Below are 71,362 nucleotides of genomic sequence, written 5' to 3'. Positions count from 1 at the left end.
ACAAAGTTCCTTTTGCATCTCCGTCTGTGCAATATTTTCTTGTTAGATAAATAATTAGTTCCTTTGCATCTCCTAGTTCTTGTTGGTTCAATTTTTTTTTATATATATTTTTATAGAAATGCTAGCTACACTTTCTTATACTCTCTTGTCAATATTTTCTTATTAATTGAAAAATATAAATGTCACTTTTGCAAATATAAAATAGTCGTTGATTGTCAATTTTAAACACTACCTAAACAATATTTATGAATTAAAAATGAGATGTTATAAAGAAACTTTCTCTTATTTTTGTAAATCCTCCTGCTGTTTTATAACAAAAATAAATGAAAAATAAAAATATAATTATGAGGCCTTTTAGTTTTAGGCCCTATTCAATAAAAAAATAAATTAAAAGCGCATTTAATACGTACCACATAAAAAAAATAAAATTAGAGCATTGAAAAAAATATATTTAAAATGTTAGAATGACCGGAATTCAATGTGCCCTACGTAAATGATTTCCCAAAGCTCCAAAGCTTTGTAGTCGAATGAATCACACACTGAAAGTATATACACTTTTATCACATTGACGTCTTCTTTCATTTAAATAATATAAATTTGTACTTTCTACAAACTTAATAAAGAAACTGCATTAGCAGTGTGATGTTTTCACAAATTTATATATCACATAAAAAAAATATTGCGAGAATTTTTCCCACCAACTGAAGTCAGAGATGACGAAACCCACGTCAAACCTAATTTATTAGGATGGAAAAAAGTTACATGCCAACTGAAGAAATGAGTTTTACTTTTTTTTTTTAATATAAGGTTTTTAATTTTATTTTATTCATTATTTCTTTTATATTATTAAGTCAATTCTTTCAATATTTTTTGCTTGACTTGGATATCTAAGATCTTTAAATTGGTCAATTTTAAATAAGTTAATAAATTTAAGTTTTATACAAGCTAGTCAAAAGGTTTAAGCTATTAAATAAATTTTAAAATGTGCACGTTGATATAATTTTTACCAAGTTATCCCATCAAACAAAAAAAATGTTCAAAATCTGATTTTTTTAAAAAAAACTAAATTCGTTTTTTTTTTTTTACATAATTTATCAAACAAATAAATCAAGCTGTAGGCCCATAATATAGGAAAGAATCAACTATTTATCTTGTGAATCGGGATGATCACATCATATGTTTAGGTTTTGTTTGAAAAGGTCTTAAAAATTAAAAATTAAAGTAAAACTTGTCTCTTTCGGCATTGTTCTCAAAAGAGACAATGTTCTAAAAAAGTAGTTTAGTTATTGAAGTAATAATATAATAATTGATGAACTAAATGGCTTAATTTGGTGAAGCAGTGGCTTGTAGCTGTTACCGTTCTCTGTTGTTGTTTCGTACAAAACAGTGAATATTATACCACTGAGATTTCAAGTCTCCCTCTTTGTAAAAACCAACTTTAATTAAATAAATGAATACATATTATTATTTTGTAAATTTAAGTGGGCCAAAATACCTTATAAAAAGTGTAATAATCCCACCGACATTATACAACCGTCCAATGATATAGGGCATAGATTTTGCCCCTTGCATGCTATGTGCATATGTTAATGTTACCATAATGAGTGTGCCTGTAATCTTCAATTTTCGGTGAAAGTTAGAGAAAAAAAGCAAAAGAAATTATGTACACTTACGAGGATTAAGGGAAAAATAAATAAAAATGGAAGAAAATGTTGTTAGCATGAAGATCTAAAATAATATTTTGCACACATTGTATGATTTCTTTTTTATCATCTACTCGAACTAATATTGAAAAATATATTAACTAAAATACTAGTTATAATAATTTATATACAAACTAATTAGTTAGACTTCTATATGGTCAAGGAGTAATAAAATTAAGAATTAACTAATGTAATTAATAGGTAATTAATAATGGCGATTGGAAATCTAACATCAAATAGACTACACTAGAGAAGAACTAGTTAGGACTTAGGAAAGATCTATTTTCAATATTAAATACAATACACTTATGGGGGTATATATATATATATATATATATATATATATATATATATATATATATATATATATATATATATATATATTGGGTTTGTCTTATTTATGTGTTGAGTAATCTTTTTAATAGGTGAGAATTAAATTTAGTGAATTTTTTTTCTGAAATAATATTTTAAAAAAAAAATTTACCAAAAAAATATCTATTACACATTATTTACCTAAATAAATCTCTTTACTGTTCACACTCAAAATTTGGTTCCCGAGAAACCGAATTCTGAGCAGTTTTTTTTTTTTTTTTTTTTTTTTTTTTTTTTTAGTTTCTGAGGAAGAGAAAAACTGAATTTAGAACGGCTGTACTGCAATCAGAACGACCCGTTCCAGATAAAAAATATACACATGACGAATGTATCAGAACAAGCCGTTCTCCAAGGAATGCATGCAGAACGGTCTGTTCCAGTTGCAAAATTGACGCATTTTTAAGCCCAAAACGAAAAAATAAAATAAAATTTAAACACTACTCAGAATTCGGTTCCCTGAGAATCAGATTTTGAACACAAAAAAATAAAAATAATAATAATAACACTGCTCAGAATTTGGTTCCCCGAGAACCGGATTTTGAGTGTGAACATTAAAGATGTGTATTTGGGTAAATAATGTGTAATAGATGTTTTTTTGGTAATTTTTTTTAAAAATATTATTTGAGAAAAAAATTCTAAACTTCGTATTAAAAGATTTATAAAATCCAAACACTTTCTTCAACTAATTAAATTAAACTCCATTGATTTTTGTGTTAAGTACATTTAAAAGTCAAGCATATACTTACATAAATATAAAATATAATTATATCATTTTAAAAAAAATGTAATCTATAGAAATCACACAAAATGAGTGAAATGAGGAAGGTGCTTTTTGTGGGAACCATTTTTGTCTATGCTGTTGTGGCTTATGGGCCAGAGGGCTGTTCAGGACCCCATACCCTTAACATATCTCAATTATTCTCTCACCAACTTCACCTCTTGTGTATGCTGTGTCTTAATTAATTGAATAAGATTGGAAACATTGATCAAAACAAGAAACCCTAGTCAAAGGGGCAGTGGTCGGACCCACCACTCCTACATGGCACTGTTGACACACCTTCCAACTCAAAATCTTAAACTCTATTTCATAAAATCTTTTGACGTCCACTAGGAAAGTAGGAGATTGAGATTCCCTCTCCATTTTTTGGCGGGTGAATCCCTATTTTTTTGCTGATAAACCCAAAATGTGGCAAAAAATAGAAATTAAAATAATCCCTAACTTTTGTTCCCGCTTTGCTTTTTCCCCCTTGCCTCCATGTCATATTGCAATGCCGGATGCAGACACTGAAAACATCAAAAGGATGAAATAATCTACAGGCTGCTTTATCTTTAGGCCTTTCATAAGCTAACATTAGGGTTTTGTTTTAAGGTTCTCCAATGTCACATGCATGCTAAAAGACACAAGTTAAAAGGGACAAAGGTACCTTTTTTTTTTTTTTTTTCAAGGTCTTATTGTCACACACTACATTAAAGTAAATTTTTTGGGGTCATTTACTGCTCAAAAAATTTAATACCTTTTTTTAAGGGGGGGTTTTAAAAATATTTCTATCCATCAATTAAAGCTTTTAGGACCAAAAAAATTCTGGGTCCCTTCTCCTTTATTGCAGCATGGAGTGTCAACTGGTACTCATTTCTCTTTTCTCCTTAACTTGGCTGTGGCTATAATGCTGCTATACTGTACTTAATTTCTGAAGTTTTAAAGTTTTAATCTTTGTGTTAACCTCTCCTGTCTGCTTCAAAAGATTCATACATGAGGGGAGGGATTTCTGCTGCAGTCCACAGTGTGCTTAAAGGAAGTAGTTTTGGTGAGAAACATTGTGTTTTATGTGTCAGATCTCTCAACATTGACACATTTTGTTTGGTTCATTTCAGTGCATTTTATGTTTTTAGCTTACTCCATGCAGCTAATGGTTGTCTCTGCTGAAGAAGCTGCACTGCATTTGTAAAGTTTTTCTTGGAGCTCCTGTTTTTCCTTATTTTGGTGGTTGTTTAGCAAGTAAAGTTCATGACTTTGTGTAGCATTTTTTTTTCTTTTTTAAATATGTTGTTCTGGGTTTATCATTTCTCATTGAATGCTGTCTATCTTTGCATGCTGCAGGTTAGGACACTTGTGGTTTTGAAGAATCCCTCTTTGGGTTTTGGCTGAAAGTAAGTCCTTCAATGAGTGTGGATTTTGAAGCTTCAGACCCCTTTCTCTTTTAAGAGACTGAACTTGTTTGCTCGCTTCCATTCTAAATTGGTGCTTTCTTTTGGAAGAACTGAAGAAGGGTATCTTAGCATTCTATTTTATCTTTGTTGGTGGGGTGTGAGAGCCCCTTTTCTGTCTCCACTCGAGTGTGCACTACACAGAAGTAAACTTTCTGGTGTTTATAGAAGATTATGAAGCCCTTTGGCCTTTTAGTGCTATCTCTATATTTCTTCGCGGTGGCGGGGCAGCTTCCATCCCAGGACATTCTAGCGTTGCTGGAGTTTAAGAAAGGCATAAAGCATGACCCTACTGGTTATGTTCTCAATTCATGGAATGAGGAATCCATTGACTTTGATGGATGTCCATCTTCATGGAATGGAGTTCTGTGCAATGGTGGTAATGTTGCTGGGGTTGTCCTTGATAACTTGGGGCTCTCTGCTGACACTGACTTGAGTGTTTTTTCAAATCTCACAAAGCTTGTGAAACTCTCCATGGCCAACAATTCCATATCTGGAAAATTGCCTGACAACATTGCTGATTTCAAAAGCCTTGAGTTCCTGGATATTTCGAATAACCTCTTTTCCTCATCCTTGCCATTGGGAATTGGCAAGTTAGGTAGCTTGCAGAATCTTTCATTGGCTGGAAACAACTTCTCCGGCCCAATTCCTGATTCTATTTCACAAATGGCTTCCATCAAGTCCCTCGATTTGAGTCGCAACTCCTTTTCTGGAGCCCTGCCAGCATCATTGACTGAGGTGAATAGCCTTGTGTCTCTTAACTTGTCTCATAATGGCTTCACTGGGAAAATTCCCAAAGGTTTTGAGCTCATCCCTGCTCTTGAAAAACTTGACTTGCATGGGAATATGCTTGAAGGTAATTTGGATGTTGAATTTATGCTTTTATCAAGTGCCAGCTATGTTGATTTAAGTGAGAACATGCTGTCAAGTTCTGATTCCAAGCAGAAGTTTCTTCCGCGACTATCTGAAAGTATTAAGCATCTGAATCTAAGCCATAACCAACTTACTGGGTCATTGGCAAGTGGAGCTACTGAACCTGTTTTTGAAAACTTGAAGGTGTTGGACCTCAGCTACAATCAGTTGGATGGAGAATTGCCTGGATTTGATTTTGTTTATGATCTCGAGGTCCTTAGGCTTAGCAACAACAGATTTTCAGGATTTATTCCTACCGGCCTACTGAAAGGGGACTCTTTGGTTTTAACCGAATTGGATTTGAGTGCCAACAATCTCACGGGTAGATACTTTTCTTTTCCTCAAACTTAAATAACCTGTCTTGTTTACTAATGGAATTGGTTGCTTGTGGTTTTAAATGAGAGTCCTTAATTACCTTCCATTTTTATCCATCTAATATTGAAATTATGTTTCAGGGTCACTTAGTATAATTATATCAACAACACTTCGCTCTCTTAATCTCTCGTCAAATGAGTTCACTGGTGAACTGCCACTGCTGACTGGGACCTGTGCTGTACTTGATCTGTCAAATAACAAGTTAGAAGGAAACTTAACCAGGATATTGAAATGGGGGAATATAGAATTTCTTGATCTGAGCGGGAATCATTTGACAGGGGCCATCCCTGAGGTAACTCCTCAATTTTTACGATTAAATTATTTGAATCTTTCCCATAATTCTCTTACCAGCTCCCTTCCAAAAGTCATAACACAGTATCCAAAGCTTAGAGTGCTTGACATTAGTTTCAACCAATTAGATGGATTACTTCGAGCTGGTCTGCTCACAATGCCCACAATGCAAGAACTGCATCTCGAAAACAATATGATCTCTGGTGGCATCAATTTATCATCTTCTCTTGGCCAATCTGATCTTCAGATTCTTGATCTTTCTCACAACCAGCTCAATGGCTATTTTCCTGATGAGTTTGGGTCATTGACTGGCCTGAAAGTGCTAAATATTGCTGGGAATAATTTTTCTGGTTCTCTTCCAACCACCATTGCTGACATGAGTTCACTGGATTCCATAGATATATCAGAGAATCATTTTACTGGTCCTCTACCAAATAACATGCCAAAGGGGATCCAGAGCTTTAATGCTTCACAAAATGATCTGTCTGGAGTGGTCCCAGAAGTTCTTAGAAAGTTTCCTAGTTCTTCTTTCTTTCCTGGGAATACCAAGTTACATTTTCCAAATGGTCCTCCTGGATCAACCTCTTCACCTGCGGAAAGTTCCAAGAGGAGGCATATGAACACCATTGTTAAAGTAATAATTATAGTATCATGTGTGGTTGCACTCTTCATATTAATCTTGCTTGCTGTCTTCATACACTATATTCGTATATCAAGATCTCCACCAGAATATGATACAGGTAAGGATGTTCACAGGCGTCCTCAACCAATTATCTCAGCTCCTGTTCGGACGACAGATAGGGGTGGTGCTTTGGTTGTTTCAACGGAAGACCTTGTAACATCACACAAAGAGTCACCATCAGAGATAGTCACCCCTGACGAAAAAATGGCAGCTGTAACGGGGTTCTCTCCATCTAAACAAAGCCACTTTTCATGGTCTCCAGAATCTGGTGATTCATTTACTGGTGAAAATCTTGCAAGACTAGATACAAGATCACCAGACCGGTTAATTGGAGAGCTACATTTTCTCGATGATACAATAACATTGACACCGGAGGAGCTCTCAAGGGCACCAGCTGAAGTTTTGGGAAGAAGTAGTCATGGTACTTCTTACAAAGCAACTCTTGATAATGGCTTGTTGTTGAGGGTGAAGTGGTTGAGAGAAGGAGTGGCGAAACAGAGAAAAGAATTTGTAAAGGAGACAAAAAAGTTTGCGAACATCAGGCATCCAAATGTTGTGGGATTGAGAGGATATTATTGGGGTCCTACGCAGCACGAGAAGCTTATACTTTCAGATTACATCTCACCAGGAAGTCTTGCAAGTTTTCTTTACGGTAATATGTTGTCATTCCTTCTACTATGACCATATTGCAATTCTGAAATTTGAACCTTAAATAAAGGGGGGCCACCTCGGGAGTGGTGTTGGGTAGGTGAGAATCAATAAACAAAATATATAGAGGATTAAAAGGATGGGATAATATTGGAGACTAAAAATAGTTAAATATTACATAATTGGCCGGGAACATGATATTTGATTACCAAATGGTTAGCCTATCTGAGTAGTCTTTTGAAATCCTTGGAAGTGCTTGTCATGGTAGCTTCACCAAACATATTTGATATATATATTGAAGGCTTTATAAAAATTTTATTACCAAATTTGTAATTTTCAGTTTGATCCCTTCAAACTGCACCCTGAAAATCTTTAAAATAATCATCAGGTTGTCACTCATCGTACATTATGTCTTCTGTGTGTGTTTGTGTATGCATTAATTCTAATGCCCTATCATATGTTGCTGGTATAACACAACTAATATTGGTTTCTTAACATTCATCTACTATATCTATTGGTGTTGTCTGTCATTCCTAAATATCCCACTTTCGAACTTAATTATAAATTTCAATTGTCAGATCGACCTGGAAGAAAAGGTCCACCTTTAACTTGGTCTCAGAGGCTCAAAATAGCCGTTGATGTAGCACGTGGCCTGAACTATCTCCATTTTGATCGTGCCATTCCTCACGGGAACCTGAAAGCTACGAATGTGTTGTTAGATACAACTGATATGAACGCACGTGTTGCTGATTACTGCCTTCATCGGCTCATGACTCAAGCTGGCACTATTGAGCAGATTCTGGATGCTGGTGTCTTGGGATATCGGGCACCGGAGTTGGCTGCTTCCAAGAAGCCAATGCCCTCTTTCAAGTCAGATGTTTATGCTTTTGGAGTGATACTTTTGGAGCTTCTAACAGGAAGGTGTGCTGGTGATGTGATATCTAGCGAGGAGGGAGGTGTTGATTTGACAGATTGGGTGCGGTTGCGTGTAGCAGAAGGCCGAGGCTCAGAATGTTTTGATGCTGCATTGATGTCAGAAACGGGCAATGCAGTTGTGGAAAAGGGAATGAAGGAGGTCCTGGGGATAGCAATGCGATGCATTCGATCGGTTTCTGAAAGGCCTGGTATCAAGACTATATATGAAGATCTCTCTTCTATATAGTTTGCTCATGCTAACTGTTTGAACTTTGACATATTGTGGGAATTAATGTCTCATTAGTGCCCCATGCTTGTTCAGAGCTTGGCCTCTTTAACATGTTTGTATTAACCATTTTTTTAGCTGTAAAAATGGGGCCATGTCAAAAGCATATACATGGATGTTACTTATGGCCATCTAATTTTGTCTTGAAATGGTATGAGTTATGAACGATCAATTGTTTGCAGGTTGGCCATATAATCGTTGGTTAGCACTTAGCAGTTGTATTTTTGGTTGATTTAATTGATCTTGTAGTTGAAGGCCAAAGATGTTGGACAGAGTCCTCAGCAAACTCAGCTGGTTTTCACTTTAAGGAAGCTGAGTGCCACCAATGTGACAGTAGCATGATACTGTACAGTGCAGCTGTTAGTATTGTGATGTAATCACTGTGGTTGTGGAATTATCTCGAGATATAATTCTTTTTTGTTCAATTCAAAAGATTTTCAAGCATGTTAGATTTGATGTTATATTATAAACATGTTCTTAAATCTGTCAAATAAGCACAGTCGTTTTAGATTATTTGTATAGAAAAAATTGAATTTTATTAAATGTGAATCTGAAAGAAAAGGATTTATCTATTTTTTTTTTCTTCTTAAAATAGGGTTATTTGCAAATGCATGTTCTCAGCTTCTCGCTGTAGTTGACGTCGAGTTACGGGACATCCTAACATCCAAACTCTCGTGTGAACACGATTTATCCTTTTTTTTTTTTTTTTTTTTTTTTAAACTTATTATGCTGTTAAAAAGAACTTAATATAAAAATTTTGTATAATATTACCCTGTTTATACTTTAAAAGAAGTTAAAAACCTTCAACAGGTGTATGAATAAAATCAATGACAATGACAATTATATATATTCAAAAAGGACAAATATAGTCAAAGGCTTATGGTTATTTTTCGACTTGGTTGAGAAGATATATTTATATCTAATAAGAGGGAATAATTGGTGATGGAGTTATTTTTATAACTTATTTGAGAGGATATATTTAAATCAAAAAGAGGAGGTTATGACTTTGTTATTTTTTTTATAAGGTTGTTTCACATATAATTTTATAATGATGAAATATTATCTATTTTGTGTTTAAAGTTTTATGATTTTATTTTTAGTCATCGTTCAAAAGTCTTTTTAATCATTAAAGTATGTGCGTCTTTTATAAATTGTGTGGAACCTTGTTTATATTCCAACAATTAAAAATTATAAGAATCTTTTAAGTTTAAAGTGGTCTTTGAAATCTTCAAATTTTTATTAAATAAATAAATACTTCAAGGTGTAGATTTTAAGTGGTTAAAAAAATCATAAGATACGAATTTAATTAAAAATGCATATGTTAAATGTTTATTATATATAATTAGTAGCATTGAGACACTCTATGCATCTATATTTTATTTAAAAAATTTAAAATAAAATGAAAATTGAGGCAAAGTAATAAAGTTGTTTAAAAATTTGAGTAATTATAGATAATTAACTTATTTGAATGGTTTATACAAGTAGTTAATGTAATAACCTACTATGACCTACACTTCTTGTAATCATCCACTCGCAGTGGAGCTAATACTACTTAGAGTCATACATTCACTAATAATTGCATATGTAATATATAACATGCATATAAGAGTAAAATAACTACACAAATATATACTATATATATATATATATATACACACACACATACACACACACACATAGAGTAATATAGTAAGAGTAAACTATGCACCTTAAGTACCGATCAAACACAACTATATACAACTACCACATAAGGGTAGCACAAAACGTCCAAAGGTGCCGCCACCCACCTAATGGCCTCCACTACTCGCTACTATAAACATATCCTTGTTTTACTCTCATATCAAGTATAATCATCACAGTCCATTTACATGGAAAAAAGTATGGGTAAGTTAGATTTCAAAAAACAATGCAAGTATAGGAAAAGAACATCCATATTGCAATCAACATATTTGAACACTTCAACAACCAAGTAATCAAATATTCATCAACGTGTAAACTAGTAACCAACAATTTATAATTCACATCATACAACAAACAACCTGTTTGAAAGCTTCACACCAAACAGTCAAACTCACACCAAGTGATATTATATAATAGAATATTCATGCATATGAACACACCAATCAACAACACATCTTATACATACACCTTAACTAATGTGTCGTCACACATTTACCTACGGAGATTTTCTAATACGCCTGGGTAATTTAAGTGACTTGACCCTATCGAATCAACCTTGATCACTTTCACATCATATGCACTTACTAAATCCATAGTTAAAATGGGATACTAATCTATCTTCTAATTTCTTAAGTGTCGACAGTTATACTTAAAAAATTCGAATCCACCATCAGAACTAATATAGTTGGGCATAAACATATCACAACCTTGACATGCATTACTAAATCACATATGGGATTAACCCACAACTATCCTTAAACCACACAACCTTTCAAGTAATCAATTAAGGATTGTAACTTTCAATTTCATACTTTATTCCACATTGACTAAGGACTTAAAGGAGACTCAACAAAATCCACTCCAAGAGTTTCACACCTACTTAAGGAGGGTTTTCAACAATTGGCCTCCTAGAGTGCCAAAACAAGATTCTCTATATGGGATCTTCAACTTTCAAACAACACCATCTCTTCTAGTTCTAAGTCAATTAACATACTTTAAGTCATTTATATACATTATCCCAGGTCAATGTATATAGAGATCAAGTCACACCATCATACATAGCATACTAGCCATACATAGCATTTCCATGCTCATCACATTTTAACTATACAAATATAACATATCAATGCTTATTATGATTATCCTACATTATACAATATGTAATAGACTAAAGCATTTCTATTCATGTTCTTCATATGACATTTAGTCATCAAAAAGTAAATCATCATTATACAACAAAGAAGAAACTTAACCCTTCAAATGTCCAAGATTCTCGCTCTAAGAGACACTATTTCGCTTTGAGTGCTAATAAACTCACTAGGAGCCTTAGTCTAGTTGCTTTGATTGACATCATCCTTGCTTTAAGCGAAAAAATTCACTCAAAGTGCTTATAATTCATTTTAAGTGATCAAAGTCAAGGAACACCCCTAAACTTCCACCTCCACTAGCTTTGAGCAAGTGAGTCCTTACTTTAAGCCACTGAAACTTGTCCTAAGTGATAACAATTCACTTTAAGCGAACCAAGTCAGAGACCACCCCTGACCTAGTCACACCTGCTCGCTTCGAGCGATCCCTATGGACACTTTGAGTGAGCAAGCCTAGAAACTTGCATAATTAAAGCTTAAGAACAACAACCCATCAACCATCTTAGTCATTACAAATCTGATCAACCTATACAACAAGACAGGCAGACAACATCACAATTCACACATATATATTCTTAATAGTTCATTGTGCACCATAATCCTAACATGCAACAATAGAGTCATTTTAAATCATCCAATTGATCTCAACCACCCCAAGAACCAAAACCCATCCCTCCATCATGCAATTGGGAATATTTCCAACCACTCTCTCTCTCTCTCACACACACATACACACACATATATAATCAGAATTAGCAACATGTAATTCAATCATCTCATTCACAATCAATCCTAGTTTCGTTTACCTTAGCTCTGAGTTGATCAAGGGAAAAGGAAAAGAAGACCGAAGGAGGCAACTCCAAGCTCCGAATCACCCAAGCTTCACACCAACCCATAGGTTCTAAACTCTAGATAGGAGAAACAAAATTAACCCTCCTCAACACCCAAGACTAAGACACTTTGGGAACTAAGAGAAGAAAAACAAGCCATTAGAACTCTTAAACTCCTAGCACGATGTTACAATTAATTTTTAATATATATATTTTTAAATTATGTAAATATTTAAGGATGAAACTATTTAGAAAATTTGGAGACGAAAAAATGGTTGTAAACCCATGTATCTCCTTTATACATATGTATATATAGATATAAATTTACAATAAATTATATATAAATAAGTATTATTCTTATATGATTAAAATTAAAATTTATATAAATAAATAATTTTAAATATATAAATAATATTTTAGATTTATGATAAATAATTTATATTCCGACTCAAGATTTTTTTAATTATGATAATTTAATTAAAAAATATTAAAAATTAATTTATTAATAATATTGCAAATAAAAATTGAAACACTTAAATAAAAGTACTTAAAAACGTTTTCTCATCAGAAAAAAAATGTTTAAAAATACTTTTTCTTAGGAGTTAGGATAACAATGGTTTGTATATAGTATATACGGTAGATAGTTTTATAAATTCTTTGTCTTTATAGCTAAAAATATTTTATTTTAATTTTAAAACATATTATTTTTGTTTTCTTATAGTTTCTATCTTTACTATAGGAGTTAAAAATAAAATTTATGAAATTATAAGAATTAAAAGAAAACAAAAATAATATTTATAACAACTAAAATAAAAAATTATTATTTATAAAAATAAAAAGATAGAACTTAAACAATTATATGAACTAAAAGAGTAAATAAACAATAAAAAATAAAAACAAAGAAGATTGTTTGTGTATAATTTCTACAGAAAAAAACCTGATAGAGTAATTATAATTAGTGTTATAAGACTCGATTTTGATCAATTATTTCAATTTGTTGTCTTGAAAATTTAGTATCAAACTGTTTCAAGTCACTCAATGGATGCTTTTGTCCGATAGAATTATGTTTGACTGAGCAGGAATTTGGCTAAAAATGAGTGATTCAGTGGGTTTGGCTGGCCCATTAATTTATGTATATAATTGTTTATAGAAAATTAAACAACTTTATTTTTAAAATATTAAATATTTTTTCAATAAATGACGTCGTTCCTTAAAAAAAAAAGGTTAAATTATATTTTTAATCCATCTATTTATTTTTAAGATTTAATTTTTTTTCGTCCTTGGAGTATCTACCGTCGATAGCAGTGACTAATCTCATCGCTACGTTGGAGGCACCTCAAAGAGTGGGATAACTGACATCAAGATTTAACGCGGGTGCATACACAAGACAAAATTCAAACCCCTGACATTGCTTAAGCCTGGATCAACCCCTACTGTTAAACTACATGTTTGAGGTTTTTAAGATTTAATTTAGTTCTATTATTTTTAAAAAGTTCAATTTAGTTCTTTAACTTTTTAAAAATTATTCATTGTTATTCATGAAGACGTTAATAAAATTGAATAAAAGGATAATATTGAACATTTTAAAAATAATAAGATTGAATCAAACATTTTAAGTGATTTAATTTAATTATCTAATTTTTAAATTATGTTTAATGTTACTCTTCCATTAAATTTTATTAATATTATTAATGTTAATTTGTATGAAAAAATAAATTTTAATATTTTTGAAAAATTAGAGGACTTAATTAAAATTATTTAAAAATAATAAAACTAAATTAAATCTTAAAAATAAATAGAGAAAAAATATAATTTAGAAAAAAAATTTAAAAGTTTTAAAAAAATGTTTTCATTCATGTTTTGTTTTGTGAGTCCAAGACCCAAACGGCCAAAAACGCAAAAACCCTCGACGCTCTCGCTGTGACTGCACAAGTCGCGCACTCCGAGCCTCCGACAGCGGCGGCGCGTTCACGTTCATCTCTTCGCCGTACCGCGGCGTTCATCCTCTCCTCACCGCCCAGCGACACGACCTTGCTCTGGTTAGTACGTTAACTGCGTTTTATTTTACTTTTTTTTTGTCTATTGTTGTTGCTCTGATTTGATGAGAGTGTCTCTGATCTTGGAAATTTTAATTTGTCTCTGTTAGCTATGGTTTGATTTTATTTTATTTTTTCAATGCTTTTTTGTATTTTTTATGCTGCTTTGCTACTATCAGTCTATTATCTTACCGTGTTACTCATTTCTTCCTTTCTCTGCATTCTATCTGTTTGATGTTATTCCTTATGCGCCTAACACAAGTGTGTTTTGTTTAATGTTTACAAAAATTAAAAATAAAGCAAGTACTTCTGTAAAAAAAATGTTAAGTTCCTGCAAACTTCGAGATAGTGTACGGTATGGGAGGATTATAGTTCTATTTTTATATTTTGCATGGGTTCTTATTCGATTTGATAAGTTCTGTTGCTTGCTTTTGCCAATATTTCTATGTTGACCTAATACTTTGGTCTATCTTTGGAAATTTCAGATTATACACTGAGCATATCTTCGGGGGATCTGTGCTTTGGAGGATTAGTTTGCAGCAGTTAGATTTGTTGCTTTGTAGAAAATGCCTCTGCAACTTTTTGATGGCAGTGATTCTGAAAATGATGACATTTCAAAGATCAAGATAGACGAGGAGTATGCTCGTAGGTTCGAGCACAACAAAAAGCGGGAGGCCCTCCAGCGATTTGAGGAATTAAAGAAGAAGGGTGTCATTGGTTCACCTTCACCCTCACATTCTGAAGGGGAGGACGAATCTGAGTCTGAGTCATCGGATGATGATGACTATGAGAAGCTTGTTAATTCTAGAAGGAGGGACAAGGAGTTCTTTGATGCCTTAATTAAGGTGAAGAAGCAAGATCCTGTTCTTAAGCAGAAAGATGTTAGGCTTTTTGTATCTGATGATAGCAGTGATGATGAAAGTGGTGAAAAGGATAAAGTTAAATCAAAAGACAAGAGGGGTGAAAAGCCAATGTATTTGAAGGATGTGGTGGCAAAGCATTTGATCGAGGAGGGGGCAGATTTTGGTGATGAAGAGGAGGAAATAAATGAAAAGGAAAAACGTAAGGGTAAAAAGGTAATGCCCTCCAAAGATAAAGATTTTGTTAATAAAGATGGGAAGAAGACTTATGGTGATGAGCAAGAGGATTTGAAAAGAGCTTTTATGGAAGCAGTAGAAAGAGAGGGTTTGGAAGATGGTGAAGAGGAGTTTTTCACTGTGAAGGAGAAGGTTGGTGAGGAGAACGAAGTAGATAGTGATGACAAGGAATTTGAGGAGAAGCTGGATGAGTATTTTGGTGGAGATGTTGAATCAAATGAACATTCCAAGTTTCTAAGAAGCTATTTCATGAACAAAATGTGGATTGACAAGAGTGGCAAGAATTCGAATGTCGGAGAGGATGAATTGGAAGAGATTTCAGAGGATGAGATGGAGCTTGAGAGACAAGAAGAATATGAGTATAGATTTCAGGAAAATCCAGGAGATAGAGTCTTGGGTCATGCTCGGAAGGTGGAAGGATCAGTGAGGAAGAAGACCAATACAAGGAAAGAGCAGAGAAAGAGCAAAGAAGAGAGAATGGCTATAGCACAAAAGGAAAGGGAGGATGAGTTGAAACATTTAAAAAATTTGAAGAAGCAGGAGATACAAGAGAAGGTTAAAAAGATAATGAAGACTGCTGGAATCCATGATCGTGATATTATCCCACTGTCCATGGCAGAAATTGAAGAGGAATTTGACCCGGAGGAGTATGATAGAATGATGAAGAAGGCATTTGACGAGAAATATTATGATGCAGAGGATGCTGACCCTGACTTTTGTAGTGATAATGATGACATTGAGAAGCCAGATTTTGAAAAGGAGGATGAATTACTTGGGCTTCCTAAAGGCTGGGATGAATGTGGATCTAATGGTGGGTTTTTAGCTACAAGGGAAAAAGTATTGAAAGAAAATATTGAGAATACCAGTGATGATGATCTCCCAGAAGAAGATGAAAAAGAAGGAAAAATTTTTGAGGAAGAAGAAGAAGAAGATGACGCAATTCCTGAGGAAGGTAGTCGGAAGAGGAAGCGCAAAACAGCACTTTTGGAAAAAGCAAGACTGGCAATGATGGATGAGTACTATAAATTAGATTATGAGGACACAATTGGGGACCTGAAGACAAGATTCAAGTATGCCAAAACAAAACCAAATAGATTTGGCATGAGTGCCTCAGAGATACTATTGATGGATGACAAGGAATTGAATCAGTATATTTCTTTGAAAAAGCTTGCTCCTTACCAGGAGGAGGAATGGAAATTAAGCAAACAAAAAAGACGCATACTGAAGATGAGGGCTAAGGAGCTCCTTCGTACTTCAGGTTTGAATAAGAAGAAACGTAAGAAGTCAAGTGTTGATTCTGGCAAGATAACTTCATCAACTAATGTTGTTGAGAATGAAAAAGCAAGCACAGAAGAATCAAATATTAATAAGAACAATCTGTCAAGGAAAGCCAAGAGAAGGCGACAAATGGCTAATTTGAAGTTATCACAATCGAGGCTTAAAGCATATGGGAAGATACCCTCAAAATCCAAGCATGGAGGAAAGCACTGAAAGCTGTCAATTATTTATGCAGGTAATTGCTGGGGTTAACTTGAACTAGTTATATAAAATATTCATTGCTATTGTTAAAAAATGTCTGGCTTAATAAAACATTTTTTTTGTCTAATAAAGCAATTTATTTAAATTAATGTGATTATATTCAGTCACAATTAAAATAATATTGAATTAAGTTTATTTATTCATTCATTTTTGAAAAAGAATCGTTCCTACCTCTCCTCCCCAAATTTGTCTGTTTGTAACTCTTTGGGTGTTTTGCAGAAGGAACCAACTAACCGATGTACTTATTACAAGAGGATTGGAGCTTAATATTAACGTGCGGTGGGTATGTTAGCCAACGTGTTTTTGTGGAGAGAAGTTTTGGTTGTCTTTATGTTTTCTCCAAATGTTTAGAGTCTATGGAATTTGTCACTATACAAACTGTCAATTGGACCAAAAGTTGGTGCTTGACTGTGTTTTCAATATTGCATTTACTCATTTAGAATTTGTGCTTTAGTATTTGTTCGTCTTACGGATTCACAGCTTTTTTCTGATTGAAAACAATATGTTGCAACTGTTTCTATAGCTTTACTGAGCTCAATTGCCTTATACTAGGCATAGTATTACAACAGTTTTATGTATACAACCAACATCTTAATTTACTGATCAAGAGGCTCGTCCGTTCCTGAGTAATAATGACGAAAAGCACATGAAAAGTCTTTAGCTTCATAACCACCGCTGCAGAGTTCAGTATATCTGCACAAAACAAAATTAGTTTGGCTTTCTAAAGGAGTTGAAGCTGTTAATAAAGTCCATATAGAAATTTATATTGCCAATGTGGCTCATTATCCAAACCAAAATTCCCAACTTCTGCTAGATAACAGTAAACAAGAAATGTATTATACTATTGGCTACAGTGTAATGTAAGCCAACCCTTCTCAATATTTGAAATTAAGTGAATTGAATTACTTCCGTATTAGTTTGCGGGTAAGATATGAATTGGCATTTCATGTTGCAATAGAGGTGGCATGTCGTTACATAACTTGATAGTGGTAGCCCAAGCTCAACTTGTAAATAAACACAGTGGATATATTTTTCCATTCATTCTTAATAATAGGTTATTGAATTATGAGGCAATACATTTATGAACTTATTTTGGAAAGAAAATACAAGAGTCTCTGGTAACACTGGTGACCAACTATTTACTGAAAAAATTTAATAAAAAAATGCAATGAATTTAACACAAGAGAGTTGTACATGACATCGTTGACATGCCTAGGTTATGCAAGAAGAGTGTGACTTACATCTTTTGCGCTTGAGATGTTAGTGGGTATTTACATCCAGCCAATTTAGCTGATTGTACTGCTAGGTTCAAGTCTTTAGCCTGGAGCGCACACAATTAATTAGGCTTGTTTTTAACAACCTAAACCAGACTAAAGCAAACACTGAAACGCATGTTTAACAAACTTCAAGATTAATACTAATATTGAGCACCGATAAAAAAAATTAATCATAATAGACTTCACATTCAAGGTAGAAATAGCTTTCTATTTTTTTTAGAAAAATCCCTGCACTTGATTTAGCCAGTTTATATAACTTTGTATAAGTGGCTCCAACATAAGGTTTCAAAAAAAAAAAAAAAAAAAAAGAGTAAACAAGGCAGCCAAGAAATGTATAATATATAGACCGTAGGAATGCAGTGAAATAAACGAAAAGTTCTGAAGCAGCATGATAGTCAACATCATTAATGTAGGATATTGCAAAAGCTCTAAAAAGAAATTGAGTACCAAGTAAACAATTTCTGGCAGTTCCCAGGTTGTAACCCAATAAAATATAGAAAGTACAATCCCTTCTGCTTAAATGACAGACATTGTTGCATATTGAGAATTATCCTTTCTTTTCAATCAAGATGCATGAATTTGGTTCAAGAGATTTTGCGATGTCAAATTAAATTTGATATTGAGAAATTCAACGCAACACCTAGCATGATTTCAGCCAATTTGAAATGAATTACAACATAGTGGACAATTTTTTTTTAGACAAAAAAAGGAAAATTTTTACGAACATTCTATTGCTAAAAGAGTCAGCATGTAATTTCATAAAGAGCATGTAGAGCTTAACTAATGGGCCCAAAGTTGTCAAGTAGCTAGCTACCAAGAGAGTAGAGGGATTTTTTAGAAAAGAAAATGTTAATTATTTGAATATCATCTACCAGTAAGTTAGTTATTTCTAAATAAAAAAGAGTTAAATATGTTTTTAGTCCCTCAAATTTAAGATAAATTTGTTTTTGGTCCCTCAAATTTAAAATTGTTGTTTTTAGTCCCTATAATTTTCAAAAATCTTGTTTTAGTCCCGTAGGTCACCAATAACATATTTGAAAGTGACTAATTAAGACAGTTATGCAATATCAACCGGATTTAATGTGATATTTTCATTAATAGGGACACCAATAAGTAGATTTTATACAATAATGTTTGATAAAATTCTTAACAAAATTTGAATATAAGGACTAAATTAAGATTTTTTGAAATTACAGGAACTAAAAATAATTTTAAATTTGAGGGACCAAAAATAGATTTATCCTAAATTTGAGGGATTAAAAACATATTTAAGACAATAAAAAATAATTTTAACAAAAATTTCTTTTGTAACTCTCCCAAATAAATCTCAGTATAAATCAAATAAATCTTAGTATAAATCAAAAGATTTGATTTGGTTCCAAATTAAACATGTACAACTTGAGCCAAAGTTCATTTACTTACCATAAGCTTGGATGCAAACCCTCCGTTATAATCCCTAGACGAGGGCACCCCTTTCATCAGCCCAGGAACTGGGTTGTAAGCATCACTGTAATCAATGCAACTACAACCTATTAATTTGATTGTCTAAATACTAAAACTTTCATCTTCTAAAATATTCCCTAAAGACAGTGAACTATGCTATATATGGAAAATTTTGTTGCTGAAAAAGGAAGCATATTTTTGTTATCAGGAGAAAACTACAAGAGTCTCAAAGAGTACAATAAGACAACATATATGAGGACAGTAATTATTGAGGAAAACACAGACCGAGTTTAGAATATGTCACTTGCAGTGAAGTTATGTCAAGGAAACTAGTTAGAGCATCTGCAATGGAGGTTGCTTATAAGCAACTCCCATTGCAGATGCTCTTATGCGTCTCGCTATGTACTTCATCATTATGGCCTTTTGAACAAGTTACTTTCATTTGTCTTTGGGGAACTATACTCCGATAATCCTATTTCTTACCTACTCCTTTATAGCTACAATATAACATACAAATTCTAAGGCCTTTGAGAATCTTTGCTACCACATTGTTAATGGTGCTGATGAAACCAATATAGTTCTGCAGCTAATTTTCACATTGAGTCGAGAGGTAAAAGAGCCACATACCTACTCCAACAGCGAGCACTGGAACAGTTAAATATATTTGTCAAGGTGCTGGCAGGAACACCTAGAGATTGACCTAGAGCAAGAGCTTCTGATATTCCCAGCATGCTCACAGCCAAAGCCAAATTATTGCAGATTTTTGCTGCCTAATAACAAAACACCAAGACAAAATATATGACTTACAATTAAACATGCAATTGAGAATACCAATAAGCCTACCCTAGTTATAAGTATGTAACTTACAGAACCGCTTCCTGCTCCACCACAATAGATTGCACTTCTACCCATTGAAAAGAGCAAGGGTTTTGCAGCAAGAAATGCTTCCTCAGAGCCACCAACCTGGGGAAGTTCCATATCTTGTTCATTACCCAATTTCGCCAAAAACTTACAGTTAACATACTAAACATCAGTGAACTACTAGTTTGATCATCTCAGCACCAATTTGGTACTGAAACGATACTTCTTTGACACCATAATAGTCCAAATGTTACTGCAAACTTGGACCAGATTGATATTATTCAATGAGCATGATTAACCATGTAAGGTCTAATGTAAAGTCACTAATTTTTCAAAGACCAAATTGGGAGTCTACTCTAAAAATTACCATCCCCAATAGGAACTGAAAAAATTAGTGATACAGTATTTGTCTGGTTTCAAGGATCAAACGCATGACCAATAAAAATATAATTATTACTAAAAGAAAATTGTAGTTTATGCAAATTTTCTGAAGATTAGAATAAAATAGTAACAATACCATAAAAGTAAGTGTCCCAGCTTCAGCTGCAGTCACACTTCCAGATACAGGAGCATCCAACTTGAAAGGTTTTTCCCAATCACCTACACAATGTATAATCATTCAGTACCACAAAATTAAAAGAGTAAATTGTTCAACCTACTAATCGCTTGAAATCAATCGATAGACATGTAGGATTTTATGCCAGCCACTATACCCATTTGTAAAGAAGAATATAATGAGACAGCTTATTCTCTATAAGACTTTATCGAACACCCATGCATTTTCGTTTAAGAGCCGTCTTCAAAATGAATATAAATTTGAATCTATTTACGAAGTAATGGCTAATGACTAAAAGGCCAAATCTACTCGAGCTAAAAGCTAGACAACTGAATACAATCATATGACACAGAATGACAGAAAGTAGTGAGAAAATTTCAGTTTGGAACCAGTTAGGTTGTAGTAGTTCTATACTTATTTTACACATGCCTTAACCACAGACCTATTATTAACTTCAGCATTTAAAAAGTTGAAGGAACATGATGCAAAACAATAAAAGAAATTAGTTCTTAGGTAATTTGATGAGAAATTAGACCCATTCTTATGAGAAAGACAGGTGAAACAAATAGGTATAACATTAGAAACATTTGTCACGTGATTGACAAAAGACATAAAACAGTGAGATAAAAAGTTTTAAGAAATTCAGAAAAGAAATTGAAAGATCTTTTTAAAATATATGACAGTAAGATATATAAATTGCAGAACCCACTGCTTTGTGATTTTAACAATAAATGTGAAACCATGGGTTTGTGTGGGGTAGAAAAATGAACACACATAAAGAGATAGAAGGTGTTAAACATAATAAGTATGAATGTGTTAAGATGCTTTGACACCATCTTAAGAAAGTGGGGTAAAGCCTAATTCAACTTTACAAAATAAGTTTGTAAGGTGACGATTATCCCCTACTTATAAACATTAGTATAGCTATCTCATTAGTCGATATTGGATCTCCGACAAGATAGGTTCCCCTCAAGTTTTATACAAATATCAATTTTTTTTGTGAATTGGATAGTATAGCCATAGTATGCACAAATGAAAAGACATTTTCTTAAAGTTGTCAATGAACATGAGCAACATATTAGTTATGAACGAACATGAGACAAATAATTCTATGGAGCAAAAGACTAAGAATTTCATAGATGAAAATTCAAGTTAAAATATACTTTACTTGGTTGACATTTCACTTTTATGTTACCTTTCTTTTCTTTTAGAATATAATTAGATACTGTAGAAGAAAGGTTTCTTGATGTTTCTGGATCAATAGTGGATGAATCTAACAACAACCATGGCCTTAGGAGTTTTCCACCATGAAGCAAACCATTTGGTCCAGTGTAAACATCAATCACCTACTTAAATTAAATAAGGATGTTATTTTGGTATCAGTAACAAAGTCAAATAATAATATTGGGAGCAATAAGACAATTCACTGAACCTGTAATATGCCAAATGAGATATTCAGGTACACAGTTTAGAAAACTGTTTAGCTAAATAACCATTTACAGTTAATAACTTTATATTTGGGCCCTTAATTAAATATACATGCTACCATTTATATAGAGCTAAATGGCAGACAGGATAAGACTATACAAAATAATTTGATATAAGAATTGATTATTAAATAAGGTCAATCCTGTTAGTTGAAATAATGTGCTACACTAGGTTAAATAGGAAATAATTGATGAAATGAAGGGGGAGGGGGGAGGAAAATTAGGTTAAAAGATCAGAAGCCTAGGCTTTTGTACAAAAGATAGCAATACAGGTAAAATCAAAGATGATAAAATTTATTTTCTTCTTTTTACCAAAGAAAATGACTATCATATCGACTGATCTAGTAGACAACATATTGAAATCATAGTCCGAAGGGTTAAATCTTAAAGAACTTGTTGGATAGAAATCCCAAAATTTATGGGATATTATTATGTTGCAGAATTTCAGGGATTAGGATCTACGATTTATTCTTTATTGTTGTTACTGATTTATAGGGATTACTATTTAATTATAGGAATTGCCTATTATTTGTTTCCTTTTTTATTTCCCTGTTTTACCTATTTATGTACTAGACCAATCATTTGAATAATAAGAAGAAGAATGATTTCTTCCACTTCTGATAATATGGTATCAAGAGCCAATTCTTCTTCATCGTAGATGAAAATTCAATAAAGTTTCATGGCTGATGCGCCACCCACACAACCATCCACACCAGAAAATATTTCGCCTTCCAATAGAAACCTAAACAACCCAGCCCATATGGCTTCATCCTTCCAACCTATTGACCTAAACCCCTCAATTCAAATAACCCAACACAAATTAAATGGGTTAAACTTCCGAGAATGGTACCAGTCGGTCCTTCTTGTCATCAAAGGGAAAGGAAAAATGGGCTATCTTACAGGGACTTATGCAGCTCCACCAATGACTGATCCTTCCTACAGTAACTGGGATGCAGAGAACTCCATTGTCATGGCTTGGTTGATAAACTCAATGGAACTTAAAATTGGCAGAACTTACCTTTTCTGCAAAACTGCCCATGAAATATGGACCACTGTTCAGGAGATGTACTCAGACCTCCAAAACTCAGCCCAATGCTTTGAAATAAGGACAGCTTTGCGTAATACTCAACAAGGTAACAAATCTGTAACTGAGTATTTTAATATGTTGGTAGAGTTATGGCAAGAAATGGACTTGTTCTATACTGTTTCATGGAAATGTTCTGAGGATAAAATGTTGTATGACCAAATGCTGAAAAAAGAAAGGGTATTTGATTTTCTTCAGGGACTTACAAAAGAATTAGATGAAGTTAGGGGACGGATCCTTGGCCTCAAACCACTACCAACTCTCAAGGAAGCCTTTGCCATGGTTAGAAGAGAAGAAAGTAGGAGGAAAGTGATGTTGCAAAACAATCCTACAATTGAGGATCCTCATCTAAACTCAGCTCTTGTGTCTCGGAAAAATGATCTAAAGACTATCCGTCCTAAAGAGGCCAAGACATGGTGTGATCATTGCCAAAAACCTTACCACACCAAGGAGACATGCTAGCTCATTCATGGAAAACCTACAGATTGGAAACCTAGAAGTCAGCGCAAAGCTGCTGCCTCTGTTAATGTTGCTGAATCTTCTGCAGATTTAAAGAAGCAATGTTCTGCTATTTTTTCTGATGAGCAAATGGATATGCTAAAGAACCTACTCTCTCAACTCAAACCTGAAGCTTCTGCACTAGCAAACTCTACAGCAAACATTGCTCACAAAGGTAATGGTCAGTTTTCTTTCTTGTCTAGACAGGAAAATACAGGAGAATGGATCCTAGATTCCAGAGCTACTGACCATATGACAGGGTCATTGGCTGACTTTACGTCATACAAGAAAGCCGATAAAGGTGTTACTATTACAGTAGCTGACGGTAATTCATCAATGGTAGTTGGTAGTGGTGACTTAAACCTGTCAGGACTAAAACTAAAATCTGTCCTTTATGTTCCTGAATTAAAATACAGTCTCATATCTGCCAGTAAATTGACTAAAGATCTAAATTGTGCAATAATTTTTTACCCTTCTCACTGTATTTTTCAAGATTTGTCTTCGGGGATGATGATTGGCAGTGCTAAGGAACATAATGGTCTGTACTTTGTATCTAATTCACCATCAAAGTCGGATTCTCCTCAAACCATCTCCCTATCAACCGTGTCAGATTCAAATGTTTTTCTATGGCACAACCGTCTTGGTCACCCTAATTTCAATTATTTGAAACACTTGTATCCAGATTTATTCATCAATAAAAATATTTCTTCTTTTAGGTGTGAACATTGCATTCTTGCAAAACAATCTCGAACTAATTATCCCTCTCATCCCTATCAACCATCACAACCCTTCCACCTCATTCATAGTGACATATGGGGTCCTTCTCGAATTCCTAACATAAATGGAGCTAGATGGTTTATCACCTTTATAGATGACCATACTCGTGTGTGTTGGGTGTACCTCTTGAAAGAAAAATCTGAAGCCAGCACAACCTTTAAACAGTTTCATAAACTTGTCACCAATATTTTTGGCTCCTTAATTCACATCCTTCGTACTGATAATGGGCGGGAATACTTCTCTAATGATCTTAATGGTTACCTACAGGAACATGGCATATTCCATCAAAGTTCTTGCAATCATACCCCACAACAAAACGGGGTTGCTGAAAGAAAAAATCGGCACATTTTGGAGGTTGCTCGTTCTCTTATGTTCACCACAAATGTTCCCAACCATTTTAGGGGAGAAGCTGTGTTAACGGCTACCTATCTTATCAATCGTCTTCCCTCCAAACCTCTCCAATTTTTAACCCCTCTTAACTATCTAAAAAGTTTTTTTCCTTTAGTCAGAATGTTGGAGTCTATTCAACCAAAAATATTCGGGTGTACAGTCTTTGTTCATAACTCAAGTCCTACAAGAGGAAAACTGGATCCAAAATCTCATAAATGTATATTCCTTGGCTATTCTCCCACACAAAAAGGGTACAAATGTTACTGCCCAAAATCCAAAAGGTTCTACATATCATGTGATATCACTTTTCTTGAAAATCAACCTTTCTTTCACAATAATTCGTTTCAGGGGGAGAATATGATTGAACCTCATCATTGGGATCCTTCCATCTCTCTTCCAATTTCTCTTCCTTTACCTGAACCTATAAAAAAAGAATCTGAAACAGAATCTACACCAATAACCAGTCAAGGGGGAGAATTAGAAAAGAGGACTCAAAATGAGTTCAAATTTTTTCCAAAATTCTACACTAGGAGACATAATGTTCCTTTGCAAGGTCAATCTTCAGACTTGGAGCCAAATCATGTGGAAGCAATAGACTGTAACACTGAAGGTAATTGTGCAGTTGAAAATCTTAATGTTGAAAATGATACTATGGATGAATTTGACTTGCCTATTGCATTACGAAAAGGAGTTAGATCTTGTACAAAGCATTCTATATCAAATTTCCTCACATATTCTAACCTATCTCCGAGATATAGAGCTTTTGTTACAGAATTGGATAGTGTTCAGATCCCAAACACTGTCTTTGATGCTCTTAAAGACGAAAAATGGAGAGCTGCTGTCCTAGAGGAAATGGCTGCACTAGAAGAAAATAAGACCTAGGATATTGTCAAGCTGCCCAAGGAGAAGAAAGTTGTGGGCTGCAGATGGATATTTACCACAAAAATGGGTGCAGATGGGAAGATAGTCAGGTATAAGGCGAGGCTAGTGGCCCAAGGCTATACCCAAACCCATGGTATAGATTATGAAGAAACATTTGCACCAGTTGCAAAACTTAATTCTATTAGAATTCTCATTTCTCTTGCAGCAAATCTGGATTGGAAACTACACCAATTAGATGTGAAGAATGCTTTCTTGAATGGGAAGTTGGAGGAGGAAGTTTATATGAAATTGCCCCCTGGATTTGAAGGAGAAAATAATGATGTTGTGTGCAGGTTAAATAAGTCCCTGTATGGACTGAAACAGTCCCCAAGGGCCTGGTTCACAAGATTCAGCACTACTATGAAACAACTTGGCTATGTTCAAAGCCAAGCAGACCACACCCTTTTTGTAAAAAAATCCAAAGATGAAAGAAGGGCTATTCTTATTGTCTATGTAGATGACATGGTAATCACAGGTGATGACAATCAAGAAATTGACAATCTCAAAAGTTGTTTGCAAGCAGAATTCAAGGTTAAAGATCTTGGGCAGCTTCAATACTTTCTTGGGATGGAAATAGCTAGAAGCAAGAAAAGTATTTTCATCTCACAAAGGAAGTACACTCTTGATTTGCTTCGAGAAACAGGGAAACTGGGGTGTAGACCTACAACAACTCCCCTAGATCGAAATTGGAAGCACAAGATTATTGAAGATGATCCTCTAGTTGAAAAGGAGAGATATCAACGCCTTGTAGGAAAACTAATCTACCTATCTCTCACTAGACCAGATATTGCCTACAGTGTTAGTGTGGTAAGTCAATTTATGCATTCTCCTAGGAAGAGGCATTTGGATGCTGTAAATCAGATTCTTCGTTATCTCAAAAGTACTCCTGGAAAGGGATTACTGTTCAGAAAAAATGAACACAGAAGTGTAGAGTGTTTTGCAGATGCTGATTGGGCAGGTTCAATTGAAGATTCAAAATCTACCACAGGATACTGTACAAAAGTATGGGGAAACCTAGTGACATGGAGAAGTAAAAAACAATCGGTTGTTGCAAGAAGCAGTGCAGAGGCTGAATATAGAGCAATTGCTCAAGGAGTTTGTGAACTGATTTGGATAAAAAGATTATTACATGATTTATTTATTCCCCTTCAAGAGCCTGTGAAACTGTACAGTGATAGCAAGTCAGCCATAAACATAGTACATAACCCAGTGCAACATGACAGGATGAAACATGTAAGAATTGACAGAAACTTCATCAAGTCAGAAATGGAAAATGGTACATTTTCTCTAAATTATGTTCCAACCAAATTACAAGAAGCAGACCTGCTGACAAATGCTTTGTTGAAGTCAGATTTTGAGTCTAATATTAGCAAGCTAGGAATGACTAGCATCTATTCACCAGCTTGAGGGGGAGTGTTGGATAGAAATCCCAAAATTTATGGGATATTATTATGTTGCAGAATTTCAGGGATTAGGATCTACTATTTATTCTTTATTGTTGTTACTGATTTATAGGGATTACTATTTAATTATAGGAATTGCCTATTATTTGTTTCCTTTTTTATTTCCCTGTTTTACCTATTTATGTACTAGACCAATCATTTGAATAATAAGAAGAAGAATGATTTCTTCCACTTCTGATAATAGAACTGTATAGGAAAGTGAAGCCACAAATGATCTAATGCATTCACATATATGGAAAAGCATTTGGAACTAATGGCCATACTCACATGAGCAGAGGAAGGTAACATTGTGATTACAACATCACTTGCTTCTGAAACCTCATAAGGCGTTTTCTTTGTAGGAACTCCCATCTGAGAGAACATCTCGAGAACATCAGAGTTTCTGCCAATTTTTTGCACATTCAATTAAAATCACAGACATTCTGCTTAAATTAACAAAAAAATAAATATGAAACAACCCAATTATATTAACAGTGCCATTAACTCAGACTCCCCGTATGGAGCATACTCTCAAACCATGCCCAAAATATCAATATCCTATGAATTGCATCTACAAATGAAAAATAACAATATAGTACTGTCACAGGGCCACATTTAAGGACAACGGCATGATAAGATAAAGAAATTGCTAAAAACATTACAGGTCATGAACTGCAAGTCTGAATCCAGCTTTGATCAGATTATTCGCCATTCGGGACCCCATATTTCCAAGCCCAATGAATCCAACATTCTGCAGTGCATCAGTGAGGAGAAAGTGAAAATTTACAAAACATGCATCAATCAAGTTAACAACATGTCAAAGGGAACACGCCAATTAACATGATAAACTTGTAGTTGAACAACTTATAGAATCTGTTTGGATGCAATCATAGAAGCATCTTTCAGAATTTCTCTTTTCAGTAGAAAAACTTAAAACATTTTTAGTCTATATCTAAACAGACTCATAATAGTAATCTTTCAGCACGAGCACAAAAAAGGAAAAGAAAAAAAAATTAAAAATCATTATTCAAATTGAAGTAACTAACCATACGCTTAAGAGGAATTACGACATTAAGCTTATGCTACACATTCGAATGTTTTACATACTCAATTTCAGCTTAGAAAGGCAAAATTAATGACAAAATTAGAGTGAGACCTGCAAGTGTTGAGGGGGAACCTGTGCCGAAGAGAAAGTGCGTACTGAAGAAGAGTTGCATTTGGAAAGAGTAAGCAAAGATTTCAACCTGCAAATCGCCACAGAAGAGTTGCATTTGGAAAGAGTAAGCAAAGATTTCAACCTGCAAATCGCCATAGATGTCCTTTCCCTGCGTGTTTTTGTTGGTTCAAATTCCTAGTATTACCACACTTTTTTCACTACAAAATAAAGAGACATGTGATGGCATAAAATTTGATGATGGAACAAAATAACCACGTGCTTATAAAGGTTGATTAATGATTTTAGTACGAACCAAACTTGAGTTTCAGCTTCGACTTGTTGAGATTGACATTTGAGATTTTGTGTCAATTTTTACGTTGAAATTAACATCATACCAAATTAATAAAATAAGGATAAACAAAAGTAATGGATAACTATGAATCTTGACGCCGCATGACGACACACGTCAAACTTTTTACACCATCATAATATTATTTGTTCTTGTTTTTCAAACATGTTTGGGCCAAAGCCAAAGCAAGGGGAAACCCAACTAATGGATCCGTATGGAAATAATTAAAATATTAGTCTAGTTGGTGTTAAAATGAAAAAGTTCAAAAATAAATTATAAGAGAAAAAATAGTCTAGTTTTTTATTTTATTATTTTATTTTATACTTTTAGTAGGAAACACCAAAATGGGATCAGTTTAAAAACTGAATATAAAAAGTTAGGCTGATTGATCATTGTAGGGTAGTTTGAGAAAGTAATTATTTAAATAGGGATGTTTTGAAACTATTTACGCTTTTGAGGTACTTTACAACAGTGTCGCTATGACCCATAGCGACATCATTGCGACGTGTCCTTTTTTTTTTTTAATTTTTAGAAACCATGAACGCCATATTGTGAAAGTCGCTACAGCCGGTAACGCTTCCAACAAAGTCGTTATAGGCTATAGCGATACAAAACGGCTTCAAAGAAGTCGCTGTAGGCTACAATTCCACCAATTAAATATTTTTTTTAAAATAATTTACTTAAAATTTTTGTATATAAATTTTTTGAACAAATGTAATTAATTATAAATTTTTTGTATAGTGTATAAATATAATTTAAAAAACAATAAATATTTTTAGCAACACAAATTATTTATATAAATAGAAATAGCATTAAAAAAATAAAGAAAAACGAAGTCACTATGGCATGTAGCGCCACAACGTCGCTACATGCCATAACGACTCTAGTATACTATAAAAAAAAAACAAATTTTTAACAGATATATTTTATTTAAAAATTGTGTATAGTGTATAATAAAAAATCAAAAAAAAAAAATTTAGCGACAGAATTTATTTATATAAATGGAAATAGCATAAAAAATAAAAATATGAAAAATATATTAAAAATAAAATAATTAATAAATTGAAGGAAAAAAATGTTTAAAAAAGTAATTAAAATATATAAATTAAAATCAATATATTAAATAAAGGATTTGAATGAAAAAAAATTGAAAAAATAGAAATATAAAATTAATATTTAAAATAAATTAATAATATAATAAATTAAAAAATATATATATAGCATGTCGCTACAGGCATAGTGCCTCGTATGCCAGTTGGAAAAAATCTATCATGCAAAAAAGGATAGTTTCCGTGTACAGTCATAATAGTTGGTACTTGGTTTGTGGACAGAACTGCCTTTTTTTCTTGTGATCATGACTAATGCTACAGAAGATGAAAGTAATTTAGCAGTATGAAGAAATAACTATTTTGTGTAAAGGGAAGTAGTTTCATACTTTCATGCTCCATCTCCGAGCAGTTTTATATTTTCATATTTTTATTTTATTTTAAATACTTATTTTTTTTGTCAACTTTTTTTTAAATTAACATATAAAAAAAATCTTAATAGATTTAAACAAAAAATTTAATTAAAACTACACAAATAATTATTTTTAATTAAATTAAACAAAAAACTGAAAATATAAATTTAATTAAATTAAACAAAAAACTGAAAATATAAATTTATTTATTTGTGTAGTTTTAATTAAAAATATAAAAAAAGAAGTTTTTAAAATAAAATGAAAATATTAAATAAAATAAAATAAAATAAAATAAAATAAAATAAAATAAAGTAGTGTCGTTATAGCCCATAGCGACATTGTGTCGCTATAGCCCATAGCGACATTGTGTCGCTATAGCCCATAGCGACATTAGATAAAATATTATTTTAATAATAAAAAATATATATATTAATTATATTTTTTAAATAGGGGATGTAGTCTATAGCGACTTTGCAAAAATCGCTACAGCCTATAGCGATTTTTACTGGCTAAATTTTAGCCATTTGTAATTACAAAAAAAAAAGTTCAGGTATCACTAGTATCGCTATGGCCCATAAAATGCTCCAAAGGTGTAAATAGTTTCAAAACAGTCCCATTTACATAAATAATTTTAAAAAGTACCCTAAATTGGTCAATCAACCAAAAAGTTAAGTATTTGAGTGAAAAAACCTACTTTCATTATCTTTGTCTAGTGTGTCTAATGTCTTAAATAAGCTACTAAAAAATGCCCAAGAAAAAGGATAGGTGAGATGGAAGTATATAGATGGCATAAAGTTAACTCTCTTTTTTTTGGTTGAGGAGAAAAAGAGTAAAAATATAATAGGTGAAAATGAAAAAAAAGAAGTCTGTTTCATGTTTAATTGAATAGAGAAATGAGGTTAGTCACTTGTATTGAAAAATATAAAATAAGTTTGTTTGTCATTAAATAAAATGAGTTTTGTCATAGAATTGTTATGGAAAGAAAGATCTATTTTAGGCTCTCCAAGAGTTAGTTCATGTGAACAGAACTGGTATGAAAATGTTTACTATAAAAAAAATTATAGTCTAGTTTATGTGACTCTCGTTTGTTTGTAATTGAATTTCAATTCGAGCATTCTATTATTTAAAATCTTAATCCAATAAATTAATGTATAATATATTTTTTATCGATATGAATTAATATAACAAAGAACTAAATAAGTTTAATTTTTATAAACTTGACTTATATTTAATAATAAATTTTAATTTAACATTTAAATCATTTAAATTTAATATAAATTTGTAAATTATTAAAAGTAGAGTAAATCTCGATAAATTACTCTAGGAGTAAATGAGTTTCATCCTTATATACATATATTTAATAGACTTTTTATTTTTGCATAAAGTTTATATAATTCTCACTAAATCGCACGTGTTTTATCCAAATTTTCTTGTATAAATTTCAAGACAATGTAGTGTATTAATTTATTTTTCATATTTAAAACGTAATATTAAAATTTAAGTTTGTTAAACAATTTTTTTTATTCTTATTTTATTTTTTACTCTTGTTTTTTAAATTAAAATACACAACTTAGAAACTAAAACTTTAACTATATCAATTAGATTTTTTTAGTAAATTTTTCTTATATCCTTAAATATATATTTCATATGTTACTTTTGTAATTAGACAAACAAAAAATAATTATTTCAATCATTTCAAACTATACTCCTTTTATCTTTATATATTTGATCTTCTTAATAATATTTTCTTTTAATATATAATCAATTTTATTTTTATTTTAGAATTAAATTTTAATATTTTTTTTAAATATCAATTGTGAGACCCTTTTCTGACTTTTTCCTTTCTTCCACAAGACCTCATCCTCTCCCTCTCATTTTTGAACTGAAGCCTCATTCCTTCAATCCTCTAAAACTCTTTTCTCTCCTTATTTGAACTCAAGGTGGTGGTGATGAGTTGTGAGGTGTGCTAGCTGGTGTCGGGATCCCCTCTCCTTTCTCTTGCATTCGAAGCTCATTAGTTCTCTTCTCTCCTCCGTTCAAAGCTTTCCGGAACTCGGAATCTTCACCCGAGGTAAGGGAAACTAGTATTTTTGTTCTTTTTCGCTATTTTTGGTTGTGGACGAGTTCTAGAAACTCGTTGGATGCTTGTAGATGGTTGATTCGTGGCTGGATTTGAAAGAAAGCTTGTTTTCTTTGGGGGTTTCGGGGTTGTTGAGAAATTTGGGGAAAATCCTTGATGTGTTGTTGCATGTTGAAAAAGGTGGTATTTTTGGACTCTTGGATGAAATTGTAGTGATTCGAACCGATTGCATGTGAAGTTTCTGGTTGTTTTGCAGATTGTTTGAAGAGTTTTTCGAAAATGGTTGGCTGCTGCTGAGCTTCGCGCTGAGCGCGGTTCTTCGCGCCTGGGCGCGTGGCCACCAGGAGGCCCCATTTGGCCAAGCTCGCTGAGCGCAATGATGAGTGCACTGAGCACGCTTGAGAATGTGGGTCTCTGGCTGGCCCGCGCTGGGCGTGACTTGGACCGCGTTGGGCGCGATACCAGTTGTGGCAGGTTTTGGTTCTTCTTTTGGGCGCTGAGCGCGCCCCTTGTCGCGCTGGGCGTGAGACCCCTCAGGAGTCTCTGTCTTGTGGGCGTTGAGCGCAATTTGAATTGCGCTGGGCGCGAGACCAAGGGAGGTCTCTGCCTCCCCCGCGTTGTGCGCGTGGTTCGGTGCGCCGGGCGCATGAGATTCCTTGAGTCTCTGCCTGGCCAGCGCTGGGCGCAATGGCGATTGCGCCAAGCGTGAGAGGGCCTTGGGTTCTCTGGGTGAGTCCCGCCGGGCGCGGGTACACCTGCGTTGGGCGCGTTGGCCCCTGGTGCTCTCTGGTTGCGCCGCGCTGGGCGCAACCACGTGTGCGCCGGGCGCGGAGATGAAATTATTGAATATGATGCTTATGTTGAGTTGAATTGAATTGGAAGGTTATGACATGACGTCTAGTAGATAACGTTGAAGTTGATATTAAATTGTTCTGGTGAATGGACTAAAAAGTAGTCTTATATTATAGATGATATGTTGAATCGTGAAATTGATGTGTTGTCGGTATAGTTGTGTTGTACTGTGTGTTGCTATTGTTTGTTGTAGGCCAAAAGGCTGAGGTGTTGTAGGTCGAAAGGATGAGGAGTTGTAGGCCGAAAGGCTGAGGTGTTGTAGGAGATCTCCGAGGTGATATGCGTGACGACGCATCTTGTGTGTATTGGTGAATCTGTGTGGAAATAACTGACTGGATGCATAATTGACGATTCGTTGGTGGTTGTACTTGCTGTTATTGTTAAAAAAATTTCCATATGTTGTTCCTTTTTATGCTAGCTTACCCTTTGTGTTTCCATGTGGTTGGACTGCTATGATCGTACTGTGTACTGGAGCAGAGCAGGGATAGGCGGTAGATAGTGATGAATCGGCAGCTGATAGATGGAGCTGACTCCTATGGATGCTTTGTTTTGGTTTGGTCACTTGGCATAGTGACTTTTGATGTAATCCTTATATATTGCATACTCTAACTCTAGTCGGATTTGGAACATATGTATATATTTATATTCTAGACACTATATTTATATACTCGTTCTATTCTGTCTAGTGTTTCCGGTGTGCTATAATTGTGAGTGTTGTGGCCTGCCGGGTCGTTACATCAATAATTAAAAACAATCTTATAGCTCAAATTAAATTGTGCATTATAAATTTATAATATAATTTGAGTATTAAAAAAATTATGTATATGAAATTTAACTGTAATGTAATTTATAGGATAAAAAAATACATGCATTAATAGTAAAAATGTGTTTTACATATTATTTAATCATAAATCGTTCTGAAAAATTATTAACTTTTATCATAATTAACTAAAAATTTACGCTAATAATAATTTTTAATTTGTTAACCGTGTAAATACGTTTACATTAACAATACATATCTATTAAATTATAATTTATATATTAAAATATTTATTTATTATAAATATAAAATAAATATTGATTTACTATAGGAATGATGAGTATACTTGTATTTTTGAGTAATGCTCGAACTTATTCTGACTTTAACAGTAAATATCCGATTTTATCAAATATGAATACAATTAATATCTGATTTATTAAATCAGGTACATGAATGATGATGAGTATATACATATTTATACTTATATCCGCTTTAAATTTCTTGAAACTTAATTTATTTTTTAAAAATTTTCTTGACATTTGTATAATTCTTACTTTATTTTTAAATTTATGTTAAATGAAACTTAATTAATTTAATTTTGTAATTATTATCCTATGTTGAAACTCTTTTTTAATATTTTAAAAAAAAATATTTAATTAATTTTTGGGTGAAAACATGACAAGTATTAGTATACTCAATATTTAATAAGAACAAGAATAGAGACATAAATCTTATATAAAAACAATAATAAATATAAAGTATAAGAATACGAACAACAATAATGAAATTTTTACTCACCTCACCCCATTTTCATTCCTAATCTATCATGATACATAAATTAAAATACTAGTTTACTATCTAAAATCCCATAAAACATACTAAAAATAGTAGCAACAAGGTTCAATAGGAATTTTTTAATTATATTGAAAGAGATTAATCATGAGTATGATATGTGAAGAATACTTTGTTTAGAGAAGCAAAATCAACTTCACTAAATATTCACTAGTTGAAGGATATTTTAATACTAACTAAAAAAAAGCATTAAAATAAATTCTTACACTCACACATTACAATATATATATATATAGAGGAGGATTCAAATGATACTGGTGTAACTTTTACTAAGTGTTACACCGTTCAATAACTTTATATTAAATGTGAATTTTATAAATTCAACCGTTAGATTGAAAGTTCTTTACTCTTAAATTATATATACAAAATTTTATAGTAATCCAAGATGATTTGATACTTCATTCTTATAAAAAAAAAATTTGACGTAATATATTTTTTTCAAAATATACTAAAATATGAACACTTTGATTACCCTCAAGTTATTGTTTAATTTTAATAAAATTTGACATACACATATAAATTGATATGAACTTTCAATCTAACGGTTGGATTTATAAAATTTACATTTAATATAAAGTTATTGAACAGTACTATAACACTTAGTAAAAGTTACACTTCGTTTGAACCCTCCTCATATATATATATATATATATTATTAACATGTTCTTGATTTTCATGAATCATGTAACAGAACACGAGCAATGCAAGTCAGTACAATTCTCTTCATCAACACAATTAATACTAATACTATGATATAAATGCTAGTAACTCGTGTCTTTTAATAAAAATGTTCAGAATTTGAATCTTAACTTTAGTCATAGAATAAATTAGTTTGAGAGAAGGATATATATCAGAGTCCAAGAAATCCTATTTCTCTATGCATTTAATAGAATTGAAGAAGAATTTCTTGGTTACATTGCAATGATAATTTGAGAAAACAAAGATATACTAACCAACATACAGAAGAAAATGAAAAATGAAAAATGAATACTAACCTGAGTACGGAGTGAAGGGTTGCTTGTGCAGTTGTGCCGCGGAACAGAATGCCGATTGTAGTTGTTTTCTTATTAGTTTCAACCATTTTAATTATTCGAAATCTGCATAAATTATACTACGAAAATTATTAATTATTTTTTTATTAATATTATGATTAAAAAAAACACAATTTGTACTCTAATATATTAATTAATGTAATCACGATTCAATATTAATTAATGTCGTAATTAACGGTAAGATCGAAGTATCATGTCATGGGGCTAAGTCATGTTGAATGTTCAAATTTCCTTCTGAGCTAAGTCATTTCCTCCAAGAGGCACTTAATAAATGTAATACTAAAGTAATTAGAGTTGGACAAGGGTGTATAATTAATTAACTTTCATTGTACAATTTTATGGCTGATTTGTAACTCATTTTCATGATCATAATTAATAATAATAAAAAAATCACTTGATATATTATATAGTCATCTAACTTATATGATAAGGTGTAATGAATGCAATTAAGAATAAGATCATCATCGATCTTCATCATCAATCCAAACATATCAATTAATGTTAAACATCAAAAAGTATTTTTTTTACTGATATTATATTAAGAATTAAAATAAATGATACTTTACAAAGTAATTAAAAATTGAATAAATATTTTAAAAAGTTAAGAATTAAAGTGATAAATGTTTTCTAATGATTTAAATATAATAATATAAGAGTTTGTCAGTAATTTTCTTGAGATGCAATCTTGCAATAGTAAAACAAATATTGGGTCAAAAGTTCATGGATCTTTTATAAATAAATAAATTATATATGTTGATGGCCAGCTGGCTAAAACAATATAGCATATATATAAAAGATTGAATAATTAATTCCATATTCAAGATAATCGCAATGGCGAGAAGTTGCGCAGGTGAGTTTACATAAAATTTAAAATATTTACTACATAAAATATTTGTCGTTGAAGAGTCAAAACAAATATTTAAATAAAGAAAGTGACACATAGGAACAATCAAGTAAAATCAAATAACTCTGCACGATTACATCAATTATATTGATGCCCCCAAATAACTTGTCAAGTTGCCTTATATATTAGTCATTGTTATTTTTTATAATTATTATTTTTAAATCATATTAATTTGTATAAATTCAAAAAAAAGAATACATATTCTATTACATATGTTAATCCTAAATTAATATAAAAATATTCATCATCTTATGGTTTTAAATTTTTAAAATTTAATTTTTATAGTTAATTCTTCTGAATTTTGTAGCAATTAAAAGTAAACTAATCTTTAAGATAATCATATAATACAGTGTGCTACTTATATTGATTATAAATAGGTAAAAAAAAACTGCATTAATATACTTTTTAATTATTTATACTAAAAATATCTTTTATTGAAGATAATTTTATTTGAATCGAGACTCGTAGCATGATGGAAATTAATTTCTTAATGATATATTTATCTTTATATATAAAAGGTTTCTAAGATTTTATTTAAGATACATAAGTACTTATATACTAATAAATTAATATTTGAATATCATTCATTAATTAAAATTACATTTTGACAAACCAAGTCACTAATTATTCTGAAATGAAATGTGACATGATGCATATAACATCTTTAAATGATAACAAAGATAATTCTCACAAATTTTAAAATTTATAAAGATCAAAAGCAAAAAAATTATTATTGAAGTAGTAAAATTGAAAATTTCCATATTTATACTAAAATGTATTGAACTCTTTAATTAGTAATCTCCATAATTATTCTATATATAATTAACTATAATATATATACTGGTATACTCAAATAAATAATTAAATATCCTCTGCAAAGAAAATTCAACTACCAATATCTAACGTAATATATATTTGCATTTGTATTTTCTTTTCTTTATTACAAATAAAATATTTTTATATGTAGTTTTATATCCTCTAGAATTACTTTTTTATCCCCAGAGAATTAATGTAGTCCAAGTAGAATATATATATGAGGATTTGTTTACGCTAGGAATACGTCCACTTAGACTAATTATTCCGTTTAATAACTCATATTTTATATTAAATTTTAACGATCCAACCGTTGAATTTAAAGTTTTTAATGTATAGAGCAAATATGCACATTTTTAAAATTTTTTAAAATAATTTTATATTTCGTTGCATCCATTCAAATTGACGGATATCCGTCAATTTGAATTAATGAAACGAAGTATCAAATGATTTTCAAATTTTTTAAAATTTTGCAGATTTGATCATACATTAAGAATTTTAAATTCAACTGTTGGATCGTTGAGATTTGATATGAAGCATGAGTTATTAAACAAAGTAAATTTAGGTAGACTTACTCCTAGAATAAATGGATCATTCTTCATACATATTCATACACACATATATATATATATATATATATATATATATATATATATATATATATTCAATTAATATCGTTGTCAAGGCCTTTTGTTTAGTCTACTCTCGCGATGTTCGTCGAAAATTAGTAGTTCATTCTTTTCTATTAATTTAATTATTATTTTTAGTTAAAAGCATATATTCAAAGTTCAAAGTTCAAACACACATTCTAAGTTGATTATCAATGTTTGGTTAACGTCATGGCTTAGAGCATCCGCATTGGACAACACTCCACCTATTGCTATATAAATCTTTTCTTAGGTTAACAATTGAAGCATTGTAGTTGAAATCCTGCTACGCGATACTGTTAAGTACCAGTTATTACTCTCGCTTGTCAAACAATTGTTTGAGGTATGCTCCTTCATTTTCCACTTCTTGCTGCATACATCATTAACACTATCTTAATCTTTCAAAGTTCATAAACTTGATTATTACTACCCATTAGTCGATTTAATCCAGGTCATAAAACAATCAAAGGTAACATGCATGGCTTGCTTTTGTTTGCTCATTAATTTTATTTTGTTTTAATTTTTATAACACAAAAGATCATATATCTTAAAAGGCTCTTATAAATTACTCATATTTAGTATTAGAGATCCAATGTCAATTAATAATATGAATAAAATAATATATATATATATATATATAAATTATTTTCTTAAGATGATATTAAAATCTATTATAATAATTATTATTAATCTTATCGAACTATTATCAAGCAAATTAATTCAACAAATTTTATTCTGGATATACCTAGTTTTTGGTGTGAGGAGCAATGGAAGATTATAATAGACAAAAATAAAATACATCTTCTAAAGATGTATTTTAAGGATTTTACCATATATTACTTTGTATCAATATACTATATATCATGATATTTATTTTAATTAGTTAAGATGATACTTTTGATTAATTATAGCTAACAGAAATTATGCTAACATATATACAGATCAACATGAGATTTGCATCTCAAGATTGGGTGCTTTCATGGGCACTATTACTTTTACTATCATGCACAACATATTCATCAACTGCTATGGGGAAACCTGAGAACAACATAAAAACAGATGTTTTTCTATCACCAAAGTTTGAGCTTGGTCCAGGGTCAGTTGTAAACAAAGATTACTTAGATGTTGACTTCCCAAGAGGCCATGTTGCGATCAAGAGTTTCAATGCAGAAGTAGTTGATGAATCAGGGAAATCAGTATCCCTTCAAGAAGTATATCTCCACCACTGGCTTGTAGTAAAATACCACCAACCCAAAAATGTGTCACACAATAACTCAACAGATAACATTGTCCCAGTGAGGAACAGTGGCTTCTGCCAGGGTGATACTCTTGGACAGTATTATGGGCTTGGATCTGAGACAAGAGGAACTGACACTGATGTTCCAGACCCTTTTGGTGTGGAAATCGGAAACCCTTCAGAAATTCCACATGGTTACGAGGAGAAGTGGTTCATCAATGTGCATGCTATTGATACAAGGGGTGTGGAAGATAGAAGTGGGTGCACTGAGTGTAGGTGTGAACTTTATAATGTTACAAAGGATGGAGATGGGAAGCCTTTGAGTCCATATTATAGAGGAGGGTTGGATTGTTGCCCTGATAATTCCCAGTGCAGGCTGAAGAAAGGGTTCAAGGGCCCTAAGAGAAGCTTCTACCTTAAGTACACAGTGAAGTGGGTCAACTGGGACAAGTATGTGGTGCCCCTTAAGATTTATATAATTGATGTGACTGATGTTTTGAATAAGTCCAAAGGAATGAGTCCAGAGCATACTTGCAAGGTAAGTGAATTACTCTGAAGAAACATAGATTAAAGGATTGATTGCTTCAATTGGCTTTAATTATACTAACAATGGTTTTAAATACTACAACTATTTATCTTACTTTATATATTATTTTTGCTAATTGATTTTTTTTAAAGTTATATACACTCCCTCCATTCTAAATTATTTTAAGATTGGTGTACATAGATTAAGAAATCATTAAGTGATGTAAAATTTCATTAAAATATATACTTGTTTCATTTAGTTTGTTAAGTCTATTAAGGTAATCTTGCATGAATATTAATTCTCCGTACAATTTATTTGTTCCAAATCCATACATTTGTTAAATAAGGATATGATTGGAAAATAATTTAAGCAATCTTAAAATTTTAAAAGATAATAAGTTTTAAGAGAAAAGAAAAATATATTAAAAAAGTCTAAAATTTTAAAGTTTTAAGAGTATCTCTTTTACTTTTATGCATTGACTATGGACCATTCATAAACTTTTTTTTGGATTTAATTAAAGGGTATATGTACATGTAATTAATATCAACTTTAAAGGAAGTCATTAATTATAACTCTTAAATTATGTATTTTTTTCATTAAAATTATGACACTTGAAGTTTTTAGTTTATTAGGTAAAAGAGAAAATTGTCAAATTAAAAGCACCGGCCAGAACCATTTGGTTGGATGTATATATAAGTAATAATAAAAAGAAGATTTATTTTGGTACAGGTTGAGTATGAGGTTGAACCTTGCAACAAAGGATACAATAGTAGTGCTTGCATTGATGTGAAGAGAACAAGCCTCCCAATGAAAACTGGTGGTTATGTCATCTATGGAGTTGGTCATCAGCATGCAGGTGCAATTGGATCAACTCTATATGGACAGGTGATATTTGTTCAATAATTATAATCATTCTTAATAGTTGAATATTATATATCGCTCTTTAGCTAGTCACATGATTAAATAAGTAAACGCTAAACATGGAAAATGGTACTATATATATTTTTTACCCTTAAAAGTCAAAGGTAGTCTAACTTCGCACCTTTGTTCCTTTCATGTCATTAATTTCATTTGAGAATCATAAACATTTTACTTGTGATAAAAATTAAGAAATGGTGAATCTTTATCCATTTTACTAGTAATAGCTCCTTTTCTTTTTAAAAATCTCTTCATTGGTATACTTTTGCCTCACCAAATGCACACATATTCACCAAAAAAAAAAAGGGAAGTAAAAGGAATACAAAAATAAAAATAAAAACTTCTATGTTATATATTTAATTAAGAAATTGAATCATCATGCTTCTTTTACTATTTTTCGATTAACCATATTCTTTGAACCCATAAAAATAAAAACTTAATTTGTAAGATGTTTATATCCCAAAGTTGTGATAGGTTAACTAAATAATGTTGAGAAGAGCTTATATATATTGTTGGAAATTTTGGCCATGATCAAATTTCAGGATGGGAAGGTTATCTGTTCTTCAATAGCAAAATATGGAAATGGAACAGAAGCAGGAAACGAGAAAGGGTATGTTGTAGGAATGTCCACATGTTACCCTAAACCAGGTACTGTCAAAATAAGAGATGGTGAAACCTTAACTCTAGAGGTTATCTACAACAGCAATGAAAGGCACACCGGAGTGATGGGGCTGTTCTACTTCTTGGTGGCAGAACATCTGCCACACTAACACCACCTTTGTCATTTATATCCTAAATAAGTAAATTCATCTTGTATCCGGATACAAGAGAATATATATATATAAAAAATAAATATTTTGTTTAGATATAAGTTTAAAAATGTTAATTGAAGATTTTTCTTTCGAAAAATACTTTTTATTTTCAGTAAAAATAAATAAATAAATAATATTTATAACTTGTATTCAAATAAACTAATGCTCTATAATATCTATGAATATGAGTAAGTGAATATGCTATGAAAAAAATAAAGTCAGCACTATATTAGTTATATATGTACATAACCATGTCAACATTATTCATATATATGAAGAATATTGTATATCAGATAATGATCAGCTGGCTCTTATATATATATATATATATATATATATATATATATATATATATATATATATATATATATATATATATATATATATATATATATATATATATATATATATATATATATATATATATATATATATAACTGTAAGGATTTATATACATGATCAATTAAAATGAAAAATTCTCACATTCAAAAACCGTAAGTTTATGTTTGGTGGAAGTGATTTAATAGAGAGGGGATGAATTATATTATATTTAAAAGAAACATTTGTGATCAATAGATAATATTTAAGAGCATCTCCAATGGGGTTGTTTATAAGCAATTTCTTGTGCTACATCACTACTATATCAGCTCTGCTCCACTTTATGAGTTGCTTAAATTTTAGTAAAGTTGCTTCTACAAATAACTGCTAAAATTTAAGCAACTCAATGGGGATTGCTTATAAGCAATCTCCTGTGCCACATCACTGCCATATCAGCTCTGGTCCACTTTATGAGTTGCTTAAATTTTAATAAAGTTGCTTCTACAAACAACTTTACTAAAATTTAAGCAACTCATAAAGTGAACCAGAGCTGATGTGGCACAAGAAGTTACTTATAAGCAACTCCATCGGAGATACTCTAAGGAGAATGTAAAGAATTAAAAGTGAATTCTATATTATTTTTTTATTCTCTCCATTGAGAGAATTTTTGTAAAATTTGAAAATGTGTAAAATTACATAATATAAAAAAAATTAATTTAAACTATATTATAAGTGAGAGTAAAGTAATAATTATAAATAATATTTTTACTTTATTTTTTACTTAACTTTATTTTACTAATTATAAATTTTATTTTATTTTACTCTATTTCTTGTTTATTTTTCATCAAATGATATTATTATTTTCTCTCCCCGGAAAGCATAAATAACACATCCCTCGGATAAGTAAACTTAGTTTATTACAAGTCAGAGAATCAGTTGAGTGACTTGTGTCACTTCTTGTTAGCACATTTTTGTGCTTTTGAGTTGTGCAACTGCTTTAGGACGGCATGCATTTGCCACATATATATATATATATAAAAGAAAGTTATAATAATATTAGTATAATTTTCATTAAGTATTGTACTGTCAATAATTTCATATTAAATTAATATTTAATTTTAACAAAATTTAATATAAACATATAAAATGATATAAATATTCAATCTAACGGTTGAATTTATAAAATTCACATTTAATATAAAATTATTAAGCAATATAATACTTAATAAATGTTATACCAATATTATTATAATTCTCCTCTATAAATATATATATATATATATATATATTAATTTAATTTAATTTTTAAGAAGTACTTTAATTACTTTCAAATTATTATTTAATTTTAACAAAATTTGATATAAACATATAAATGATATGAATCTTCACGCTAAGGATTAAATTTATAAAATACACATTTAATATAAAATTATTAAGTAATGTAATACTTAGTAAAAGTTATACTGATATTATTATAATCCTTTTATATATATATATATTATTGTTTCAATTTAATTTTTAAGAGGTATTTGAGTAACTTGTTTACGTATTCTTCTTTGTTTTCTACATAAAATAACAGTAACAAAAGGTAAGTATTGTGTATTGTATTGGTGTCAACTTTAGGTTTTCAGGATATCGATAACCCTGTCAATATTCTTCCTAAAGAAAGCTGTTTATATTCTCCATGACTAAAATCAGATTATCAGCTGGTTCTTTTCTTTAACATATATGTGATTCCCTGTGTTGAATCAATGTACTTTATAAATGATATATAACGAGTGAAAAATATATTTATAAATGATTTTTTGGATAATAATAAAAAATACACTTAAATGTATTTTTAAGTTACTAAATATTGTAATTGTACAATTTTAATCTCTCAATCAATTAAGTGATTTTAGTTTCTCTAGTATATTATAATAGTTTAATTTTAGTTATTTTCTTAAAAAATCAATGGTTGTTGTTAATATGAGACTAAAAAGTGACACAGCAAACAAAATACAATTGTTAAATAAAAGAAAAATTGTTAAAATGTTAAAAATTGAGATTAAAATCCACAATACATACCTTTAATAATACCACTTTACAATTAAATTAATAATTTTTTTAATACATAAATGAAAGTTATAATATATAGAGATAAATAAAAGGAGAATCAAGATTGAACATATATATTTTACTACTACTAAATAAAAAATACATATATTATTCGTATTAATAATATAATATATTGAATAAAAGTATAAGTATATAAGAAAGTTAATTAAAAGTATCTGATAAAATATTGAGCATCTAATTTACATATTTTCAATAAAATTTATATTTATATTTATATCAGATATCTCTAATTATCTCTTTTCTAATATATTTATATTTTAAAAAAGTATATTAATATATAATAATTTATGTTTAAAAATATTAAATTAATTATAAGTATACGTACTAATAATATTATTAATATTAATTTATCAATAATATTATTAATACTAATGATCTACATAAATTTTTGTTTATTTAGTAGTAATAAATATTTTCTTATGCATGAATGAAAATTATAATTACAGAATATATATATATATATATATATATATATATATATATATATTAATGAAATGAAATTTATTAGGTTAGGGTTTATGTATTATTCTTAAAAGTAAGAGATTGTGGGTTCTATATATTTAAGTATTTTGATAATTTTTTCTTTTACTTTTTTATGTTACATATGTCATGTTATTAATCTACATCATTTACTATAAAAATTGTCATGTTATCTCTTCGGTATCACTTAAGAATAATCATTAAATTTTTAATGATAGAAATTTAAATTATATAATTATAATATTTGAGAAATTAAGATCGTTCAATTAAATTATAGTGGTATAATTGTAATACTTTGAGAAATAGAAGATATATTTAACCCTTAAAAATAATATAATTGTCAAAGAATTTAAAGAATCTAATAATTTAAAATGAAAAAAATTCCGTGCAAAACCCTAAATAACGGGAAAAATTCTTTGTAATCTAAATAAGATAGAGTATTTTTTTTAAATAATGTTTCAAATTCAAATATTTTAAATTAAAAATAATTGTTGTGAGACTAAATTCATCACATATAATACTTCATACAAAATTATGTTTTGGATTAAATAGTTACTTAAGTCCTACTTGAAATTAAAAGAAGTCATAGTATTCTTTGAAACTAAGAAAAAATGTTGAACAAGTCTCAAGTGTAAATCAACAATATATTACTTAAATTTTAAAAAAGAAATTTACATGATAATTTTAATGTATATTTAGAGATTAAAAATGATAATAATAGTTAAATTTAGAAACTTATTTAATATTTCATAGACTTATGTATACTTTTCTTGGTTTTAGAAACAAACATCACAATGCCTTCCAATTTTAAAAGTGTGTTTGGCTAGAAAATTTAAATAAAATAATTTATTTATTTGACCAATTTTAAATTATGAGGTGAAATGTTTTATTTGGATGAAAGATTTATGAAAATTTTAAAATTCAAGTATTTATAAAATTCTTTAAAATAGTAGAATTTTAATTTCTCCCAAAAAATATAAGAATTTAAAGTTTTTTTTTTATATTTTTTTTTCTTATTTCACTTATATACTTTATCTTATTTCTTATTTCCATGCTTTTAATTATTGATTATTCAAAGATATTTTTAAAATCATTAAATATTATCTAATATTAATTTTAAAATTATTAAATATTTTAAAATTAATTAATATTTATTTTTATAAAATTTAATTTAAAAATCTCAAAATAAAAATATATTTTTAAAATCAATTTTATCATTGATAAAATCAAGTTACCTTATCCAAATTAACAATTTAAAATTTAAAAAACTAAAATTGATTTATCTAAACAAAATATTTTAAAAACGATAAAAATTAAAATCAACATAATTCAAATACTAAGAATTTTAAATTTCTTGAATTTATAAACAAATTTTTTTTGGCTGCAGCAAAAATATGTAGCCTCTACCCTTAGAAGCTTCCTATTTGTACAAAACCTAAGTACTCCTAGACATTGAATGATAAAAGCTTTATACATGAATCTTTGGAAGATATAGTCAACTATCAGGTGGTTACTTCCACATTCCTTTCCCACCCGTCTGTCCCACGTGTTGCATCCTCTGTTTTGATAGTATCTAAACCTAAGCCACATAATAGGTTAACATTATAACCCTTGGCCCAAAACAAGGACTAAAAGAAAATATTAACAAGAATACAACCTACATTGGTCGGTTAACGTTTGTGTACCCTATAGTTCTCTTTCCTTCAAGGAATTCAAAATTTTCTTGTAGACTATCTTTTTGGCTGTGTCCTTAAGAGCAGGACCAGTATACTCATAGGGGTGAATGACACCATCAGCTTCTACCTTCATTATATAATTAGTCACACCATCTTTGCGGGACACGTCCTCTTGTATAATATTATATCTTCTTTTTTGGCAGAGTTCATTCAACTCTCTGATAGGGTGGAGCTTCAATGTTTCAGGTGTGACAAGGGGTTCCAAAAGTGGCCTTATGCTTTCCCACACAACCTCCTCATTGTATCCTGAATCAACAAGAATCGCTCCAGCCAGAGACTCTATAATGTCCCCAAGTACCTATCAAACAATAGGAACAATCCGGTTAATTTTGCAACGGTAAAACACATTGTAGCAGGATCATCAAAGTCACTGAATAGACATCTGAAGCAAAAGTCAGAAAGTATATGCTAACATTACATTTTTAAATTAAGTCAAACCATGGAAAGGAACAAAGCTTCTGCATGTTTAAACATGAGTCATGACAAACAAATAATGTTTGCAAGGTCCTTTAACATTGAAGAAGCACAAGATTTTGATCAAATTTACCAATAATGGTTTAATTCATTAGTGTAACAACTAATTCTCCTTTGACATTTCATGGGTTTTGAAAACACGTAAATGGGTCACAACTTGGAGTACCTCATTTAGTGAACTAACTAATCTATCCTTCACATACAGAAGGTACTCCAAAATTGCAAGAAAAGCAGAGTTGAAAAACAGAAGAATGCTTGAAAGAAATAACATATGACAGATTAAACTCAATACTTGGACAATAATAACCAAGTGAACCAATAAACTAAACTTTAACAACTAACCTTAGGGAGTGATGTCTCTGACTCATATCCAAAAGTTGACGACGAAGAAAACTTATCAAAATTGTCCAGTGTGACAGCAATATGCTTATGCAGCTCTTGTGAGGCATGGAGCACATGTTTGTGCAACCCGTGCTTAATGGCAGACCATGCATAACAATCATTATTCACAGAAGATGACCTCATGTCGGTTAACAGCCCAGGTGACATGCCAGGATATTTTTTATACAAATGACGAGTAATCAGATAGTCCAATATTGAATCTCCAAGAAATTCTAATCGCTGCAGGGAAAGGAGTATATCATTCACAAATTGAGATAAAATAATCAAAAGTAACAAGATAAGGAAAACATGGTTTATCATGAAGTACATGCATAATTACTGATTATTTGGTCCCACCAAGACTTAAAAAAGATAGGCTAGTCAATATGGAGTTGGTGAAAGTTTATTCATACATAATAAATACATCCTAATGTCACTGTCTTGTTTCCAAATGATGAACAATAACCACAGTAAATACCTGATAACATCTAGGAATTTCAGGCAGCATGTAAGAACCATGGGCCAGAGCTTCCACCAAAAGAGAACGGTCATGAAAAGAGTACTTTAATTGCGATTCTAGAAAGCTGACATGAATCAGTTTCTCCGATTGAATGTCAAACTGCCTCTCATAGGGTATTTTATTAAAACTCACTTTAATACCAACCCAATCCATAAACAACAATGCAGCTTTTTCACCACCAGTGCTGAGGAAGGCACCAATTAGTGCCTCGACAACATCAGCAATGATCTTCCGTTTTAATTTTCTTTCTCCCCTAACATAAATTTTTTTCCCGTTGGTATCCAACTCTTTTAATTTATAACTCCCAGATTTATCACCCGGAATGATCCAGGTATTAGGATGAAAAGGCTCATTTCGTATGAATCCCTGCGGATCAAAAGAATGCAGAATTCAGAATTCCGAAGTTTCAAGATTATAATACAATAATCATGGTGATATTGTAGAATTCTAAAACCATAGCAATTAATCTGAGAATGGATCAAATAATTAAGCAAAACAGTAAACTCCTCAAGGCATAAGCATTACAAATGAGCATGTTACTCATGGTAAATATTGTAAACTTCTGGATTTGATCTTCGATAGGAACCCAAGAGACAATTCTGGAAATCAAGTTTTATTCTGCTATGAGGAGCTCATAGCTCTTACACCAGAGCCAAGCCATCTCTCTTCACAGTCAACAATTTTCTCCTTACTCTCCATACAAGTCTCTTTTAAAAACCGTAGCTTTTCCAACCACTTACTCAGCATAGTCTCGTGCCTGCACCACTAGTGAGAAGCTTGCTGCACTCCTTTCTTTTTGAATTTTGAGTAGCCTATCCGAGTCTTGGGCCCACTTGGATTATGGTCCAAAACATGATCAGCTTGGGATTCCTCAATATTAGAGCTCACAATTGTATCAGATCTTCAGTTGTTCCAAGAGCAAATAAAATACAAAACTTTTACAAACATGATAATCACCCAAACAATTGCAACCATTCAATTGATTCAAGATTGTAATCTTTTATCATGCTTTAAAAAAAACCACCAACTATTCCAAACATTGGACCAGTCAGTACTCTCTGTCATAATATCAGAAATCAAACTCTCCTTTAAGCTGATAAAGAAGAATACTACAGATTAAGGAATCAGCCATACATTTGAAAAAATGTAAACCTAAAATAAATTTTTTATGTAAATATGAAAAATTCTGAAAGGCGGCATCACAACAGATTCATGGCATAAAAATGGAACAATAATATGAGAGAAAGTACCGGAAGTCCAGAACTGCACCCTAACTTGCAGAGGGAAGCATTAGAAATGATTTTTTCCCTCTTCACACTAAGGAGACCTTCATGGTGATTTTGATAGGTTTTAAAAAGTTGTTGACTGGCAGCATATTTTAAAAAAGAATCTCCTAGAGTCTCTAGAGACTCATAATGAAAAGCTTCATTGCATCTTTTAGTAGTTATTGCTTCCAACACCTACAATGCATTTCAAAGATACAATTGGTGCAAATATCTTTAAAATAATTGACAGCTGGACAAAATAATAATAAAAATAAAAAATAAAAAGAATCCACACATTCAGTGGAATACCAATACAAATTAACCAAAAGATGCTCACATAGAATATTTCACACTAGCAAGTTTCTTGTCAATCTCTTCATTGTGTATTGGCTAAGGCAACAGATGGTAAAAGGAGGGCAGGGCAGAAGGAATTAGTTACCTTCACTATCCTGAATGCCTTGCTTTCTAAATCAATTCCACCCCCGCCCCCCTAAAGAACTGCTTCTATACATAACGTATAAAAGAAAACATATACTAAAATAATCCGTTTTCTCTATTTTTTAGTCTATTATGGAAAATAACAGAAAGAAATAAAATTGCCTATTCTGGTGAGAAAACATATATAAACCTTTCTAGATTCTAATCATGAGCAGTCGTAACACACCTTGATTGTTTCAATTTCATTCTGTGCGCAATGATCCAAATGCATCTTTTTTACGTTGAAAGCCCCAAGCAATGATTCAAGTCGATGCATGATTGATGGAATAAATGAGAAGGAATAAATGATACTATCTTTTATCGGTGACATGACAATAAAGCACAGTTCAGGAGGTAATTCAACAAAGGCCCTGCTTGCTTCTGAAATGGAAAACACAAAGTTAGCATTCAAGATCGGATCACATATTGATATTGGTAATGCTTGAAGACAAGCACTAAACATAGTCACAACATTTTGGGTACATAATATTACTATAATTTGGAAATGAATAAATTTAGGCATCAAGACATTGGTAACTAGATTCTAGTTAAGAAGCAGTTACCGCTGATGCAAATTCTATTCATATTAAGATCATAACACTACCTTTCAGAAAAGGCAAGCCAATACAGAGGTAACAACTAAGATTGAAGTTCCATGTCTCACACAAGGAAGCAGACGCCATTTTTATAGGTTAATCCCAAAATACTGTTCAGAAGAAATAATCAAACTAACAACAATCATGCATACACAGACAACAAAAATTGAATATCATTGGTCCAATCTCACTAAGAAAACATTAAGGAATATAATATAAAAGAAAATTGAAAAATCAGGTCAAACCTCTTTCCTTCCCATGTTTGAGTCCATGACAATAATTTTTAACTTGAAAATTGTGTCTGGCTTTAACTAGCTGTTGATGTTCGAATTCCAATTGAATGCCATGACTGAAATTTGGAAGAAAAAAAGAGAATATTAATAACACTCTAGTAGATAAAGAAACCAGAGAATAAACATCAATCACAAATAATTACTTACTGTTGCTCATAGTATTTCTTGTACGTAGTAACTTCACCACCCCTTACTTCCAAAGATGAGTTCCCATCCAATTCCATTATACCAGTGGTGATATAGAAATAGTTCTTACCACTAGGATGGGAAGTACAAACCAATGCATCCTGTAGTTTACAAATGCAAACTAGACCACTTTTTGTCATTATGTGGGGTGGATGACGCTTACATGTAAAATTATATGGATTTACAGAATTGACAGCAAACCAATTAACAACTGATTTTTCCCCTTTACCAATAGCTGGAAGGAGAAGATAATCAATCTCAAGATCATCTTTCAAATAGCATTTGTCAGCACCAGTTGCCAACTTATCCATATTATTTTCTATGAGAATCCTAAGCACAGTGACCTGGAATTTTTTACATAAAAGAACCTGCAAAACAAAAACAAACAACGTATACACTGACTTTCCTTAACACTAGCAAATATGTCAGATACAATTAAAGAACAACTAGACAACATACCTGATCTGGCGAAAGATTAATGGTTCCTTTGTATCTTAGCTTTACTGACAAGCTACCTCTATCAAAATTCATTTCAAATTGAGTGGATCCAATTTCTGGATCAAGCTCAATTCTTGTGGCAAGAAATATATCTTGCACAGAGATATCATAGATAAAATTTTGATTGAACTCCATCAAATAACAATGGTACATTGTGTGACTATTATTTGATGCACGATTTACAAATTCAAATGGGACATAAGTTGGTTTGTTTTCATCATAAGGTTCATTCCCTGAAACAATGTTTGATGTGGAAGTCATTCAAAGAATTATATGCACAAATAAAGTTTTATGTTCAAGAATAAATATTTAGAAAGAAAGGAAGTAATAGAAGGAGAAATGAATAGAAGGCAAGTTACCAAATTCCTCCACCTCTGCTTCTTCAATGACAATATCAGGAACAAGATTATCTGTCAAAGCTCCAATATTATGAAGTTGTTTGCATGCTTCAAGGCATGCAATATTCTTTAAGAGCTTTTTGTTGCCTTCTACATGAATAGGCTGTAAAGGGCAGCTCTTCGGAAGATACAACGTTCCAGTTTCTTCATCCCACCTTGGAGTCGGTTTGAAGTACCTAGAGTTTAACATAAATGAGATAAATGATGAAGAACAGGATAAAAAAAAAAAAAAACAAAAACAGAATGATGCAAAAGAAAGCATATCTAAGGTTCATAAAAATGAAAAGAGAAAAAACATGTAACAAGAGAAGCAATGAACTAACTAACCCATCTGCAGGGAGGCGTGAGCAATACAAGTATATCAAACTAATGCTAGAACTAAGATTTGCAATGGCTCCTGTGCTTGCAACGCGATAAGCTTCCTTATAATATTCATCACCCTCAAAAGGATCACATGGAAGGGAAGAATGACGCAATGACTCCTTCCTCATAATATCCGCACTAGAAAGGTATTTCTCTAGTCGAGAACGTGTAACTGAATCCCCACTGTAATTTCATAATAAAATAAAGGTTATTTAGGGAAAATTTACTTCAACTAGTAAAGCATATACATTTGATGCTATAATTGTCTTGTGCAGTTTTGATAATTGGTACTTGTCTATGTGACAGAGTAATAATGCCATCGAGGTAATGTAAAAAAGAAATACCTCTTAACCATTAATATGTAATCAGAATTTTGCTTTCTGGCACGTCCCCGGGACTGTATGAAACTGCAAACTGTAGGAGACGGATCAAATCTAATAACAAAATTGCAACTTTGAACATCTAAACCCTCTTCAAGAATTGATGTTGCAACAATTATGTTGACCTGCACATTAAGTTTTTTTCTTGATAAGACACGGCTGATCTGGTTATCACAATACAGTGGATTGCTTAAGAAAACAACATACCAACCCCATTCGAAATTCTTCTACAATGTCATTTTGCTTTCTCCTTGACTGATTTTGCAATCCACAATTTTGCCCTGCAATGAATTTAGTCTTCCAGCTATTGTATTTTGGAAGCAAGGTATTCAATAGATCCTGAAGGACAACGGCTGTAATGATCCTTTCAACAAAAATTATGCATCTTATGTCTGTCAAACCCCTGTAACTGTAGCATAAATAGTAGATTCATCAAATATTTAATAATAACCATCATAATGGCATAAAAAAGATCACTAGATACAACCAGACAACAACAATAGCCTTATCCCACTAGGACTATGTACAATCAATCAATCAAAAACAGTGAACTGTTGATCAACTAGTTAGAATAACAAGTATAAAAAATGTAGATGTAGTTATAATTTTTTCAGATTTGAATACTTGGCTAGAAGAATGGATCGAATACTCTGATATGATTTGATCATGGAATCAGATTTGATCTTTCATTTTTCTTTTATAATCAAATTTGATTATGATCTGAATTGATACATGATTTTCCTGCCTTTAATTTATTTTGTAATCAGATTGGATAGACTCTCTCTAACCAATTATGTCTATTTACACTCTGATTGTAACTCGTTGTAAATCAATGAATAAGAAAATCATTTTCTTCTCCAAACAGAAAAAAAGATTAAAAACAACAAAGTTTCAGATATTAGGACACAATGCAAGATCTTTGTGAATAAATCAATACAAGGTAGAGTTTTCAACACCCATCCCAACCTGAAGAAGGCAGTGACAAACTTATAAAAACTAGACCCAGTGTATTTTTAGGTTAATATTAAGGTTATCCCAAACTCACCCCGATGTCACATTACATTTTAAAACTCATCATTATTTTAACAATTAGTGGTAAATGATAAGATGTTACACACATGACATGTATATATAAATAATTTGTTTTCAAACAAATATCGTATAACATCCATCAGATCTCTTGCCTTTAAAATAGTATGTCATAGCATAAAATGTCCTGATTTGTAAATTTTGTCAAAATATCAAGTCAACCTAGTAGACTAGTAGTCTAGTACTAATCCAATCATTGGTCCAGAAATGATTTGGCTGTATTAGAGTATAATTTTACTCTATTTTATTCAATATAGCACTGCCCAGTTTACATTTTCAGTTAGTTAGTCTGCCAATTGTATCCTCTAACTGATTCCCAATTAGTTATAGTTGGTTAGTGTTCAGTTCCCCTACTTGTACAGCTATAAGTAGCTGATACATAGCCCTTTTGAGCTGATTGAATTCATTTTCAGAATACAATATATTTTCTTCCAATTCTCTAGACTTTAATAGGGTGAATTATCAAATATTGGGACGGGTCAAGATTAGGTTAATCCATCCAATGGACACCCTTATTCGGAGCTGAAGAATAAAGGTGAGAAATGAGGCTTCACATCTGTTGGAAATAGGAGTATTTAATGATTGTTACTCTTCCTAGTTTCTTTGTTCAATGTATCTTAGGAAGTTGTGGTTTTTTTAATTGTTGTCTTGGAAATAGTTGATGTCATTTATTATCTTTGTAACCACTATCATTATAAATAAGATCATTTTGCTAAGTGGTAATAATACACTTAAGCATAATCAGAAAATGAGTTCCCTATTTCTCTCTTTTAACATGGTATCAGAGCTCCTAATCTAAGGGGCTCTGCTTCCGCAACGCATAGTTTTTTTTAAGCAAGCTTGGCTGGGCTCTTGAAGCTGTCAAACTTTCCAGCGACTTTCCGGAAACCTTTCTGTTTTCCCGACATTTTTTTCTTCTATTTTTCTGGTGACCACCAGATTTTCGTCATGGAGGGGGAGGTTGTTCATCCACCCCCGAATAATCAATTTTTAGGAACCATCAGCACAAAGGATGAGAGCTTGAGTCAAGAAGAAATAGAAAGGATGAGAGCTTTTTTCAGCAGCCTTGAAAAACCATCAGGTACTTGTTCTTTGGCGTATTCAGGTATGCTTCCTATTTCATTTGGATTTAATGTCTCAAAAATTATTCCATCTCTTTGGGTTCTTGATTCTGGAGCCACAGATCATATGAATCCATCATCTAAATTCTTCTCTACCTATTCTCCATGTCCCAGCAATAAGAAAATAGCAACTGCAGATGAGACTCTTATAACTGTAGCTGGTATAGGAAACATCCATATAAATCCCTTCATAACCCTAAAAAATGTTCTTCACGTTCCCAAATTGTCCACAAATCTTATCTCAGTGCAAAAACTTACAAATGACATTTCTTGTAATGTTGTGTTTAATAATAATTGTTGTGTATTCTAGGACAAGGAATCGGGGAGGACGATTGGACGTGCTAGAGAAGGGAATGGCCTTTATCTTCTTGAGGTGCCAAGTTTGTCCATTTCAGAAAAAAAATCAGTCTCATTCTCTCATGTCAAAATATTTATTGTCAAAAAAAGAAAAAAATTTACTCTTTCATTATCGGCTTGGACATCCATCGTTTTAAACCATCAAAGTTATGTTTCCATCTTTGTTTTCTGGAATAAAAATTGATTATCTTCAATGTGATGTGTGTGAAATCGCAAAACACAAGCGTGTACCTTATCCATCAAGTACAAAAATAAGCACATTTCCTTTTTACCTTGTACATACTGATGTTTGGGGACCGTCTCCTATACCAAATGTGTCAGGGACTCGTTGGTTTGTGATGTTTATCGATGATTGCACTCGGGTTACTTGGGTTTTCCTACTTAAACACAAATATGAAGTAAGCAATGTCTTTCAAAATTTCTTCTCAATGATTAAAAATCAATTTGGTGTGTCTATAAAGAAACTTAGGTCGAACAATGGGAAAGAGTATTTCAATCAAATCATGACTCTGTTTTGTCAAAAAGAGGGAATAATTCATGAATCTTCTTGTGTCCAAACACCCCAACAAAATGGAATTGCAGAACGCAAAAATAGACACCTCTTAGATCAAACCCGAGCTTTATTATTTCAAAAAATGTTCCAAAAAGTTTTTGGGAGGAGACTGTTCTCACATCAACATATCTTATCAATCGTCTTCCCTCTAGAATCTTGGGATTTAGGAGCCCTATGGATGCACTTTCTTGTTTCTATCCTAACCTGTCCACCTCTAGCAACCTTGTACCAAAGGTCTTTGGGTGTGTCGCATTTGTCCATGTTCATGGTCCAGATCGGGGCAAACTTGATCCTCAGGCTCTAAAGTGTGTCTTTGTTGGATACTCCTATACTCAAAAGGGGTATAAGTGTTATTATCCTCCTTCAAAGAAATTCTTTATATCTCGAGATGTCACCTTTCATGAGGAACAAAATTATTTTTCACAGCCTTATCTTCAGGGGGAGAGTCTTTGGGAAGATAAGGAGAGTCTATTTGATGCTTCAACCCTTACAACTCTTGAGTTAAATTCTTATGATCTAACCCAAGAATTGGAACCTGAAAATGTACCAAAACCAGTTGAACATGAACCTGAAAAAGCACCAAAACCTCAAGAAAAAAATGCACCAGTTGAATTTGAAAATGATAAAAGGTTTGGGAAAAATCTGGTTTACACAAGAAGATCAAAGGTCATTCCTGAATCAACACTCGTCCAAGAGGCCAATCCAATTCCTTCAGATCAGGTAACAAACTTTGATTTTTTATCTTCAAATGATAATCTTTCAACTTCCCAAAACGAAATAGAAATTCCAGAACTTGACAATGATCTTTATCTTCCAATTGCTTTTAGAAAAGAAAACAGAAAATGCACAAAAAAACCTCTTTATCCTCTCTCAAATTATCTTTCATTTCACAAATTTTCTCCAACTCATAAAATCTTTCTTGCAAATCTAAACTCTATTTCAATTCCCACTAATGTTTTGGAGGCATTATCTGATAAAAATTGGAAGCAAGCCATGGATACAGAAATGGAGGCATTGGAGAAGAACAAAACAAGGGAGTTGGTTTCTTTGCCAAAAGGAAAGAAACCTTTGCTCCAGTTGCAAAGATGAATACAATTCGGGTAATATTATCTCTTGCTACAAATTGTGGTTGGGAATTATAGCAATTTGATGTGAAAAATGCTTTCTTACATGGAAAACTTGAGGAGGAAATCTATATGGAAGTTCCACCAGGATATGAAGCTGCTGCCAATTCTGTTTGCAGGTTAAAGAAAGCTCTATATGGATTGAAACAATCCCCTCGAGCATGGTTTGGAAGGTTTACCAAGGTCATGACTGCCTTAGGATACAAGCAAAGCCAAGGGGACCACACTTTATTCATCAAACACTCCTTCTTAGGAGAAGTAACTGTATTGTTGGTATATGTGGATGATATAATTGTCACTGGTAATGATCGAAAAGAACAACTTCTCTTAAGCCAACATCTAGCAAGGGAGTTTGAGATAAAAACGCTTGGGAAATTGAAATATTTTTTGGGAATTGAAGTGTCTCACTCTAAGAAAGGCATTTTCATATCTCAACAGAAATATGTCACAGATTTACTGAAGGAGACAAGCATGACAGCTTGTAAACATATGAGTACTCCCATGGACACAAATCTCAAATTAGGAAACTCAAACGATAGTGCAATAGTGGATAAGGAGATGTATCAGCATTTGGTTGGAACTTGGAAAATTAATTTACTTGTCTCACACAAGGCCAGATATTGCATTTGCTGTAAGTTAGGTCAGCCAATTTATGCATTGCCCGAGATAAGTTCATTTGCATGCCACATATAGAATTCTGCAGTACCTCAAGGAGACTCCAGGAAGAGGAATTTTATATAAAAGAAATGGAAATACAAGTCTTGAAGCCTACATTGATGTTGACTATGTAGGATCAATTATTGATAGGAGATCTACTACGGGATATTGCACATTTCTTGGGGGAAACTTAGTAACATGGAGAAGTAAAAAGCAAAATGTTGCTAGATCTAGTGCTGAATCTGAATTTCGGGGTATGACACAAGGTATTTGTGAACTACTATGGTTGAAAATTATCCTAGAAGACTTGAAGATTACATGGGATGGACCAATGAAACTCTATTGTGATAATAAGTCAGCAATCAACATAGCTCATAATCCTGTTCAACATGATCGAACCAAACACATTGAAGTGGATAGGCATTTTATCAAAGAAAAGCTTGATAGTGGTTTGATTTGTACTCCATATGTACCTTCACAAAGACAACTTGCAGATATTCTTACTAAAGGCTTGCGCTGTCCAGATTTTGAGAGAATAATATGCAAGTTGGGAATGGAAAACATTTATTCTCCAGCTTGAGGGGGAGTGCTGGAAATAGGAGTATATAATGATTGTTACTGTTGGAAATATGTATTTAATGATTGTTACTCTTCCTAGTTTCTTTGTTCAATGTATCTTAGGAAGTTGTGGTTTTTTTAATTGTTGTCTTGGAAATAGTTGATGTCATTTATTATCTTTGTAACCACTATCATTATAAATAAGATCATTTTGCTGAGTGGTAATAATACACTTAAGCATAATCAGAAAATGAGTTCCCTATTTCTCTCTTTTAACAACATCAAATGACCAAGTGAACCATAAAGGCATTTACTCGTCCAACAGTCTAATAAGAACAAGGAGAGTAAAAGCCGGAACATCCATAATAATAACCCACATTACATGATTTCATAACCACATTTGAAATATTTAGAGAGAAACCAATCCATGATGATAACCTGTACTCGAGTAGAGAGTCAATAAGACAACAAACTTTGGAGGTTAACAGCCCCAACTCCACATCGGATTTAATATTGTCACCAATAGACCATTCAGGATCTGAGTAAGAAGAGAAAACATTGTGTTAAAATTAATTAATGCAAGAGAAATATACATATTTAAAATTTCACAGATTCTCTCAATGGTGGTAGAATCATTACCACATCGTAAGTAACCTTTCAATGTATGCACACAAGCCAAAATAAAGTTTTTAACAACTCTATCCCCAGAGTGTCCCCACGAAAATGAGTCAAATTCATTGGTAGATAAAGACTCTGCAGCCTGTTACATAAACAGGCAATAGTAGTCAATTATGATTTATGAAACCTTTAAGAGATATGAGATTCAACAAGTTTTTGCAAGAGAAAGGCGAGAACCTTCAAAGCCAACCAAACACCAAGCTCATCCAGGCAAAAAATTAAAGCAAAAAAACTCTTTGTTATTCTTTTTTGTGCAGATTCGGCAGCTGATTTAGTGAAATCTGAACTTCTTAGTGTGAATTCATGCTGAGAAAAAGAATATCCATTGTTAATAGCCTCAAAAGAAATAATAAACTCTGACAAAAATACACAACTTATAAAGTAGCAATATAAATGAAACTGTGATTCTGACTAATAATTAAATACAGGAAGATGATAGGATTTGCGATTGGAATTGATTCAGACACAACTTGTCACTCAATAAAACAAATGACTAAGGGGCATTCTCATATTTCCACTTTCAACACATGGGAAATTTTTCTTTTCCTTAATTGTTTCAGAGCATATATCAAAACCTAATATCTTTAAATGTACACACCTGCTCTTTTAACATCTTGAGTTTAGATGCTAATTCTTCAAATAATACAAATTGAATTCCATTGTCCCTGTAAAACTTGAATTTTGGTGTTGATGTTGGTATGAACTCTTTGATGACAGCTTCACTTACACATGTATATACCTTCATTTCAAAATTTTGTCAAATAAATAATACATAGCAAGACAAAATGGTTTGCACACCAACACAAAAGAGTATTAATCACATGAGAGTATATTAGTCTAACATATTATCTCATTTCTTCAAGTAAATAAAGAAATAACTTTCTAGCATAGGTATAGGTTCGACAACCTCTAGGAGTCTTGAACAGTCACAGCTGTTTCTTAAAAACTAAGATAATAACTGCTAGAAATACCTACAAAGTCTCAAGATATCCCATAAATTAATATAAATTAAATCCTTTTGATAATTCTTGCCATAAAGAATCTACATATGGTAATTATTCCAAGGTTTATAATATTGTACCAAGAAGATAGCAGACAACACTCAAGCAACACAACATGAACAGGAAAAAAAAATCAAGAAAAAATATGTACAGAAGAGGGAGAAAATAAAAAAATAAATAACCTTTGAATGCATTAGAGTCATTAGTTTCCGAATATTATCTGACCAGGATGATTCAGAATTTCCAACTGGATTAAAAAAAGAATAGAAGAAAAAGGGAATTCAACATTAGGAAAGAAAAAAAAGCTAGAAATGCAAGGATCATAGGCTTTCTCTTGATACCTTTTGACTTAATTGGAGATGCAGTCATCCCAAAAATTCGAGGGAGTTCGGAGATACCAGAATTTAACTGGTGATGATAAAACTCCTGCATGAAATCAAATCTTACAAAGGGGACAAACTAACTCCACAACACAATCTACAACTTCATGATGCGGATGCATAACAAGGAAACAACTTACAATACATGATTGTAATTGTCCTTAAACAAAAGAAGCTACAACACTTGCAGAACAAATTAAAATTAGAAAAAAGCATGATACTGCTGAGCAAAGTGAAATTATAATCTCACATCACAAAGTAAGATGGTCAATGGTACAACAAATTTTCAGAATCCATGCATCAGGTAACACCACCTTATTACACCCATAGAGTTCATGTTCAAATCAAGTCCTTTTAGATATTATCTTTGGAAAATGCAGTAGTTCAGAGCCCAGATCAATTACTGATAACATAAGTTTACTGCAATTTATATGACAATGTTTTGCAACCATTGGTATGTTTGAGAAAACAGTTTAATTAAGTGATTATTCAATAAGAGCTTGTCATATAAGCTTATTTTGACTAGTGTCCCAGTGAAGATTATTCAAATAAGCCAAATATATATAAGAAAGTCATAAGACACTTTTATAGACTTAACCAAACACCTACATAAGTGCTTGATATATATATAATAAAGTCATAAGCCACTCTTATAGGCTTAACCAAACACCTGCATAAGTGCTTGATTTAATGTCGAGAGAAGCCCAAGTAACTTATCACTTATGTAACTCTTTCAAATGTCTTTTTCATTAGATAGTTTCTAGCGATGAGTGCAAACAACATATACAACTTTAACAAACTTCTTATAAGAGTTATTTATAGATCAAATAGCTGACCAACATATGGAATATGGATGGTCAGTCTTCTGTTACTATTAGTATATGTGGCATAGAAGAAGGAAAGATTTTAATGTCACCAATCAACCACAGTTAACATGTCACCGCACTCAGTCTGTACACTAGCCTGGTGGTAGAGGATTTAATTTCCCCCCTTTTCCCTTGTCCATAGATCTTTGGCACCCATTGCATTACCCAATAAATAATGGATCTTTAAAGTCATGACTTAGAAAGGTTGAAGGTATATTACAACATATTAATGAAGTCATAACTCAAATATATTATTATAATAAGATTTAGTAGGAAATTCGTAGACACAAACCAGTTAAGAGAAATGCATGGAGAGAATATAACACTTACAGTCATGATGCAAGCGTAAGGGTGTTTACCCCTAGCATGATGGCATTCATCCATTATTAAAACCTTAATCATATTCAGTTTGAAGAAGCTATGCCTCAAGCAATTCAGCAATATTGCAGGAGTCATTACAAGCACCTATACATTCAAAAGCATTACTAATAGTTATTACCAATTATCAATGCAGCATACAAATAAATAAATTTCAGAAGCATCATGCTAAAAGTAAATGATGCAATATGTGCCATATTCACCATATTCAAGCCAATTGAATAGTAGAAAAAGAAAACAGTTGTCTTCTTTTACATTTTATTCAAACATAAAGATAGAAGCTAAAAACTATGTTTAAGTATATATAATCTTTAACCCAGTACAAACTTCACAAATAAAGAGGAAAATGCTTAGATGATATGCAAGAAATGAATTCCAAAAAGGAACAGAAAGAGTTTGTGGTCAGATGGCCATCAGTAAAATTAATGAAGAAAATGGGGTATTTCTTGTTCTCTCTTCAACAGAGGCATGGGGTGTCAAGAGAGATTAAATATGAAAACATACTAAGTTCAAAAACTGAAAACAACAGATGCCCAAATGGAGGGTGTTGAGACATGTTATGTTTGTGAAGTATAATTACGATTTATATTATTATTAGAGGAGGGATCCGTTTATTCCAGGAGTAAGTCTACCTAGAGTTACAGTGTGTTTGGTTTATCGTCAAAAATTCTTAAACGGCCGTTGAACGTGAAAGTAACAAAATGTTACTTCTCATTTTTCTGCTTTGGAATGAGAGAATATTAGAGTGTAATATGGAAAATATTACTCTTCTTTTGTCTTTTATCATTATGTTATTTCATTAGAACATTCTAGTTGCCACCTGTCCTATTTTGTTATGGTTTGTTATTTTGTAATCATCACTTAACAGCTGTACCAGCAGGAGGTAGCTTCTATAAAAGGCTCCTTTTGTATTCCTTTACAAGCAAGTGAAATGAAATGAAAATATATCCTTCTAATTTAACCTTTTCTCTGATCCTCTCTAACATGGTATCCAGAGCCAACAGCTTTACAGCAAAACCCTAATCCTTTTCTTTTCCTTTTATGGCAATCATTAATCCCCACCCTTCCGCACCCCAATATTTTTCAACCACCATCGCTGAAAAACTTGATGATTCAAATTATCTTCATTGGCGACAACAAATCGAACCCGTTCTCAAGTCGCATAAGCTTCAACGGTTCGTCGTTAATCCTTTGATTCCCTCCCGCTATCTAAATGATGATGATCGTGCCATTAACAAGGTCAATCCTAAGTACGAAGCTTGGGAAGTTCAGGATCAAATGTTGTTGACCTAGCTTCAATCAACTTTGTCAAAATCCATTCTCTCTCGTGTCATTGGCTCCGTTCACTCCTATCAAGTCTGGGAAAAGATTCATGAAAATTAGGCACGCGCCCGTCAACTCCGTACTAATCTTCGTACTACTTCTCTTGATGGTAAAACAATGCGTGAGTTCTTGTCTCAGATCAAGAACATTGCTGACGAACTTGCTGGCATAGGACATCCTGTTCCTCTTGACGAATATGTTGATGCGATTTTAGAAGGTTTACCACAAGATTATGCCCCAATGGTTTCTGTTATTGAAAGTAAGTTTGCTACTCCTCCAATTGTTGAGGTTGAAGCTCTTCTTCTTGCGCATGAATCTCGCAGCAACAGATTTCGCAAACAACCCTTCTCTCCTTCTATTAATTACACTCATGGGTATGCTCGAGGTAGTGTAAATCGTGGTGGTGGCAATAGTGGTCGTCGTGGAGGTAGTTCTGGCAGAGGTCGTGGAGGACGTTTTGCAAACTTTCAATGTCAGATTTGCTTAAAATATGGTCATACTGCCAATATTTGCTTTTATAGAGCTGATGCAAATTATCAACCTCGTGACTCTTTGGTTCTATATGATCCTTCGACTCTGCAACCTGTGCAGTTCAATCCCTCTCCATCCATCACCAAAACCTCTAATACTTGGGTGAATCCCACCTCCAAGCAACCCAGTCAAGACACTAATGTCAACTCGGTCACTCCCAATGCTGTCAACTCTACTTGGATCCCTGATTCCGGTGCTTCCTTCCTATTTCAAAAAATCTACAGGAACTAAAAACAACTATTTTAAATTTGAGAGACAAAAAACAAATTTGTCTGAAATTCAAGGGACAAAAAATATTTAATCCTTTTATCTATTTTGAGAATTTATATACCAACATGTTGTCGGTCCAAGTGAAATTAAACTTGATTCTCTTAAGCAAGATTTAGGTTCGTGCCTTGTAGATAAAACATGGTTGAAAGCTAAGCCTCATAACCAGCCAACTCTTCTGATAGAGATTAGTCATATGTAAAATAACATGATATTAGCTATAAAAAAATTTCAAAATAGTAGCAAGCCCACCATAGCATTTTTGGGGCTGGCCACTATGCGCTGCTATCTAGGGTTTAAAACATCAGACTATATATATGATTTGTAATCACCCTCTATAATTAGCAAATTATAAATAAATATTCAGCCACCTTTTCAAGTGAGGGAAAACAGGAACATGTCACACATGACACAAACAAATGGATTGTGATTAGCAAAGCAGATCCACAAAAATAACAAGGCATCTTACAGTCCTGATACAAAAGCAAAACCCCTCACCTCATATTTTTCCGTTTCTTGTTTCCAGGTAGCAGCATCCCAGTAGTCAACTCCCATGTCTCCCCAATACATTCCCACTTTCAAATTGGTATGCATTTTCACGGCTTCAGCTTGCTAAATTCGCAAGTGAACAGCACCAAGTTAAAAAGATAAGGAAGAAAAGAGCACAGCACGGTGAAAGTACTGATCCATTACATAGCTCCTCAACCAGCACATTGCAATCAAATATCTCAAATTTGCAGAAGTCATCATCATAAGATAAAGAGTGGCATACTTGAGAGACCAACACAACTTGGGGAACCAAGAACACTGCAATGAAGGGAGAAGGCTTTCGCAGATGATGAGCGTAGCTGCGAAGAAGCATGATGGCTATCAAAGTCTTGCCTGAACCAGTCTCCAAGTACACTATGGTATTCTCACGGATAGCTTTGTCCAATGCTTCAAGTTGATAGCTACAAAACACAACAAAATAAATCAATCCAAAATCAAAGGATATTAAGTATTTTGGCAATTTCATTGGTCAATGTAGGATATCCAACACTACTTCCCACTTACATACTATATTTTGGCCATATCACTGAATATGACAATAATTATATAATCAACAAGGCATGCACTCAACACTAGAAGTATTAACAATAATAACATGTGCACCTTAAACTCACCTTCTAGCGAATGGAAGAACATCACAAGTAATCTCCTGCTGCTTGGTATGGGTATCTATTTCCATTGAGAGTGCCTCTTCCATGGTTTCTTTGCCTCTTTGATCAACCTACATTCAAATTCCAAAGAAGAAAAAAACACTCCATCACATAAATGATCCATTTCTTTGTCATAGAAGATGCAAAACAGCCAAAAAAAAAAAGTTAAACCCATAATTCACTGACACAAATTGAAAAAAGGGTAGTGCAAAAGTTCCTAAATCTGCCCTCTGATAAGTGAGAGTGAGAATATCAATTTACGGTGACACTTCGGATATCCGTTTCGAATTTCAAATAGACGGTTTGTAATTTGCTTTTGCTCAGTACAGGTATGTAAACAGCTACATCGATGCGTATTGCACACCATTTTGATGACAACGCTGAAAAAGTGTTGGAATCATGGAATTTAAATTTGAATAAATACCTCTGAGTCTGTGCTGCGTTCGGCTGATTCTCTTTTTCTTTTGTTCTGCAGCGCGTGCATTGAGAGTGACGAGGCCATGCTTAAATATGAATCGGTAAAGTGAAACTATTTTATTTCCCTTGGAAAAAATTAAAATAAAATTGGAGAGTACTGTATCATGAGAATTTAAAATCATTTTTTATTTTTTGAGAAAAGATTATTTAACTTCTCTAAATTTTGTTGCTTCTATCCATGGACGAATTTTTTATGTAAATAATATTTTTTTTAAAATTACAAAAATAACATCTGTGTAACTTTATTTACACAAGTAGCACTAAACACTGTTCACGAGCCTCAATATTGTTTTTTTTTTATCAGAATTCGGTTCCCAGGGAACCAAATTCTGAGTTGTTTTATTTTTTTTTTTCCGAGTTTGTGAGCCATTTTGGGTGAATGTTGGAAGTGGAACGGTCCGTTCCGGAAGCAGAACGGGTCGTTCTGCTTAAACACAGAGTCCTTTTTTTGAAATAAAAACGGGCTAAGAACGGGCCGTTTTAGAGTTAAGCTTTTACGCATAAGTGGACCTTTGAAACGGCCCGTTTGAAAGAATGATTTTAGTTTTTTTTTAAGCTGGAACGGGCTGTTCTTGTTTTAGAACGACCCGTTCTAGAAAAGAAATTTAAACATTTTTTGAATTTGAAACGGTATTGAAACGGCCCGTTCTAAGATACGTTTTTAGGCATAAAACATCTGTTTGGAACGGGCCGTTCTGGTTTTGGAACGGCCCATTCTGGGTAAACAGTGAATCCGCTGCTTTTCCTATAAATAGGCCCTCTACCCTTCATTTTCTCAACACGGTTTCAGCTTACCTTGACTCCTTTATTCCTTCCCTGTACCCATTCTGAATCACTTTCTTAGAATCACGTTCATTTCCTTTAAACCTTTCATAAAATGGCTTCTTCAATCTACGTTATTGTTCATTCAGATGGTTCCATTTGTAATATTCATTTTTTTAAAGGGGTATTTTTGTAATTTTTATTAATGGCATTTTCTCTATTTTATTAAAGTTTGAGGGGTAAATGGCTAACTTGGAACGGGCTGTTCCAAAATTGGAACGGGTCGTTCCAAGCAATAAAAAGACACTAAATTTTAAGTTGGGAACGGGTCCAGAACGGGCCGTTCCAACAAGGAGAACGGGCCGTTCTGATTTTGGAACGGGCCATTCTGGAAGGAGCACGGGCCGTTCCGGAAGGAGAACGGGCCGTTCTGAATGAGTCTCGGAACGGGCTGTTCTGGTTTCAGAACGGGCTGTTCTGGTTTCAGAACGGGCCGTTCCAACTCAAAATTTTACGTGGATTTTTCAGGCCCAGAACGGGCGTTCCGCTTTTGGAACGGGCCGTTCCGGGTTAGGCAGGCAGAACTCTATAAATAGGGGGTTGGGGGTGTTGGAAAAGCAGGATTGAGAGAGAAGGTCCTAGAGAGAGAGAAAAAAAGGGAGAGGAGGGGAAAGAAAAGAGGAAAGAAAGGAAGAGGAATCCAGTAGAGGAGGTTCTGCCAGGGGAGAGAAAAGAGGAGGGAGAGGAGGAGATTCTGCCCGAGTTTCGGTTCTTGTTTAAGGAAGAGGAGGAGGTTCTGCCCGAGTTTTGGTTCAGGTTTATCCAAGTAAGGGTAGTACTTATAAGACTTAATCTAGTATGTATGAGCATGATAAGGGTAGTATAACTTTTAATATGCTATTTTGTTTATATGAAGATTATCATTTGTTTAAGTTGATGGTTGTTTTAAGTGTTTAGTTATTTATGTTATTATATTGAATAATTTGGCTTGGTTATGGAAATTTTTGGTATGTAATTATGGAATATGCTATATGTGTGTGGTTTGGAAAGCTAATAGAACTTAGAGGAGTAAGGTTATGGTATGAATTAGATCTCTTGGTGAGATCAGGATATAATCTTTGGAAAAATATGGAATTTGGGAATCCCATGGTGAGGATTCCAATGTGGAACTTTTCCAAAGGTTATATAATAAACCACTTCAGATGTTAGGTGGATTCTAAAGTACTCATCTAAATATTCTATTTGCTACCGGTATGGGTTCAGGCCGAGTCATACCGATGGATGAGGTGGCCACGATCACCAGGGTTACGTGACGACGTAATCCAACTGTATATTTTCCATGAGAGGTTAGGCGTGAGACATGGGTTGATGACATGTTTCACCGTATCAACACTTGGTTTGGATGTGTTGAGGCCAACATTTGGTTTGGATGTGTTGGTTACATCATGGATTATACAGTGGTGTGACTTTGTTTTAGGATGTGGAATATGTATACATATGGTATGGATTGTATACATTGGTTATGGATTCTTTATTATCATAAGATATGTATGCATTGGCATGGATGTGTATACATTATATTTTGGATTGGTCTATGTTTAGCTTGGAAATGACTTGATGGTCTGGATAAATATTGTGGACAAATATCTGTTTAATGATATTTATTATGATATATTATGGTTGGTTTTATTTGTGTTAACCCTTATATTTCCATGATGGACTGTGATGATCTCACTATGTGGGGGAGCAGATCAGGTATGAGGCCTTGGGATAGCAAGGAGTCTTTTGGATAGCTGCTTTGAGAAGTGGCTAGGTTTAGAGCTTGACCAGCACCTAGGGTGTCTTATTTTGATGTCTTCATGACGTTGTAATTATATTACCTTTTTGTATTAATGTATAACCTTACTGAGGATAATGACTTTATTATAAAAATATGTTATATATTTTGGAAACAATTTTATATGTTATTGTATATTTACACTCTAGTGTAGCTGGCCCTTGTTCTATTTTCTTTATTATATATTATTTTATTTTGGTTGGTTCTGGATGTGACGGCCTAGGGTGGGTCATTACACCATTAACCAATGTCCGAATGAAGGAATCACTATCTCCTCTCCATCTGCAAAATTAGTTCATATCAAGAGAGAAATTACTCTAGAAAGGCTACAAAGAGTCATCCACACAAAGCTACATCGACAAGATTCTGATAGGGTGGCTAGCATACATTTTTGGTACCCTATTAGACTTAGCCCAGGGGTTAGTAACTATACCTGTGTTGAGTTGACTGATGATGAAGACGTTGAGGCACTTTTCAATGTTCACGATTCTAATGAACTTCAATCAGATATTGAATTATATGCTACCTTTACTACAATTGAATCACATGCACCACAAGTTTCACCTTCAAATTCACCTTACGAAATTTATCAAAGTTACCAGAACACTAACCCATCTGGCCCTTCTTATGATATCCCCTCCCACTACGACATTGAGTCATGGACCTTAATCAAATACCTTCTCAGCTATTTGACCAAGCTACACCTTCTGCTTCTCAACCCAATGTTCAAACCAACATTGAAGATCATCTTGTTGTTGGTCTCCCAACAGAAAATGTCTTTGATCCTTTTAGCGAGGACGAAGATGAAATCCTCTCTGTACATGAAGATGATGATGAAGAAACCCTCCCAGTTCCAAATAATCCACCACTAGAACCAGTAGCCATATACAACCCACCTCCACACTTTTTAGAGTTTCTCAATGAAATCCAACAAGACACTCAGTATAGCCATTTGTTGGAGCGTGATATGGTTGTGTATCCACCTGGAACACTATTTGTTGGCCAACGCTTCCAAACAAAAGAACAAATGCAGGACGCCATAAATAGATTTCACATTGTCAACCATTGCACTTACAAGGTTAAACACTCAAGCACTAGTAGGCTTCTTATGGAATGCGTTCACCACGACTGTGCCTGGAGATGTCGTGGTATATTGCGCACCAGGGAACAACATTGGGAAATCATGATCCTAGAGGGCCCCCACACATGTGTTTCCCCACTTATCTCCCAAGATCATAATAAATTGGGATCACAAATGATTGCACAAAGCATTGGTGAAATTATTGAGGTTGATCCATCGACATCCATTTCAACCATCATAGCCCACATCAAGTCCACCATGGGTTATACAATTAGTTACAGAAAGGGATGGTTGGCCAAGCAACATGCCATTGAGAATATCTTTGGAAACTGGGAGGAGTCGTACAACAAGTTACCAAGTATGTTGCAAGCAATGCAAATGTATGTTCCAGGTTTTATTTGGACGAGGGGAGTGTTATATTCAAAAGGTTATTTTGGACCTTTAAACCATGCATTGATGGTTTTGCCTTCTGCAAACCAATTGTACAAGTGGATGGTACCTTTTTATACGGGAGATACAAAGGTACGCTATTGGTCGCAGTTGCGCAAGATGGTCGCAACAACATAATTCTTATTGCATTTGTTGTTGTTGAAGGTGAAACTAGCGATGCATGGTTTTTTTTTCTTAAGAACTTAAGGCAGTATGTAACACCGCAAGATGGGTTGTGCCTTATTTCTGATCGTCATGAGGCTATTCGAAGTGCATACTCAAGAAATGGAAGTGGCTGGACGGAAAACAATTTTGTCCATGTCTATTGTATTCGACATATTGCACAAAATTTCATGCGACGATTCAAAATGCAGCACTGAAGAAGGATGTCATCAATATGGGTAATTTTATCATTACTTTTTTTAAAGCATTTGATTATTAATTTTCATTATTTAATATATTTTTTTGCAGCCTACGGGATGATTGAACCTAGATTCTTTTACTATTACAACATAGTAAGAGATACTAATGTTGAAGCAACTCAATGGTTAGACAACATTCCTAGGGAAAAATGGACACTGGCATGGGACAATGGACGACGTTGGGAACACATAACAACAAACCTAGCTGAGTCAATTAATTCCGTATTGAAGAAAACACGAAATTTGCTAATTTGTTCCATGGTAATGGTCACATACACTCGTTACAACAAGTTTTTCGTTCAAAGAGGTAGGGAAGTGGATGCAATGATTAATGATGGACATGTCTACTTGAAAATTGCAAATAAAACTATTCAAGATGCACAGTCTAAGGAAAATACTCATAGAGTTATCACCTTTGACAGATCAAGCAGTAGATTTCTAGTGGAAGAAACGTAACATTCCAGAGAAGTTCGACCAGCTGGGAGATTTGCAGTAAGGCTTGATGAATTGTGGTGTGATTGTGGCAAGTTCCAGAAAGTTCATATCCCTTGCTCACATGTACTTGCTTCATGCTTACATGCACATCACGACTATGAAAGCTACATATCTCCCATATATACCTTATAACAAGTTGCAAAGGTATACGAAGAACGGTTTGGAGAGCTTCGACATGAAGATTATTGGCCTACTTACACTGGTCCAACTTTGTGGGAATGTTGATGGTATCCTAGAAATAGGCACAATATATGGCATGCGATGTCATGCCCAAGATTGTAACAAAGATGCACAACCACCCATTGTTTTGCTGCTAACATTTGTAGCTCTACACATTTCCCATATAACAGCCAAACAAGCCGACCTCCAACTATATCGTCTTGTTCTTCTAAGATTTATTAATAAAGATAAATACATAAGATGTACCTTATTACCTGTTTTGTCAGGCATCAAAGCACCTCCTATTAAACCTAATATATATGCTTTACAATGTGCATGAAGTTGTTTTTGAGATGGTTCCTCTGGTAATTCTAACATATTTTCTCTTAACCACTTTAACTTAATCATAGAGCCAATTAGTGACTCACCTTTAACTGGCACGATTCTGAGATACGTGGAGCACATATCCTCCCAGTCATATAATGTTGGGTCAATGACTGGTAAACCATCAACTCTTAGGCCAAGTTGAAGTGCAACATCCTCCAGTATTATGGTGCACTCTCCTGTTGGAAAATGGAAGGTATGAGTCTCAGGTCTCCATCTTTCAACCAATGCTGTGATTAATGCGTGATCCACTTTCAGATGTCTGAGGTTTGCAACCCCAGAAAAACCAACTTCCTCTAGTATAGGAACAATTAGAGGGTGGGGTTCTGGCATTGAATGACAGTAAGAGCTCTTAGTCTCCTGCAATAATTAACAAAATTAGTACTAATTTGTTACAAGTTCATTGAAATTTAAAGTAAATAACGAAAGTGCTAAACTTACCGTTCTACCAATGAAGGCAGACCTATGCTCATTTTTCTTCCACAATAACATTTTTGGTATTTAGTAAATGAAAATCGAACCAAAAAAAGAATTTTTTACTATGAAGGTGATTCAGAAGCAGTACAGGGAAGGAATAAAGGAGTGAAACTAAGCTGAAACCGTGTGGAGAGAATGAAGGGTAGGGGGTCTATTTATAGGAAAAGTAGCGTATTCACTATTTGCCCAGAACGGGCCGTTCCAAAACCAGAACGACTCGTTCCAAACCACTTTTTAATTCCTAAAAACATCTTCCGGAACTGGCCGTTCCAAAATCAGAACGGCCCGTTCTAAACCACTTTTTAATTCCTAAAAACGTCTTCTAGAATGGGTCGTTCCAAATTCAAAAAAATGTTTAAATTTCTATTCTGGAATGTGTGACACCCTCTACCCCAACATACATAT

At 32.6% G+C, this 71,362-nt stretch overlaps 6 protein-coding genes across 14 annotated transcripts; 4 read left to right on the top strand and 2 right to left on the bottom strand.

Annotated features, from left to right (window-relative positions):
- Positions 1 to 3,342: 3,342 nt before the first annotated feature.
- GHR1 (Leucine-rich receptor-like protein kinase family protein) lies at positions 3,343 to 8,570 on the top strand. Of its 3 annotated transcripts, none has more exons than XM_020365157.3 (6): positions 3,343 to 3,495; positions 3,818 to 3,880; positions 3,980 to 4,071; positions 4,174 to 5,514; positions 5,648 to 7,192; positions 7,767 to 8,570. In XM_020365157.3, the coding sequence occupies exons 4-6, from the start codon at positions 4,455 to 4,457 to the stop codon at positions 8,348 to 8,350; spliced, it is 3,189 nt and encodes a 1,062-aa protein (XP_020220746.1). In that variant the 5' UTR covers positions 3,343 to 3,495; positions 3,818 to 3,880; positions 3,980 to 4,071; positions 4,174 to 4,454; the 3' UTR covers positions 8,351 to 8,570. The 3 variants fall into 3 exon arrangements, with proteins under 3 accessions (XP_020220746.1, XP_020220745.1, XP_029128263.1); XM_020365156.3 differs by lacking the exon at positions 3,343 to 3,495 and adding an exon at positions 3,576 to 3,698; XM_029272430.2 differs by lacking the exon at positions 3,343 to 3,495 and having other exon boundaries at positions 3,709 to 3,880; positions 3,966 to 4,071.
- Positions 8,571 to 13,912: 5,342 nt separating this feature from the next.
- Positions 13,913 to 17,169, top strand: LOC109803364 (KRR1 family protein). The gene is made up of 3 exons (XM_020364901.3): positions 13,913 to 14,083; positions 14,566 to 16,690; positions 16,936 to 17,169. The coding sequence occupies exon 2, from the start codon at positions 14,647 to 14,649 to the stop codon at positions 16,666 to 16,668; it is 2,022 nt and encodes a 673-aa protein (XP_020220490.1). The 5' UTR covers positions 13,913 to 14,083; positions 14,566 to 14,646; the 3' UTR covers positions 16,669 to 16,690; positions 16,936 to 17,169.
- Positions 17,102 to 29,072, bottom strand: LOC109803365 (6-phosphogluconate dehydrogenase family protein). 4 transcript variants are annotated; one of them, XM_029272428.2, is made up of 12 exons: positions 28,922 to 28,982; positions 28,751 to 28,826; positions 28,609 to 28,652; positions 28,115 to 28,203; positions 27,741 to 27,855; positions 22,049 to 22,199; positions 20,815 to 20,897; positions 20,304 to 20,399; positions 20,064 to 20,206; positions 19,416 to 19,500; positions 17,958 to 18,037; positions 17,102 to 17,409 (listed from the first exon to the last, which is right to left on the bottom strand). In XM_029272428.2, the coding sequence occupies exons 4-12, from the start codon at positions 28,174 to 28,176 to the stop codon at positions 17,313 to 17,315; spliced, it is 912 nt and encodes a 303-aa protein (XP_029128261.1). In that variant the 5' UTR covers positions 28,177 to 28,203; positions 28,609 to 28,652; positions 28,751 to 28,826; positions 28,922 to 28,982; the 3' UTR covers positions 17,102 to 17,312. The 4 variants fall into 4 exon arrangements, with proteins under 4 accessions (XP_029128261.1, XP_020220493.1, XP_020220491.1 ...); XM_020364904.3 differs by having other exon boundaries at positions 28,630 to 28,826; positions 28,922 to 29,072; XM_020364902.3 differs by having other exon boundaries at positions 28,609 to 28,826; positions 28,922 to 29,071.
- Positions 29,073 to 38,625: 9,553 nt separating this feature from the next.
- On the top strand, positions 38,626 to 41,943 carry LOC109803116 (uncharacterized). Its single transcript, XM_020364566.3, has 4 exons — positions 38,626 to 38,719; positions 39,318 to 40,151; positions 40,869 to 41,024; positions 41,600 to 41,943. The coding sequence occupies exons 2-4, from the start codon at positions 39,324 to 39,326 to the stop codon at positions 41,825 to 41,827; spliced, it is 1,212 nt and encodes a 403-aa protein (XP_020220155.1). The 5' UTR covers positions 38,626 to 38,719; positions 39,318 to 39,323; the 3' UTR covers positions 41,828 to 41,943.
- Positions 41,944 to 46,104: 4,161 nt separating this feature from the next.
- LOC109811442 (endoribonuclease Dicer homolog 2) lies at positions 46,105 to 65,008 on the bottom strand. 4 transcript variants are annotated; one of them, XM_020375197.3, is made up of 23 exons: positions 64,859 to 65,008; positions 64,399 to 64,505; positions 64,008 to 64,185; positions 63,734 to 63,847; positions 61,067 to 61,201; positions 59,832 to 59,916; positions 59,673 to 59,737; positions 59,088 to 59,228; positions 58,667 to 58,795; positions 58,451 to 58,571; positions 58,250 to 58,349; positions 52,560 to 52,761; positions 52,317 to 52,477; positions 51,937 to 52,155; positions 51,571 to 51,785; positions 51,173 to 51,444; positions 50,675 to 51,081; positions 50,480 to 50,583; positions 49,826 to 50,019; positions 49,147 to 49,356; positions 47,855 to 48,262; positions 47,338 to 47,616; positions 46,105 to 46,819 (listed from the first exon to the last, which is right to left on the bottom strand). In XM_020375197.3, the coding sequence occupies exons 1-23, from the start codon at positions 64,934 to 64,936 to the stop codon at positions 46,472 to 46,474; spliced, it is 4,272 nt and encodes a 1,423-aa protein (XP_020230786.2). In that variant the 5' UTR covers positions 64,937 to 65,008; the 3' UTR covers positions 46,105 to 46,471. The 4 variants fall into 4 exon arrangements, with proteins under 4 accessions (XP_020230786.2, XP_020230787.1, XP_082919897.1 ...); XM_020375198.3 differs by lacking the exon at positions 64,859 to 65,008 and adding an exon at positions 64,621 to 64,818; XM_083063771.1 differs by lacking the exon at positions 49,147 to 49,356.
- A 3,160-nt stretch (positions 65,009 to 68,168) lies between these two features.
- LOC145955855 (uncharacterized) lies at positions 68,169 to 69,898 on the top strand. The gene is made up of 3 exons (XM_083071135.1): positions 68,169 to 68,982; positions 69,132 to 69,347; positions 69,492 to 69,898. Exons 1-3 carry the CDS (start codon positions 68,169 to 68,171, stop codon positions 69,896 to 69,898), a joined length of 1,437 nt encoding a protein of 478 aa, XP_082927261.1.
- The last annotated feature ends 1,464 nt before the right edge of the window (positions 69,899 to 71,362 follow it).

The sequence above is a fragment of the Cajanus cajan genome, chromosome 1 (assembly GCF_000230855.2).
Source record: "Cajanus cajan strain Asha chromosome 1, NIPB_CcT2T_4, whole genome shotgun sequence".
NCBI lineage: Eukaryota > Viridiplantae > Streptophyta > Magnoliopsida > Fabales > Fabaceae > Cajanus > Cajanus cajan.
Note: the sequence above shows the minus strand (reverse complement) of the source record. Positions and strands in the feature narration are given on the sequence as shown.

Bases quoted from the DNA above. Each gene is read 5' to 3' on its own strand.
- LOC145955855 (XM_083071135.1), top strand. From the start codon at position 68,169: ATGGACCTTAATCAAATACCTTCTCAGCTATTTGACCAAGCTACACCT. The intron at 68,983-69,131 runs GTTTTATTTGGA...TATTGGTCGCAG, and splicing joins AATGCAAATGTATGTTCCAG to TTGCGCAAGATGGTCGCAAC. The intron at 69,348-69,491 runs GTATTCGACATA...ATTTTTTTGCAG, and splicing joins CAATTTTGTCCATGTCTATT to CCTACGGGATGATTGAACCT.
- LOC109803365 (XM_020364902.3), bottom strand. From the start codon at position 28,764: ATGGCGATTTGCAGGTTGAAATCTTTGCTTACTCTTTCCAAATGCAAC. The intron at 20,898-22,048 runs GTAACATAAAAG...TACATTGTGTAG, and splicing joins TATTCTAAAAGAAAAGAAAG to GTGATTGGGAAAAACCTTTC. The intron at 20,400-20,814 runs GTATTGTTACTA...GAACTTCCCCAG, and splicing joins CTGGGACACTTACTTTTATG to GTTGGTGGCTCTGAGGAAGC.
- GHR1 (XM_020365157.3), top strand. From the start codon at position 4,455: ATGAAGCCCTTTGGCCTTTTAGTGCTATCTCTATATTTCTTCGCGGTG. The intron at 5,515-5,647 runs GTAGATACTTTT...ATTATGTTTCAG, and splicing joins GAGTGCCAACAATCTCACGG to GGTCACTTAGTATAATTATA. The intron at 7,193-7,766 runs GTAATATGTTGT...TTCAATTGTCAG, and splicing joins TCTTGCAAGTTTTCTTTACG to ATCGACCTGGAAGAAAAGGT.
- LOC109803364 (XM_020364901.3), top strand. From the start codon at position 14,647: ATGCCTCTGCAACTTTTTGATGGCAGTGATTCTGAAAATGATGACATT.
- LOC109811442 (XM_020375197.3), bottom strand. From the start codon at position 64,936: ATGGCCTCGTCACTCTCAATGCACGCGCTGCAGAACAAAAGAAAAAGA. The intron at 63,848-64,007 runs GTATGCCACTCT...TTGCGAATTTAG, and splicing joins AAGTTGTGTTGGTCTCTCAA to CAAGCTGAAGCCGTGAAAAT. The intron at 58,350-58,450 runs GTAATGATTCTA...CTTCTTACTCAG, and splicing joins GAAAGGTTACTTACGATGTG to ATCCTGAATGGTCTATTGGT.
- LOC109803116 (XM_020364566.3), top strand. From the start codon at position 39,324: ATGAGATTTGCATCTCAAGATTGGGTGCTTTCATGGGCACTATTACTT. The intron at 40,152-40,868 runs GTAAGTGAATTA...ATTTTGGTACAG, and splicing joins GTCCAGAGCATACTTGCAAG to GTTGAGTATGAGGTTGAACC. The intron at 41,025-41,599 runs GTGATATTTGTT...ATCAAATTTCAG, and splicing joins GATCAACTCTATATGGACAG to GATGGGAAGGTTATCTGTTC.